At 42.3% G+C, this 72,089-nt stretch overlaps 1 protein-coding gene across 1 annotated transcript; it reads right to left on the reverse strand.

Annotated features, from left to right (window-relative positions):
- Positions 1-6,897: 6,897 nt before the first annotated feature.
- LOC103650145 (uncharacterized) lies at positions 6,898-39,136 on the reverse strand. The gene is made up of 10 exons (XM_020550786.1): positions 38,860-39,136; positions 12,321-12,450; positions 11,180-11,556; positions 10,093-10,295; positions 9,733-9,982; positions 9,372-9,520; positions 8,914-9,126; positions 8,188-8,280; positions 7,992-8,096; positions 6,898-7,269 (listed from the first exon to the last, which is right to left on the reverse strand). Exons 1-10 carry the CDS (start codon positions 39,134-39,136, stop codon positions 6,913-6,915), a joined length of 2,154 nt encoding a protein of 717 aa, XP_020406375.1. The 3' UTR covers positions 6,898-6,912.
- Positions 39,137-72,089: the final 32,953 nt, after the last annotated feature.

The following is a 72,089-nucleotide window of genomic DNA, read 5'->3' on the forward strand; positions in this document are numbered from 1 at the left end:
AGGTTATATTTGAATAGAATGTTTATTTGTTTTGGTAAGCTTTTTGCAATTTTGGGTCAAAACAGTGTATTTTATGAATTTTAATTACATTTTGATGATTTTATGTAGAAAGAAATTAATAATGTACAAATAACCTCAGAAATCCATGAAATTATACGAAGGTACAACATGTGGCCACATATAGTCATAAAAGAATGGAACCATAAAATCCACCGGATGTCAACGTTTCTTCTATTTTATTTCCACTTATTGCATGAGTTACACGTGATATCACTCTAAGTATCCAAGTTTCCACATAATCAATACTTCACTTTACCATTTTTATGTGGGAACTTGAGATTATCTTCTATTAAATGTTATTAGTATTGATAATTTACTTGCAATTTCGTGATCGAACAAGAATATTTTATGATAACCAATTAATGCATTATCCGACAAGTATCCGATATCCGATCAAATAATATTCGTATCCATCACTTATCCGCCCGGATAAATATCCGGTCCCTCTATCCGTATCTGTCCCGTTTCTAACTATTTGTATCTGATCTCGAATCCGTTTTAAATACATTAGGGTAGGATACAGAATTAGCTACTATCCGTCCGTATCCACCCGTTTTCACCCTTACATTTATCTTTAGAGAATGATTTTGTTTGCTCGTAATGGTTGATGATTTTATTCATAAAATTTCTTTTATGTGAAGCCCAATTAATTAAAATAGGAACTTTGTTCCAAAAATAAATATTTTAATTATAAATAATTTAGTATAATTATTATGATTTTTGCAATATTTAAAAATATATTTATTTTATATTTTTATGGGATATAAAAGAAAAAGAAAAGAGAAACCCTAATCGGCCAGGCCAAATTTGGCCCGTTAGGCCCAACCGGGCATTCACCTCCCCATTCCCTCCCTCTCTCTCTTACGCGTGGGCCCCACCCACAAGCCCCTTTCTCTCCCAGTCGCCGCTCGGCCTCGCGCGTGGGCGTGCGCCTGTGCGCGGCGGCGCCCCCCGGCCCGGTCGACCGTTCGCCTCCCCACGGACCGGAAACTACCACTCTCCCCCTTCCCCTTCCCCACTCCCTCTCCTCCCCATTCACTCCGAGAAACGGTCGTCGTCATTAATGGTGGCTGCCAGCACTCTCCCTCTCCTACCTCTATAAAATCGGCCCCTGCCAAGCTCGCCCTCTCTTCCTTTCTCCCTCTCACTTGACCATCGCTCGCTGGATCGTCCGCCGCCGCCATGCCCCTGGCCCGACCGTGCCCGTGACCTCGCTGCCAACCACCCTATTCACCGTGGACGACCCTCCATTCTTCGATTTGTACCTGCGCACAATCCGAGAGCAAGGTGGAAGAGAACACAAGTTTTCATTAAAGTTTCCAAGTAATGTTTTGAATTAGTTCATGTTTTCTGTAATTATTTATTTTAATTTGTGAATGCTGTGATTTGAAGATCATGTGTATGTAAACGATTAATTTTGAGTATGCTATGAATTAGTATATTATAATCTGTCATATGGTGTATGTTAATTGTTTACAGTTATTCTAGAAATTGTGTTTAGAAAGAAAAATGACAGGATTTGGTGGATCACGTGTTAGTGATGAAAACACTAGATGAGTAATTTCACAATTAACTTTGTTTATAATGAAGTTTAGAATTAGTAAAGAAGTTTGCACTCATAGGTTCATATACTTAATTTAGATCCACTAAATAAACAATAGAAGCTTTATTAACATTGGGATAATATAAGTAGTACCTGTGTGCATGATAATTCAAGTAGTGTAGTCCAATCAGTGGTTTAATTTATTATTAAAATTAGTTGACCTCTGGTTATTATGATGACATTTTCTTTTAGAAAGAAAGGATAAACTAAAAGCAGACATATGTTTATGGTAGAAATAATTAATTAGTAATTAATTTATTTCCATAGAGTTGGTTAAATGATTACATCTAAGCTATGTTATGTAAAATACTTTCGTAGTCGAATGTCCATATAACTCTCACTAGTGACAATCCAAAGTAGAGTTTATATTCTATGTCATAGCAAATGAGATAGATGTCATTACAAGTAGACCTATGATATGATTACGAACTATGTTTTATTCTAGACATTTTTATAAGTATGGTTTGTATGGTGAATGTTATTAATGTAATGGTGTATGTTATTCATGTAATGGTTCATGTTTATTTATTTGGTGTATGTTTTCTTGTGTATGTACGATTCGGGAATCTATATTAGAAGCTGATTTCGTGGTAAAAGACCAAAATACGTTCGAAGACGATTCACATGACACCTTTGATTAAGGCAAGTGGATTCTCCCTCTGCATTTCTGTTTGTACCCAAATAATGCATATAATAATGTTTACTTTTGGATATTTGCATCAATTTGATGGGACTTGCCTAAATAGGATTACCTAGAAATACCAACCCTATTCCTTGATTACCCTGGGATAAATACTATGTTTAGTAATTGTGCTACTGCTCAACTTGATAATTATGATGTCACTCTTTAATGAAACCATTGTTCCGAAAATGAAACTTGTATTATGAAGATAACCCGATGGTTAAACATGATCATGTTGTATTAAATGGAACATGGAGTGACCACCTAGAAAATAGTGAACCACGAGTATTATCATGGTTCTGGCTTTGGTAAATAGCTTTATAGAATTAGTGCTTAGCAACCCTACCTGAAATATGGACAAGAGGGGGCGTCAGTGGTTTGGTGGCGGCTCATGTTAACATGGGGTGGTAGTCTTGGCTAAGTTACCTCGCCCAGAGGGTCACCAATAGTGACGAGGAAACCTTAGTGGGTGGGTTTGTACTAAGTATATTTTGTGAAAGCCTCATAATGAATCCCTAGCCATTCACCTCGGCAGTGTTTATGGGTCCGTGCAACCCAGGCTAGAGGGGATACATGGCTTGTGGGTAAATTTGTACCACCTCTGCAGAGTGTAAAACTGATATGTCGGTCGTGCTCACGGTTAAGAGGAGTCTGGACCCTCACATGATAACTAAACTTAAAGATGGAGAATAAATCGTGATCCGATGATTTATAAACGGTTTGCTTAAGTGGTTTCACTTTAAGTGTTTTTGAGATATAAACATATGCTTATGATTAACTGGGATATTTTGGGATACACTTAAAATTAGTAAGTTAGGCGTTGTTAATAAAATATTGACCAACTAAAATGCTTACCGCTTAACCATATCCTACCTTGTTAACCTTGCATAACCCCTCCCATTTGCTGAGTCCCCACCATAAGTGAGCTCATCCCTTGCTAAATTTTTTATCAGAAGTTGATGAGGAAGATTGTGACGATGGTGACGATGAGTACTGAGTCTAGCGACACGCTGATCAACTTCCTGTGGGAGATTACCCATGATATTTCCGTTGTACTTTGATGATACTATGTAAGACTTTTAAATCTGGATGATGTAACAAAGTTACTATACTCTCTTTTACGCCTTTATTGCATTGTCTTTTGATATATCACACTTGTGACGTTAACATATATGTGGAAAATGGATCCGGGCACACATATGCTATGCGTTCAGTTTTGCCCCTAAAACCGGGTGTGACAGAAGTGGTATCAAAGCTATGCTGACTCTAGGTCATTAGACTAGTTAGAAATGGAAATCCTAGTCTGTTCAAAATATGCTTATTTTGATCTTACAAATTTATTTTATTAATCTTGCCTTTATAAAATTCAACTAAGGTGACACTTTCTCTTGTAGATGGTGCGTACTTTCTAGACCACCCATGTAAACAACAACCATATCCCTCCACCACGGCAGGCTCCTTTCTACCCATTGGTAGTGGAAGAAGTCCCTGTGGAGCTATAACACCTTCAAGTGAGGAATCGTTTAATCTTGGAGGACAATTCTGAAGAGATTTTGGCAACACCCACTCCGTTGTCAGAGTCTCATGCCTTTATTGCGGGAGCTTCATCTTCAGTACCACCTATACTAGTAGCTCAAGCCATGGTTCCTAGAGGTGATGACCCGGATGATTCCGACGATGATGAAGACAAAGAAGAAGAATAAGAAAACAATGGCAACATTGAGGATGTCAACAATGAACAAGAAGACAACTTCATTGGATTGCGGCCTGTCGTAGAACATTACACTTCAATGTTTGAGACGGGACACTTTCCAAACTTGCTCTAGGATGTGCTGCATGCGTTGGGAATCTATGTTCGACCTTATATGACACAAAGCGAGTGTCTGAGCCTCCTCGGGCTTGTTACTACATCACTAGCGTGCATATCAGAGTGTTGGATGCAGTAGATAGAGGTTTCAGGACTCTATCATCTCACAAGTCTCTGACGCCGCTATCCACCTACGCTGCTTCGGTCAGCAATGCTGCTCGGAGGGCTCCGTGGTCCCTCAGCCACACCTATCGGCAGCTGCTGCATGACACAACGTATAGGCACCTTCCCCTACGTCCTCGTGGAGAGAGCCAGACAAGTGTTGTTCAAGGTGAAGCTGGAGAAGATCGCCTCAACACCCTTGTAGGTGTGGTGGCAGGTCTTAACACTAATCTGGACAGTGCTACCCTAGATCTTTCAAGGGTACATGAAGATCTTGAAGACGCACCTGCAAGGATTGTAGCCCTCGAAGCTCAGCTTGGAGGAAGGAATCCATCCGAAGCCCCAAGTCCCTGCCATAGCTGTGTCCCCGCACCGCAAGAGGATTCACTATGGAGCCCCACGATCTATTACTAGGCTACTCTAGAGTTTTATAAGTCATGATGTAATAAGTTTGATTTTTCATTATACGATGAAACTCTTTATGATACTATTGTTATAATAACAACCATGTGATGGTGATGTTTGTATAATGTTTGATTTGGATTTTTGCTTGAGTGCAGTGATCTTATGAAATGATTGCCATAAGAACATTTAAAATTAACAAATAAGCTTAGCTTTAGTTAAAAGCTATTCCCGCTAGAATCTTTCTCTACTCTTCACTTATCTAAGGAATGCACTTTCTAACCAACGAAATGGTGAACACTCGCTCAGGTCCTAGACAGACACAAAATCAACGTACTGGTCAACAATTGCCACCACCGCCACCCAACCCATCAATAGAACAATTTATTGCAGCATAAATGCAACTTGTCTAAGGCCTCACTGCCTCGGTACATCAAATTCAGTAGAACCAACAAAATCAAAAGAATCCCCAACATCAGAGATTCCATGAGCCCTCACCCACCTGCTTTTTCTCACTCGGTTGATCCCTTGGATGCCGATGACTAGCTTAAGGTCATAGGCAAGAAGCTAGACATTACTCAATGCAATGACCGAGAAAAGGTCTTGTATGCTTCTGGAAAACTTGAAGGCGCCGCGTCCGACTGGTGGGATGCCTTCACTGTGGCAAACGTAGATGCAAATGCGATAACCTAGCAGGAATTTTAGGAGAACTTCCATACTCATCATATTCCCTCGGGAATAATGAAACTTAAGATGAAGGAATTCTTATCCCTCACTCTAGGAGGTATGTCTGTTAGTGAATACAGGGATCGTGTCACACAACTTTCTCGCTATGCACCTAAAGAGGTTGACACAGATGAGAAGCGCCAAGAGCGGTTCTTAGAAGGCTTGATTGGACCTTTGAACTATCATCTACAAAGCCACAGTTTCCTGAATTTCTAGACTCTGCTTAACAAGGCGACTGGCCTCGAAAGCAAAAGAAGGGAATTATCGGATCACAAGAGAAAATTTCAGGGACAGTCTAGCATGAACACTCGTCCCCATAACAACCCTCAAGGTTCTCAGTTTCGCTCGAGAAATCAGAGTGGAAATAATAATTATCAAATGCAACGCTCTGGACAACACGGACAGAGAAGCAACCAATACCAGAACCAACAGAGGAACAACTCTCAGACTAGTCAAAGGTCTAGTGGATACCAGCAGAATCGTCAAGGAAGCGCGGTGAACACACCGACCAAAAATAACAATACAACTACCCTAGTTTAGCCTAGTGGATGTTTTAAGTGTGGAGAAATTGGTCATTATGCCAACAATTGCCGAAAGCACAACCCACAGACACCCAGAAGACACTACAACACTTGTGACCTTCTGTGACGTTCTCTTTATGTCACTAAACCTTGAATTTATGTCATTGTTTGAAATTTATGACGTCTCCATGACGATAATTACTTCGTCACCTATCATGCGTGGCATTGCATGATCTGTGACGTTTCATGTTTATTTGTCATAAATTTAGTGACATATTATTCGTCGTCATAGTTTTGTGACACGCTATTTTCGTCACTAACAATCTCCAAAAAAACGCCACAACATGCCTCCATGTAGGATAGAAAACGTCATAAATTAAACATGCGCATGACATGGCAGGATTGGGATCTTACGTGGCATATTTACTTATGACAATTTTGTTCGTCATAAAATATTTATCCATCAAGTCAATTTCTTTCACCATAATTTTTTTGCCTTTTTTTAATCTGGTACTGCAGCCCAGCCCAGAAATCGTACAGCCGATTTGTTATACCATTTTTTTGCTTTTTTATTTTTAAACCTGCAGTCAAGAGCACAGAACACAGGCGTAGAACACATAGCTGCTGGAAGCGCTGGGTTGCAATAGAACCCAGACATTTTGTTTCACAATGTACCATAAGCAAAATCCATTGTAATTAAACATCAATCAACAATCAACACATATACTTAGCAACATATTATCATAGATATCATTTATCAACAACCAAATCATTCAAAATTTTTAAAATTGTCATCATGTTTCATCACACCAGCATCTAGTAGTGTCCTAAGGACAGTACCAAAAGGACATATCAAAATTAAAACTATCATCATGTTTTATCACCAGCATCAAGTAAAGTGCAAAGCATAGTACAAATAGGACAGCCAAATCAGGGCACAATCGACCAACTACTTATTGAGGCTAAAGAGACGACGAAGGAGAGCATTGGTCTCATCTGCTTCTTTTTGCAGATCATTAATCTTTTCTAACTCCTTAGCCCTTGCTTCTTCTGATTCTTCTACCTTCTTTAGGGCATCTAACTGAGCTCTAACTGCTAATGAGTTTTGCTTCTCTGATTCAAGTTCAGCCTCGAGTTCTGCCACACGTGTAGGATCACCACCATTGCAACTTTTCTTTGTGGCGGGTACAAGACCAATATTATGAAGAAATTTTGATGAAGACAACACTTGAGCAACTGCTTCTGTAGGGGTCTTAGATTCTTTCCCTTCTACTCCAGGCTCAGCCACAAGTGCTTCCATTGTGTCCTGTGAATGGGAAGGTTTAAAAATAAGACAAGTGGTATGGATAAAATGAAACCAAAACAAGCATTCAATAAACTAGTCACATTTATGATCGGTTTCTATAGTACTAGCTCCTTCATAGTATTCACTTGGATAAGAACAGGTTACATTGGCGAAAATTCCTCAACCACAACACAGTCAGCGCAAGGTGCACAAGTGAAATATAATGACAAGAATAAGCTAAACACTCAATAAAATGGATAGTTCTGCACGTATATTACTAAAACTAAACACCACAAGTTATTAATCACCTTGGGCATCTTCATACACCCATTCAATAACTTTTGCCTAAGGCGTGTAATCAATCACATTTGAGACTCTGCTAGTGTACAACTAAATTATTAATCATAATGTTTATAAAAAATCTTTTCACTCACATAAATTGGCCATGATATTCACAACTGAGAATTTCATACCACATAGAGTAGAACTGAAAGTATCAACTAACTGATAATATAACACAACCGGTACTAGGATTTATGACATAGGATAAGCACTACAGAAACTAAATAGGTCTGGTTGTTTATTACTTAACGATGAAGAACATCATACATTGCACATCTACTCTGATTTATGAATGGTACTAAACAATATAGGTATTTGGCCAAAATTGCTTTCAATGGCAAACGATTATTCAGTTTGAAATCAATAAATAAAATTGCAGTTAAAAATGGAGCATAACTTACAATTGCTTCCTTTACAGGCTCAGCAAAACTAGTTTTCCTACTACAATGGCACTCTTTAAAAAGATCAATCGCACTTGGTGGTGCATCTCCATATTTGGCTTGCTTCTAAAATACATGCAAACAATTTCCAAATGTAAGCTTCAAACATAAAGGATAGGTGAGGAACAATTGAACACATATTGTATATGTATATTACCACGGCATGCATATGTGCAATGTAACTCCGAGATCCTGTCTTTTGCTGGAACCGAACTTTTCCACGAATCACTTTGTTGTTCACACATTTGTCCTATAAAACCATTATATTGTAAAACTAGAAACATAGATTAAATTATGTTCCAGCTTGTTCCTTTGAAGAAGGTATGTTTTGTTGGAATACTAGGTATGTTACTGTGTGTTCCTTTGAATAGCACAACAAGATATGTTCCTGCATATTCATTTCAACAAAAAATGTAGCTCAAGAAACAATGGCACCACACATGTTTCTAACCTCATATGCCCTAGAATTTTAAGTCTACACTAGAGCAGTCCAAACTTGCTTTCTTTTCAGCTTTGCATATGGAGGTTAAGCTAATAAGTGAGTCATGAAAATGACCCAAACAGTTGTAAAGGATACACCCTTGTGTTCAAACAGCAACTAAAAAAGCGTTTATATTATTTATTTTGTGTGTGTTTCAGACCAGTTTTCTCTTTTTAACTTAAAGACACATAACACTCCTACATGCTTGAGAAAACCAGTATTTTTTGAGAAAACAATAGTATCCAACAATTTATCCTCTAAAGTGGGTATTATAATCAAAATCAAAATCTTTTGATTTAAGTACAAACCACAAGTGGAAATATCTCAAAGCATAAGATAGTTTATGTCTAATGTCATGTTGACAATAGTAGAAAACACAAATTGCAACTAGTAATTCTATACCTTGTGCTTTGGGGTAGACCACATATTCACTAGTTGCATCCATTGCTCATCTGTCATAGTGCTCAACGGTGATGTTGTTCTCACTTTGTCAGCTGCCACACCATTAAAGTAAGCCTTCTTGAGCTTATATCTCATTTGTCGCTGATTACACCTCATCAAATCAGCACATGCATATTTGACATCTTTGTTTTTGGTGTCTATGGCAAATTGACCCTAGTAAAAACATGCATATTAGAATAGAGAGATTCATAGTGTCTAATGAAATTGGATAGAACAATTTCTAAGGTAAGGTGTCATTTGGAAGAGAGAAACATATGCAATTCTTTCTGCCATAGTTCTTTTAGCAATTTATGAGACAAAGTGCACTTAGTAACTATATACTAATAAATTGTCAATATATGACATAGGCCCTACCACCCTATTCATTTGATGTTTAGGAAGAAAGACTATTTACTTACACCAATTCTACCGACGAAGTCTTCCAAATAGGATTTGTCATTCTTGTATTCCTTCCAATGTGTTAGGATCGGCATATGTTGCCTAATTACAATTCCTCCTTCTGATGCAAGCATTGCAGCTTGCATAGGAACCTCAGGACGTCTATTCCCTTCAGTGATGACCAATGGGATCTTAGTGTTTAAGCCTCGACTTATCCTTTCCAATTGTCTGCCCATACTTTTTCCCCTTATCCATTTATCTGCCATGACATCTATTTGACCTGAAATTAATGAACATTTTCACAAAATTAATGTAGATTATAATCAGTTTAATGCAAATTTGTAGAACATATTTGTTTTAGAACGGATCACTTTTTCTTGCCTTCATCACACATCTGAATCTCGTCATCATGGTGTGCAGGAAAATTGGCATAAATCAATGTGTGCTCATTTGTATTTGCAGTCGAACCATGTATATCTTTCTCAACTAAGGATATTTCCTTTGTCTTCTGCCTAGTTACTATACCAACTTGGTCTTCTACATTAGGTGCTACCACTCTCTTGGATCCTTTTGTTCCTCCAAAACCAGTAGACATGTTGGTGTTCCTTCTTTCAATGTAGAAAGGTTCATCCTACACGGCCTCGTAGGCATAATAAAAGAATTAAACCCAAATTTATCTTATTGCACATTGAGCACAAATCAGTAATAACACCAAAGGGGTACAATAAGAAATCTAAGTACCTGATCAGCCACATGATGATCATTGTCCTCACTATGATCAGGTTCATACAATGGATCAAAGTCTTCACGAGCGATAGAGTTCTTCCTTGTACTACTTGATCGAATAACTGATGTTAATCCAGTTATACCAAGGCTACTCAATATTTTGTTGTTCCTCATCACATTTAAAGCCCTCTCCTTTTCATACTCAGTAATTGGCACCTCTGAACATACATTAAATAGACAAAATATGAGTGTTCACCTGTAAAGGTATGGGAGAAGGGACTTCTAATTCCTTTCTTAAACAACACTGCCATGTCTCTTGTAGTCTTATTAAATGAGCCAACAGCCAAGCCTAATATGCAAGCCTAACAATAGAAGTTTGGAAACAGCAAAAGATATCCTAATACAGAAACATACTTCCTGACTCATTTAGGCTAAATCAAGATGGAAGTCCCTTGGTGATAGAACTACTATCAGTTTGAGTCACTACTAAACATAAAGATGCAGTCCCTTGGCATCTGGCTGTCACCAGTTTAAGGTGCCATGGGGTCCCGCCACTGAGCTTACCACTAACTACAACATCACCATGACATGAAATCTATCGTATTTAGAAACAGTGCTGGTGATAGTTCAATCCAAGGAAAAATGTATTTGTAACAGTGGCTGACCCACATCACGGTGCATACATGGATAACTTGACGATTTGGACAAATGACAAATGGATCCTTGCAGGATATTCGAGATAGATAATCCCAACCTATGGTGTATGGCAGTGTCGAAGGCCTTAGCGACATGTGATCAAAATAATCTTGTTGCTTGTGTTCATTCACCATTGTCAACAATCTTTGCAGAAAAATAAGCATATAACTAAATTATGCATCTCTATTTACCACTGTGATAGACAACCTATAGAATCCATCTATAAAAAACGAGAATAGGGGATCCGATCTGAGCACCTCAAACCTCTCTGCTGCAAAAAATACACATGTCCTTGCCCCATCCATCCTAGGCGACGTGCTAGGCGACGGCATCGACGCCGCGTGCTGGGCAACGATAGCAAAGGATAGCAAAGCAGTAAATGAGAGAAGAACTTGAAGTCACTTACCACCAAGGTCTTTGCGTGTCCTTGCCCCATCCATCCTTCCAGGGGGCATCTTGATCACGGCCACATAGTGAGGAGGAGACACCGAGGAGGTTGGATGGATGGCGGCGTTGAGGCAGTTGGATGGAGCGGCGGCGCCGAGGAGGGGCGGGGCGGTGGCGTCCAGCGGTCCAGGTGGTTGGATTGGGTGGCGGCGTTGAGGCAAGGAAGATGGGCGTGGTGTGGGGTCATGGGGTAGTGTAGGAGCGGCGGCGCCGAGGAGGGGCAGGGCGGTGGCGTCCAGCGGTCCAGGGCTCCAGGCGGTTGGATTGGGTTGCGGCGTTGAGGCGAAGAAGATGCGCGTGGTGTGGGGTCGTGGGGTAGCGTAGCCCCTGGAAGATCTGTGTTTTTAAATCTGGAATTCTGTAGCGTGCTACTCACAAAAGAATACTAGTTTTCATACATAAATAGATAAGTATAAGCACCAAACTCTATTATTATAATGGTAAGCCAATTAGGCTAACTTTTCCTTATTCGTGAGAAAATGTGAGATATAATGTACTTTGTTTCACATGTTTTTAATAAAATCTAGCCGGTACTTAGAGAATAATAAAAAAAATCAATAATAACAAAAATAGATTAAAAAATAAAAACTTTTAATCCATTGTTTAAAGGCACAAACATTGGTGTGATTGTGCCACAATTTTTAAAATATGCAAAAAAGAAAATCTGAAATGTGAAATATGTGGTGCACACAAATGTGTTCTGAAATGTGTGTTTTCTGAAATCTGAGTTGCATAGAAATGTGTTATGAAATGTGTATGTTCTGAAATCTGAAATGTGTATTCTGTGTAGCAGTAGTATTACAACAGTTAGACAATACACCCAAAAGTTGAATATAACTTCTCAAAGCCCGAACAAATAACAGCATAAAGTTCAATTCTCTCAAATAACAGTACTTGGTTGACTTCTTAAAAATCATACAAATTACAGCATAAAGTTCACTCCTCTCAAATAACCGTAGCGAGTTCACTTCTTAAAAATCAAACAAATTGCAGCATAGAGTTCACTTCTCTCAAATAACAGTAGCTTGTTCACTTCTTAAAAATCAAACAAATTACAATGTATACTTCACTTCTCTCAGATCAAACAAAAAACATGCTACTCGTTATCGCTGAAATCATCATCGTCATTGACAATAGTTATTGATTCTTCGTTGTAACTAGCATATTGCCATCCAGTTTCATCTTCATTATCGCTTGTCTCATACTCTTCCACTTCCTCTTCTCGTTGCACTTTTTAAAAAACAAGTTCTTATGCACTATGTAGGAGCTCGAGAGTTCAAATCCTTTAGGCAGATGTTTTTCTATCTTTTTTCTCATTTAAACATTTTGATTTTTATATAATTTTCCCTCAGTTTTGTAGCGTGGTATGGGCGTTAGTTATAAATTATAGGTATTTTTCAACATGTATATTGATTTTTATTAATAACTACAATAGACATTTTAAATAATTACTTATTTGTAATATCTTATGACGATATGGAACTGTCATATAGTTATGACATTTACTGTTAGTGCCTTATGACAACAAGATATTCGTCACAATATAGCGATTGACTAGTGTTATGACATTTTCTCAATGTTATTAGTGACGCTTCCCAAAATTCGTCATAAAGTTGTCTTGCCACAAAAAAATCGTCATAAAACAAAATAGTCAATGACGAAAATATTCATTGTCATGGGATGTTCGTCATAAAAGGCCACATGTGTTGTAGTGAGAGCAACAATCAAAGATTTGATCAGAATACACCTTCTCGTGGTACTTCATAGAACAAGACTCCACAGAACCAGAGTAAAGAAAGAATAAATCATGTGACAGTAGAAACAGTTCCAGAAGATGCCGATGTGGTGTATGGTATGTTCCTTATTAAGTCCATACTTGCATCAGTTTTATTTGATTCTGGAGCATCTCACTCTTTCGTAACAAAGTCATTTGTGGAAAAGCATAATATATCAAACTATCCTTTGAAGAAGAAACTATTATTTAGATCACCAGGAGGAAAAATTAGAGCCACTCACTCATGCCCTCAAACTAAGCTTGAGATTAGAGGAATAAGCATTCTTGTAGAGCTAATCATCTTAGAATCAAGTGGAATCGATGTGATACTTGGAATAGATGACCTAACCAAGTATGATGGAGTAATATCTTGTGCTAAGAGAATGGTTACATTAACAAGTCCGCAAGGAGAAAGAATTGAAGTCAATGTTAGTATGCTAGGAGAAGCAGAAGCCATGGTAAATCATTTGGAAGAGAAATCTTTGGAACACACCAGAATAGTGTGTGAATATCTAGACGTATTTCTCGAAGAATTACTAGGTATGCCACCTATTCATGATATAGAATTCTCTATTGAATTATTACCCGAAATTGCACCTATTTCAAAAAGACCTTATAGAATGGATGTCAAGGGTTTAGTTGAACTAAAGAAACAAATAGAAGAATTAGTAGAAAAAGGTTTTTTCCGCCCAAGTTCGTCTCCTTTGGGAGCCCCAGTTCTATTTGTGAATAAGAAAGATGGTTCCAGAAGAATGTGTGTCGATTATAGAATTTTGAATGAACTGACAATTAAGAACAAATACCCGTTACCTCAGATTGAAGATTTGTTTGATCAAATGAGAGGAGCTATGATATTATCAAAGATAGATCTAAGATCAGGTTACCATCAGTTGAAGATTCGAACTTAAGATGTATCTAAGACAACCTTTACTACAAGATATGGATCATATGAGTTTTTGGTCATGTCATTGGGACTGACCAATGCAACGGCTTACTTCATGAACTTGATGAACAAAGTATTCATGGAGTATGTCGACCAGTTTGTGGTTGTATTCATCGACGATATACTAGTATACTCTTAGAATGAAGAAACACATGAAGATCATCTGAGACTAGTTCTACAGAAACTTCGTGACAACCAGTTGTATGCAAAATTCTCAAAGTGTGATTTTTGGCTGAAGGAATTCGCTTTCCTAGGACATATTATCACAGATGGAGGAATCAATGTAGACCCTGGTAAAATAAGTGAAATACTAAATTGGAAGCAACCAACAGATGTGACAAAGATCAGGAGTTTCCTTGGATTAGCTGGATACTACAGAAGATTCATCGAAGGCTTCTCCAAGATAGTGAAACCTCTTACTTCACTACTGGAGAAAGGTAAAGAGTTTAAGTGGGATGAAGCATGTCAGAAATGTTTTGAAGAATTAAAGGAAAAGCTAACCACTGCACCAGTCTTAGTAATGCCTGATATTCACAAAGGATTTGATGTATATTATGATGCATCACATCTAGGACTTGGATGTGTGATAATGTAGGAAGGAAAGGTAATAGCTTATGCCTCAAGGCAGTTGAGAAAACATGAAAAGAATTACACAACACATGATCTGGAATTAGATGTTGTAGTACACACTTTGAAGATTTGGAGGCACTACATGATTGGAAAGAAGTGCAAAATCTTCACGGATCACAAAAGTTTGAAATACATATTCACACAGAAAGAACTCAACCTAAGACAGCGAAGATGGCTTGAGTTAATCAAAGATAATGATTTGGATATATAGTATCATGCTAGAAAAGAAATGTAGTGGCAGATGCGTTGAGTCGTAAAGGTAAAGTAAACAGTGTTATTGCTTATTTGATGCCGCAAGAATTATGTTGGGAAATGGAACAACTTAACCTTTGTATGGTTAATAATACGGAAGCAACTGTTAGGGAAGTAGAATCTACATTGGAACAAGAGATTCGTAAAGGGTAGGAATCCGATGAGAAAATTAAGGAAATTAAAACACAGATTAATTTGGGAAAAGCCTCTGAATTCACAAAAGATGAACAAGGCATAGTTTGGTTTAAAAAGAGAATCTGTGTACCAGAAATTGAACATCTACGCCAACTTATTTTGAGAGAAGCTCATGATTCAACTTATTCTATACACCCTAGAAGTACAAAGATGTGCCAGGATCTGAAGGAAAAATATTGGTGCTATGGTCTGAAAAGAGATCTTGTTATTTATGTTGCATTATATGACGTATGTCAACGAGTTAAGGCAGAACATCAAAGACCAGCAGGTTTGCTACAACCTCTTAAATTACCTGAATGGAAATGTGAAGAAATTGGTATGAATTTTATAGTTGGATTACCCCGTACTCATGATGGTTATGATTCCATATGGGTTATTGTAGATAGGTTAACAAAGGTTGCACATTTTATACCTATGAAGACAACTTGCTCAGGAGCTCAATTGGCAGAATTGTACATGTAAATGATTGTTTGTCTGCATGGAGTACCTAAGAAAATTGTATCAGATCGAGGAACCCAATTTACCTCACATTTTTGGGAAAGGTTACATGAATCTATGGATACTAAGCTAAATTTCAGCTCAGCTTACCATCCGCAAATAGATGGCCAAACAGAACGAACAAATCAAGTTTTAGAGGATATGTTAAGAGCTTGTGCTTTAAAATATGGTAAAAGTTGGGAAAAGAGTTTGCCCTATGCAGAGTTATCTTATAACAATAGTTACCAGGCAAGTTTAAATATGGCACCTTTCAAAGCACTCTATGAAAGGAAATGTAGAACACCACTATATTGGAACCAAACTAGACAAAGTCAAGTATTTGGCCTAAAAATTCTCCAAGAAGCAGAAAAGCATGTGCAAATTGTTAGAGAGAATATGAAAACAGCACAATCAAGGTAGAAGAGTTATGCTGACAATAGAAGAAGGGAATTAATCTATGAAGTTGGAGACTTCATATATCTTAAGGTTTACCAAATTAGAGGAATGAGAATATTTAAAGTTAAAGTCAAATTATCCCCCCGTTTTATTGGTCCATTCAAAATTTTGGAAAGAAAAGGAGAAGTAGCATATAAGTTGGAGCTACCCTATAGTTTATCGCACGTGCATGACATATTTCATGTGTCACAAATCAAGAAATGCTTAAGAGTATCAGAAGAATAGTTACCCATGGATGAACTGAATGTTAATGAAGATTTAATGTACTCTGAGTATCCGATCAGAATTTTGGAAACATCACGAAGAATTACTCGGAGTAAGGTTATCAATATGTGCAAAGCTCAGTGGAGTCATCATTCAGAAGACGAGACAACATGGGAAAGAGAAGATGAACTTAGGACAAAGTTCCCCTAGCTATTTTCAGAAGTTGCTTAATCTCGAGGACGAGATTCTTTTTAGGGGTAGGTTTTGTAACACCTCAAATCCATCAATTAAAATAATACATTATGGTCATTTAAAACATAATAGAAAGTAAAAGTAAAAATTTAAAACAAGTGATTGATATCATTTATCTTTAGAGAAAGATTTTGTTTGCTCATAATTGGTTGATGATTTTATTCATAAAATTTCTTTTATGTGAAGCCTAATTAACTAAAATAGGAACTTTGGTTCAAAAATAAATATTTTAATTATAAATAATTTTGGTATATATTATTATGATTTTTGAAATATTTAAAATATATTTATTTATATTTTATGGGATATAAAAAAAAGAGAAACCCTAATCGACTAGGCCAAATTTGGCCCATTCCCTCCCCCCCTCTCTCTCTCTCTCTTACATGTGGGCCCCACCCGCAGGCCCCTTCCTCTCCCAGCCGCCGCTCGGCCTCACACGCGGGCGTGCTCCTGTATGCGGCGCCGCCGCCACCCTGGCTCGGCCGACCGTTCGCCTCCCCATGGACCAGAAACGACCGCTCTCCCCCTTCCCCTTCCCCACTCCCTCTCCTCCCCATTCACTCTGAGAAACGATCGACGCCATTAATGGCGGCTACCGGCACTCTCCCTCTCCCTGGCTCTCCATCTCCCTCTCCTACCTCTATAAAACCTGTGGCACAATCGCCCGAATTATTCCAGTTTAAGTGCCCGAGTCACGCCTTCGAGGTAGCAACATACTTAAATCGGAACAACCCATGAGTCCCTTAGATCTAGTCTGATAAAGCCACTTACCAAGGATCAAATACCACTAGCTCACACAAAGGTGAGGCACAGAGAGAATACAATAAACATGAAACCACAATTTAAGGTACTGGAGTTATTACATAAATCAGAGTTTTAATAAAAGATAACAAGTTCAAAATTAAAATGCAGCGAATAATCGATAACGTCGATACTGAGGAATAGGGCAAGGCCTAGCCCACTACTCCTCCTGGTCCTCTCCTGTCGAGGCAGCATCTCACTCGACCGTCTAACCCGGTGGCAAAGTGGAAGGCCAAGTCACACCATCAATCATATCCTGTAGAGTACCTAAAAAATATGCCACAAGCAAGGCTAAGTATACTAATACTCAGCTAGACTTACCCGGTGTGAGGAGTGTACTCCTCTACCTCTGGACTATGAAGCTGTTTGGCTCAGGGGTTTGGTTTGCCAAAAGCACTAGCTGAGTCTAAAAATAAAATTTTCTTTTTCCAGTTCTAGCATGTTTAATTAAGCTAGGTTTGCTCCTCTCTAAGAAGACATGGTATCAATCATTTAGTACAATCAACATGTTATCTCAAGTAAAACCTCATTTCACTTTTTACTCAATGCAGTACAAGGGGTCAAGCAGTCTCATTAGCTGCGAGAAGCAGACGATTCGAATCGAGTTTTAACCTTGCAAGGTAAACCTAAACACACGACATGTAGGGGTACTCCGTCCCCACACAAATCAAATGTCCCCATCGATTCCCCGTTCACGGCCAGTGCTCACCGCCTTGGCATGCTATGCCCCACTGACCTCGGCTGCCGCCGTGCAGTGGCTCCACTTGCACCCACCATAGCTAGCATGCGAGACCCAGTCTCAGGACAAGTGAGGGATAAAGTTCATGCCCGGCTTCACTCAGGTACTAGGCTTACCAGTTACCATATTTTCTGACATGTGTTTAGTACTTTCAAACGCTTGACTCAGGTATCCACACATTAATCCTTAATTCCATTTCCGTCTCATAGACAAGGCATCCACCCTAGATCCAAGTCCTTAGACCATCATAGATCCCGTTATCAAGATGAATACAATTAATTCCTGACCTCGCGCGAGTGCTATCACTCGACTTCTACAGAGATCCTTAATTAGCAAAGAGCTACTCGACCTACCATACTAGTATCCATCTCAAAAAGGAATTCTAAGTTCATGCAACTAAGGGTTTCAAGCAACTCCTACACTTAAGTGCACATTACAAACCTACAAACATTAAGTGTAGTAAAGTAGCATATATAAACGGTTATGCATAAAACCGGGACTTGCCTTAAAAGCTGAAGCTACGGGAAAATCCTCGGTGGCAGGCTCTTGGGCTGGCTCCTGGACATCCTCTTGGACAGCTCCTTGCTCGGGAATGAGCACGTACTCTCCGTCAGCGAGGTTGCACTCTAATAAATGCAATGAATAAGATACATGTATGCCATGATATGTAATTTAGTAATTATGATGCATGGTGAAGTGATTAAGTCAATAAGATAAAGCTGAATCTTACTACTGGAGGTTTTAGTGGTATACTTCTCCATTTAGAATTGGGTGTGGCCAAGGTCTAGAGGTTGGATTAATTTAACAAGGTCTTGCTGAAGTTATTATGGTTAAGATTTATCACTTCTATTAATTCTCTCTTTTCCCTTTCCTACTTATGCTTTTTAGAGTAGGTTGGAACTACAACATAGTTTCAAAAATTTCTAAAAATTCTGTAAAATTTACAGTGGCCTCTCACTGGTGTATATATTTCAGTTTAAAAAATTGAGGCCTAGAATGGGACTGGTTTTCTCTGCACATAAATATAAAAATTAGGGCAGAGGGGTTGCTTTGAACTACAACTCTCTTCTAGGAGTGGATTTTATCTTATGGTTTTTTTTTGCTGGAATCTAGGTATGATATTATGACCTTATGCCAAATTTTAGGCAAAGATACCTACTGGTTATTTTATGGGGTTTTTCCTATCTTCTTCTTTGCGCAAGAGCAATCATTCTTTAAGTTGGTTAACTTTGCTCATAGGGAAGGGGTTGTACAATTTCTTGGAATATATGGTCATTTTCATGGGACAGGGGGTGAGGTGTATTACATCATATTTTTATCTTAGCCTTATATTTTTCTCTCGTAGTTTACATCATAATTACATGGGTAAAAATTGGGTTGCTCACTGTTTCCCATTTTAGCCTTTCTTTTGATTTATTTGAAATATTGGCCAAATCCAAGTTCTATTTGTTTAACTCACTTACTGTGATGGATCGGGGTGTTTACCATTTTTGCAGTGGTATATTAGTGGTCAGGGGTCTACTGAATTTTTCTTGCTATTATTGCACGTGCCCTTATATTTTTAATCATGGCGTTTATTTACTTCTTAATACCAAAATAAAATTATAACCTTAGATTAGCACTAGACCAGGGTTCCATATATTTTTCCTATGATCTATATCACTTAGGCATGCTAGGAAAAATGTGGTCATCCTCTGGTTTCTATTTTCTATCATCCTTTTCATTTTCCTAAAGTTTGGGCAGAAATAGACTTTAATGGATATATCTGACTTAGTCTTGCATAATGTGGTGTTTATTATTTTTAAACAGTGTATCTACTAGGTGAGTGTCTCCACAATTTTCTCAAGTCCAGTATAGAAGTATTTCTATTTTTCTCTGCATTATCAAGGTTTGGGGCAGTTTTCTAATTTAATTCAAAACTCTAAAAATTAGTACAGAAAACATGGGGTTTACTATTTTTATTTGACAGATTACATTATGCACAGCCTATCAAAATTGGTTTGACAAATTTTGGATGAATAATACTCAAGTTATACATTTATCAAGTTTACTACAGATTTAAATAACTTAATATTCAAAACGGGAAAGAAAAAGGATCTTGCACTCGGGTCCCTGGTGTACTTTCCCCCCTTTTCCTTACAGACTAGTCATCGGTCTACTATTCAACTGAGTCACTGACATTGCAGAAAACCCCCTAGGGTTAACCTAAATCTAACCCGCGATCCTATCCTCACTGGAAAAGTAACCATGGCAGAGAAAAGGGCGGCGGGGCTTACCAGCGGCGATCTAGCTCCGGTGAGGTGTCCAAGGAGGTCGGGAAGGTCACGACGGTCACATTGATGGTCGGCTCGTCGCTGGCGGCGGTCGTAGTCGGTCGGTCCTCGTGCGTAGGCGGGGGAGCTTGTCGGCGGCGAGTGTTCCGGCCTAACCATGGTGGTATAGTTCAATTAAACCGTGCAACGAGCTTCACTGAGTGTCATGGAAGACATGGGCGCGAGTAATCGAACTATGGCTTACCGGTGAGTCGTGGCCACGTACGCCGGCGGAAGAAACAACTTCAGCGAGGTGGAACGGCGTCTCCATTAAGGGTGCGCTCGGTTTCTTGCTTCGAGAAGCTTTACGGGGCTCTGGGGAAGCTAGTCGATGCACTGGATTGGTGGGAGGTGGCCGGGAAGAGGCCTGGCCACGGTGGCCGAGCTCTAGCAGTGGTGGCGGGTCGCAGGGAGGTCGCCGGAGCTGCGGGTTGGCTTGGGGAGCTGGGCGCGGTGCGAAGGGAGTACGGCCGAGGCCATGCTGGTCTTATAGGCGCGGGCATGGACCGGTGCGGGCGTGCACGGCTCAGCGTGGGCGCGCGGGCTGGCGTGCACCAACGCGTCAGCCGCGGTCGAGCACGTGGCACATCGCTTCTGCTCCTGTTCTAACGCCGATAGGCTTCATATCTTCGTGAATTTGGGCAAAGATCGTTGTGTAAGATATGTTTCCTAGTGTATGCTTTGTCGTTTATGGGTGGGAGCCGAGGGGTTTTCGGCCCTGTACAGTGAGTTGTCGTGTCATCAAGTTGCCAGTGTCTCCGCTTCCCGAGGCAAAACCATGCCAAATCATGTCAAATGGTTGAGATTTGTCTCCAAATTTTTCTAGGACGTGCCTAAGGTAATTTGGCGCCAATTTGTTATTTGGACCTCGTAGGTTTGAGCCTTGGAACTAGGTGAACATGGTTGATTAAGAAGAGGGGGTCAATTTTCAGAATTCAGAATTTCTGAATTTCCAATTGAGTCTTCACTTAAGTGGCTGTTTTGGGAATTTTGCAAAACCCTTTTGATTAAACTTCCTTACTATATTTTGTAGCCTATTTAGTGTACTACAACTTTGTTAATTGGTCCAAATTATGATTTTATGTTTTTCATAGTCTTTTCACTAAATTCCTTTTTTGTGTTCAAATGACTTAATTAGGGTAGTAATAGGGTTTTGAATATTTTTCTCACTTGAGGTGCATGATGTGTTTATGGTATGTTTCTTGAGATGAAAAATACATGTTTAAGTTTTTGCTTTTCAATTTGGTGCCTTTTTGCTCAATTACATTCACATGTGATAATTTTCACAAATGTGGGTGTGGAGGAAAAATCCTGAGTAACACCTAGGGTGTTACACCCCCCCTTAAAAGAATCTCGCCTCGAGATTCTGGTCGGGGTCCCTCAGGGGTGAGGAGAAGGTTACGACTTGATTTCATGGTGTTGGTTTGCTTATTAAGGTTCTTTAGAAAACCTGCTCTTCGAATGTCATCCTTTTGCAACTTCCGAAGGAAGCCCTTCTTGTTTTAGTTTTTATAACTTAACTTGGTTTATGTTAAGATCATCTTTCTTATATTTGGATTCAGAGGGCAGGGGGCTGGGGTATGGTTACGTACCGACTTCCTTAGGTAGACAATCGGGATAGTTTGCGCGGAGAAACTCCTCAGTCTCCTAGGTAGCCTCTTCCTCCGAATGGTTGCTCCATTGGATCTTATACATTTTGATCAACCTTGCACGAGTTGATCTTTCTTTGCAATCCAAAACCATGGAGGGGTGTTCTTGGTATGATAGATCTGGCTCTATCTCCACATCTGGTTCTGTTATGACCTCTGTTGGTAACCGAACACATTTATTCAATTGGGATTCATGGAACACATTGTGGATGACAGACATCCTTGGAGGTAGCTTCAATTTGTATACCATGGGTCCACATGCTTTTATGATTTCATAAGGTCCAATGTAGCGAGGGGCTAACTTGCCTTTCATCCCAAACCTTTGCACTCCTTTTGTGGGCGATACTTTCAGATATACGAAATCTCCCACTTCAAACTGGAGGGGTTTCCTTCTCTTGTCATGGTAACTCTTTTTCCTCGCCTAAGCGGCTTCTAGGTTCTTCCTGATCATTTTGACTTTTCTTTCGGCTTCTGACACTAGGTCGGGCCCAAAGATTTCTCTTTCGTCGAGCTATGACCAGTTGAGGGGTGTTCGACACCTCCTTCGATACAAGGATTCAAAAGATGCCATCTTCAGCCTGGATTGATAACTGTTGTTATAAGCAAACTCTGCCAAAGAGAGGCACTTATTGTGACGGAACCTCCCAAGTAATTAGGCCCACCTACAGTTGTCCTTGTCTAACAGACATCAGACACCCTGTAGATGTTCCTAAGTTACTTGACAAGCTCGGTATCTTTCCTTACCTCACCAGGAACGTTTCGCCCGTCTTGCAGACATTACAGAACATCGGAGATGAAGAGATGCAGAAGCGATTACATAAATTACATTTATTTCAAAAGCAAACTTAAGTTATTTTGTTACAGACCAGAGCTAAAAGTGAGTGCAGAGTAGTAATATTATACAAACCAAGGGAGGCACAGACTCCTCCCGATAAGTTATACGCAAAAGATCCTAAGTGGAGGACCGAGTCCTCCCGCACTTCAGTCTTGTTTTTCTTCTTTGGGAACCACCTTGGCACAGAAGCAGCAAAAGTCTGCTACTTCCTCACCTAAAAACAACGAAGGGATAAACCCTGAGTATGGAATTACTCAGCAAGTCTTACCCGACTAAAGAAAAGACTCTCAAGGATATGCTGTTTATATGGGAGTCAAGGTAAGGCTTTTCAATAATCAATGACTCTGTTTTGCAGAAATGCTTACTAAAGTGGATCCTTAAAAATCCAATTTTATTTGTCAAGTTAAGTAGAGTTACCTGTAACTAGAGTTCTTTCTACCCTAGTTCAATCACTGGTCCTGTACTAGCCAATTTCTCAACAAAAACCCTTTATCTTTAGTGGAATGCTACGTGTAAGTCAGTGGTCAAGTCTCCATAACCGCGGAGGTACGGCGATCCGAATCGATTATACTCAGCTGAGGATCTCCAATCACACGACATATGTAGCACTTAACCCTTGCATATGTCAACCCGCCACCGGGGTTCTTAAGACCGGATCAGGTTCACGCAAACCGAGAGCACAGATACACCACCGTCCAGCCTCTTGCCACGGAGGGTACAAGCTACTCTCGCCACCGCTCCACGCCCATTTCGTGTTATCTTATTCCGGCCTTAGTCTACCCGAGGCAAGGCTTACCCATGACGAGGCATGTGACCAGTTAAAGGGTCCTCGGTCAGCAGGCCTACATCGACAAGGTCCTTAATCGACTCAGACGGAGACACTACACCGAGACTCTCTTCTCGTGCAAGTCACCCGCCCGGTCTCAGCTTAATCATTTAAAACCCAAAGTTTGGTACCTGGCAGAGGTACATCTTTTCCGATGTTGAATCCATCACGGCCATGATGGATTCACCATCAAGTTTTATTTTTGAAAACAACCCTCCCACTTTTGCCACAACATCTTTTGTAAAAACAAAACCTTTTGTTTCTCTAAAGCAAGGCTAAGCATCAAAAATCTTTTGTAAAACAGGTGATCAAGGGAGGTAATCAAATTCAAGGAAGGTAATGCAGGAATTGTTTTAGCAATCAACTCCTATCACCTAATGCATCAAGCAAGTGAGAAAGATTTTAAAATATCAAGGGAGGTGGCAAATGCACCGGGGCTTGCCTTCGTTTACAGGTGATTCGGGTTCGGATCCACAGATATCGAAGTAGAAGCAGTTGCCTGCTTGCGAATCCGAAGGTGGTGGTGTCCTGTCTTCGGTGACTTCTATCTCTTCTTCACGTTCTAATCATAACCATACATATGTATAAGAATGGATGCCATGGGATGCTCATGAGGATGCAAAGATAATATAAACTTATTATCAATGTCTTGAATACAACTTTCCTTCACGGAATTCCGGGAACTTAGGGTTTCCGGAGTCGGTAAAGGAGTTCATAGGGCAGGGGGGGTGTTTTGGGTTTGGTGATCAAACAAAGTCCAAATCAATTCAAACTCTACCCAATGTCTCTAAATAGTGCATAAAACTCATATAAAAATTTTGGACATTTTTGGACTTACCAATTATTTTCTAAAAATCTATAACCAACACTTTTAACCATTTTAAATCCCTTAAAATTTCTTATTTCCACTAAAAATCACAAACTTATTTTTATTAAATTCTAGGGAAAATAACAAGCCTAGGAAAATTAGTTTCACAATTTTATCATTTTTCTACCATTTTCAACAAATTTCTAAAGCTCTATTGGAAAAAGAAAAAGAAAAGGATTAAATAGAACTGGGCCGGTTCTGGCCCAGACGGCCCAGGTCCAGGGCAATACGCGCCCGCGCGCACCCGCGCCCTGGCATCTTTGCAGAAGAGACCCCGAGTTTCTGACTAACTGAAAACGAGCTTCTTCACTGTTCTTGTGTGTCGCTGACCGATTACAAAAAGACCCCTGCACTTCTACCTATTCACGATTGGAAGTCCACGACGGCGCTCGCGCACAGCCGTGCTCCGGCGAGCACTAGCACCGGCCGATTAGGGCAACGGCAGGGTTCTCTGAGCAGCGGACACGAAATTAGCACTACCCCGAGCATTTCCCCCAACTTAATTGTGTTTATAATCAACTATGGAGCACTGGCCACGGTGGCCGTGAACCCTACGGCAAGGCAGCCGTGTTCCCGGCGATTAGGGGCGGTTTGGCTCGATTGGAAGGGTCGGAGAGCATCACCAATACGTAAGTATGCTAGAACAGGGATGAAAAAGGAATGAGCAGACCTGGGGACGGCTGGCCGCGGTGAGGTGCTTTCACGGCGGCGGAGAACGGTTTTGGGGGAAATGAGCAATTCTCTGGCTATGGAGGTTAATCGGAGACGGGAGTGGGTGCTACAGCTTCACGATTATATGGCGCAACCATCCCCGCCCTCAATTTATAGGCTCCAAGGGCGGTGGCTCTCAATTTGACCGCGATGTGTTGGCAGCCGGAGACGGGGAAGAAGCCTGGCGCGCGCGGTTACGTGTCCCTAGCCGTGGCGGGCTCATCGGCGATGATGGGACGGCAGTAGGGAATTACGGCGGTGCCGTGGAAAGGCTCGGACACGCGGCGGGCACAAAGATGGCACGACGGCGGTGAGTGGCTTTATCTACGGCGGTGAGCAAAGGGGAGGGGTGCCGTGGCCGATCGGGGTGGCTTCCAGCTCGGCGGTGACGACGATCTTTTGACGCCGCGAAGTTATCCACTTACTCGAGCGCGAATCGTGACGCCGGCGACGTGAATCACGGCGGAGAAGTGACCGGCGTCGAGCTGTCCAAGCTGGCGTCCTTATCAGTGCACTGTACCATTGAGGAGCTTGTTCAGAGTGCCTGACAGCCAATGTTTAAGCTTCTTTTTCTCTGATTTTCAAATGGCAACACACCCAGTGACCTATAGCAAAGTTGTAGTGCTATAATCCATCTATATCTTTGCTACAATGTGTACTCACAAAAGGTCACTGGATCCAAATCAAAATCGAGCTCAAAGTTCGTCCCATCACACTGTTAATCTGAATTTCAGGCTTCAGGCAGTCTGACAGTCCAACTTCAGGCTCATTTATCTCTAAATTTTTCTTAACAACTGAGCTCACACTCTTTAGCAAAGTTGTTCTCCTATAATTGGTCTTCAACTTTGATGTGGTGACCTAGGGCAAAAACCCTATGCTTTGAAAGTTACAAAGCCCCAAAGTGGAGCCTTCAACACTGAATTTCAGACTTAGTATAGAACTCAAATGAGGTCCATTTTGCATTTAAGTCCAAAACTTAGGGTTTGGATTTCAAGTCCACATATTTGTGAACCAATTGACTTAAAACACTTATTTGGCTTGTTTTTTGCACTTTAACCCAAAAGTGGGCTAATTTTGCACATAGGCCCCTAGGGTTTAGTTTTAGGGTTTCTAGGATTCCAATTAGGGTTTCTGGTATCCCAGGGGTATAAAAGTGACTCAAGTTTATTCTTGGGGTCATTTTATGACTTTTACCCTAAAGCTTTTAGGTTTTCTCAACTTGGGTTAAGTTTTACCCCTTTAACCACTATTTAGGGTTAAGTCCTTTAACCAGGGTTTCATTTGCAAAAACATTAAAACAATACAACTTGTTTGAAATTTTTACCTAGTGAATGCACTCTAGGTGTGTCAAACATATGCAATGCCAATGCTTATGATGTCATGCTCAAGTTTTAGTTATAGTAACACCAGGGGTGTTACATCCTTCCCCCCATAATAGAATCTCGTCCCGAGATTAAAATCCTAGGGTAGGTAATGGTAAAGGAAACACATCACATTTTTATTTCCTTATTTTTGGTACAAGGCAGGGGTGATGTGGGGGTTCATTCCTTTATTGCAATAACTATATACACTTTACAAATTACATGAGGCTAGAAAGCCTGGGAAATTCTTATTCAAGAAGTCTTGAGTTTCCCAAGTAGCTTCATCTTCAGAATGCTGGTTCCACTGTATCTTGTAGAACTTGAGAGTCTTTCATCGGGTGATCCTGTCCTTTTGATCCAGAACTCGAATAGGATGCTCCGAGTATGTTAAATCTGGTTCCAGGACAACATCAGTCACTTCAACGGTTCGATCAGGAACCCGAAGACACTTCTTCAATTGTGACACGTGGAACACATTATGCACATCAGACAATGTTTCGGGGAGCTGAAGTCGGTATGCCACTGGTCCACATTGCTCAAGCACCAGGAATGGACCAATGTACCTGGGTGCAAGTTTCCCTTTAACCCCAAAATGCGATACACCTTTCATTGGTGAGACCTTCAGGTAAACATAGTCTCCTTCCAGGAAATATAAGGGCCTTCGCCGTTTGTCTGCATAACTCTTCTGACGAGCTTGTGCTTTCTTCATATTATGAATAATTTTCTGAACCTTTTCCTCGGCCTCCTTCACCATATCAGGCCTAAAGAAGTACCTTTCTCCAGGTTCAGACCAATTTAGCGGAGTACGACACCGTCGTCCATATAAAGCTTCGAAGGGTGCCATCTTGATACTTTCTTGATAGCTATTATTATATGAAAACTCCGCTAGGGGCAAACATTCATCCCATTTTGGTGAGAAGTCCAGGACACATGCCCGCAGCATATCTTCAAGTATTTGGTTCACTCTCTCAGTCTGTCCACTGGTTTGAGGATGATAGGCCGAACTGTGGAGTAACTTAGTACCCAAGGATTTGTGAAACGCTTCCCAAAACTTGGCTACAAATTGAGGTCCACGATCCGACACTATGGTCTTTGGAACACCATGCAGACTAAGAATACGAGCAATGTACAATTGGGCGTAGACAGTAACCGGGGAATTTGTCTTGACTGGCAGAAAGTGAGCCATCTTTGTAAGTCGATCAATTATAACCCAAATAGAGTCATACCCTTTTGTCATCCTGGGCAGTCCCACAATAAAGTCCATACTGATGTCTTCCCATTTCCATGTTGGGATTGGCAAAGATTGTAATGGACCAGCAGTTTCATGTGTATGGCCTTGACACGTCTACAAGTGTCACACTTAGCCACATAGCGTGCAATTTCGATTTTCATCTTTGTCCACCAGTAATGTTGCTTTAAATCTTGGTACATCTTAGTGCTTCCAGGATGAATAGAATAGCGACTAAGATGTGCTTCATCCAGAATTTGCTGGCGGAGCTCTTCGTTCTTTGGCACTACTATGCGGTTTTTAAACCATATCACACCTTGATCGTCTTCCTTGAAACATTTAGCTACTCCAGCTCTTATCTTCTCTCGTATGTGCTTCATACCCAGATTATTCTTTTGAGCATCAATTATCCTTTACAAAATGATTGACTCAAGCTTTAGTTGATTCAGAGTCCCTTGTTGGATTATTCCCAGGTTTAGCTTTTCCATTTCCTGACACAAAGTGTTCTCGGAGGTCTTCGCCATAAGACAGTGGCAGGAAGTCTTACGACTCAGTGCATCTGCCACCACATTGGCTTTGCCTGGGTGATAATGGATCTCCAGTTCATAGTCTTTAATGAGCTCAAGCCATCGTCTTTGCCTCATATTTAACTCTGACTGGGTGAAGATGTACTTCAAACTTTTATGATCTGTATATATGTGACAGATATTTCCCAGCAGATAGTGACGCCAAATCTTCAGGGCATGAACCACAGCAGCTAGCTCCAGATCATGAGTTGGATAATGCTCCTCATGTCGGCGCAACTGCCTTGAAGCATACGCAATTACTCGGCCCTCTTGCATCAGTACACAGCCGAGCCCACTGCCAGATGCATCACAATATACATCAAAAGGCTTAGTGATGTCCGGTTGAGCCAATACCGGAGCAGTGGTCAATAATGTCTTCAGTTGCTCAAAGGCTTCATTACACTTAGAAGACCAATTGAACTTAATGTCATTCTTCAATAAACTTGTGATTGGCTTCACAAGCTTAGAAAAATCTGGTATGAATCTGCGATAATACCCAGCTAGTCCAAGAAAACTCCGGACTTGGTGAACAGTGGTTGGGGGTTTCCACTCCAGAATATCTTTGACCTTGCTAGGATCTACCGCAATTCCTTTAGCCGATAACACGTGCCCCAGAAATTGAATTTCCTCCAGCCAGAACGCGCACTTGCTGAACTTGGCATATAGCTGGTGTTCCCTGAGGCGCGTCAATACAATCCGTAGATGCTGAGCATGGTCCTCTTCATTCTTAGAATATATCAAGATATCGTCGATGAAGACCACCACGAACTTGTCCAACTCGGGCATGAACACCGAGTTCATCAAATAGGTGAAGTGGGCAGGAGCATTTGTGAGCCCGAAAGACATTACCAGGTATTCAAACAATCCATACCGCGTAGTAAACGCGGTCTTCGGTATATCCTCGGGCCGAATACGGATTTGATGATAGCCCGACCTGAGATCAATTTAGGAAAATACCCTCGCCCCAGTTAGTTGATCAAATAAGATGTCGATCCTTGGAAGAGGGTACTTATTCTTGATGGTGACCTCATTCAGGGGTCGATAATCCACGCACATTCGCAAGGTTTGATCCTTCTTCTTAACAAAAATGGCGGGGCAACCCCATGGGGACGAGCTTGGCCGGATGAATCCCTTATTCAGTAGATCTTGTAATTGAATCTTCAATTCCGCCAATTCATTAGGGGGCATACGGTACGATCTTCGGGAGATGGGAGCCGTACCGGGCTTTAGCTCAATTACGAATTCTACATCTCTTTCAGGGGGCAGTCCAGGCAAATCTTCCGGAAATACATCTGGAAACTCACATACTACCGGAATGTTCTTGATCTCCGGTACAATGGCTTCATATACTCTACCAGAAGTTTTGGCTGGATTGGTTGTGGGGAGAGACAAAAGAATCTCTTCTTGATTATAGCTCAACCTGATGGTTCTGAGTTCAGTGTTGAGAATTGCCTTGTGTTGGGTTAACCAATTCATACCCAAAATTACATCTATATCCTAGCCCTTCAGAACAATCATGTTAGCAGGAAAGTTCCGTCCGGCCATTGTTACTAGCACTTCATAGGCCACTTCTCTAGTAAAAATGTGTCCCCCAGGTGAATGAATTTTAAATCCCTCCTTTGATTCATGGTATGCAATATGATGTTGCTCCACAAACTTCTTGCTAATGAATGTATGTGAAGCACCAGAATCAAAAAGAATAATTGCAGGGTGACTGGCCACGGGAAACGTACCCATCATCACCGGCTCTCCTTCCGGTGTAGTAGCCACTTGAGTGTAATATACACGCCCCGTCTTCTTTGTATTTTTCCCCACAGCACTTCCTTTGGGCTGAGCTGATTTCCCAGATCCTTGCGAAGCATTTGATTGATTTTGCCTAGGATATGGGCAGTCTTTGATGAAGTGTCCCGACTTGCCGCAATTAAAACACCTAGTTGAAGAACTAGGCAAGGCAGGGAATCGAGTGCCTGGGGCACCCGGCTGATTTGGGGTAGTGGGGGTATTGTTGGGGCGAATAATGATAGGCTGTTTGAAGGGGAATGAGGGTGGACGAGAAAAAGTGCGATTTTGGCTTGAAGGTCGGATCACAAACCGTTGCTTCTTCGCCTGGCCCTGATTAGGCCTCTCACTACCAAATCCCTTATTCTTCCCAGAATTTGCGTATTTGGCTTCAACAGATAAGGCTGTGCTGACAGCCTTTTCATACGTGAGATCTATGCATGTGGCCATTTTCCTTTGTAGCCGATCATTTAGTCCTCTCATGAAACAGTTCTTCTTCTTTAAATCAGTATTCACCTGGTCGATGGCATACTGCGACAGGTGATTAAACTTGTTGAGATATTGGTTGACGGTATCTCCCCCTTGTTGTAACTTCATAAATTCCTCTTGTTTCATATGCAGCACTCCTTCGGGTATGTAGTGCTCACGGAAGGCTGCTTTAAACTCTTCCCAGGTGACTTGATGGTTGACAGGTTGAATAGCCACAAAATTTCCCCACCAGGTACTGGCAGGACCACGTAGTTGTTGTGCTGCAAATAACGGCTTCTGCATCTCTGAGCAACGGAGAAGACCAAACTTTTGTTCAATAACCCGAATCCACTCATCAGCTTCTAGGGGATCTTCAGCTTTGACGAATAGGGGTGGACGGGTTTCAGAGAAGTCCAGATAGGTGGTCTCACGGGGGCCTTGCGGATAACCTCTTCCCGCCTGCTGCTGGAATTGTTGTTGACCCGCCATTTCCCTAAGGAAGCGGGTATTGTCTGCGGTGGCATTCACCACGGCGGCAATCGCCTCATCTAACGTGGGAGGAACCGGAGGTGGGTTTGGGGTAACATCCCTTCCCCCAGAAGTTCCGGCTGCATCCTGTCCTCGAGTCCTGGTCGGCATCTGTGGCAAAGAACATTTGACGTAAACATAATGTGCCAGAGAAAACCTTCCATTTTACATTACTATAAAAAGTAATGATACAGACTCGATATTACATAACAGGATACATTACCCATTATACAAAAGTTCAACCTATTATACAACAGTACACCCTACAATACACTACTCTACTTTTATTACACCATTATTCCTGCTTTCCCTTACTCTTGGCGGCCTCATCGTCAGGTGTGGGAGTCCAGACATCAACCAACCTCAAAGAAGGAGGGGGCTCAAAAAGGTCTAACTCCCCACCCAGCGCGCGTCCCGCAACGTGAGATGGTCCGGCTTCTGCCTCAGCAGGGTGTGCAAGCTCACTAGGGTGTAATTGTGAGTATAGTATATGGACTTCCTCATGCAACGTATTGCAGTAAACCTGCAGGTTGTCGACTGTTGAGCTAAGTTCTTTAATTCGGGCCTGAGCCCTTGCTTCCTTAGCACACATTAGCAAACGAGACTGTACGGCCCAGTCAAGTGCTAAGTCTCGATCAGCAAGCTGATCCTGCAGATGTCGGATGTCCCTTCTCAGTTCGTTGATTCTATCTCCGTCGGCGACCCAAGCATCGGTCCTGTGTTGCAGCGCTGCTTGAAGTCGACTCACTCGGGCTTCAAGGTCTCCGATGGGGTCATTACTTCCACTGCTGCTGCTTTCATGACGAGGGGCCAATTGATGCCGAGGCACCCCAATCGGTCCCGTAGACTTGCGTGCCGTTAGCCTGGTGCGTGGCGGCATCTTTTCTAAGGGGGAAAATGTTATTAGTATGGTTCTTAGCATGATGCATGTATAATTACAGAATCAACCTTAGTCGATTCATCCTTCTATACATTGCACTCTTCCTATCTGGTATTTAAGATAGACTCTTCAGAATACTCAGGTAAGAAGAGAAAAGAATTTTTTAGGTAAGACTTTTGAAAATCCTTTTGAAGATGCCTCATAATATCTGCAAAGAAGGGCTACGCTCCGATACCAGCTGTGACGGAACCTCCCAAGTAATTAGGCCCACCTACAGTTGTCCTTGTCTAATAGACATCAGACACCCTGTAGATGTTCCTAAGTTACTTGACAAGCTCGGTATCTTTCCTTACCTCACCAGGAACGTTTCGCCCGTCTTGCAGACATTACAGAACATCGGAGATGAAGAGATGCAGAAGCGATTACATAAATTACATTTATTTCAAAAGCAAGCTTAAGTTATTTTGTTACAGACCAGAGCTAAAAGTGAGTGCAGAGTAGTAATATTATACAAACCAAGGGAGGCACAGACTCCTCCAGATAAGTTATACGCAAAAGATCCTAAGTGGATGACCGAGTCCTCCCGCACTTCAGTCTTGTTTTTCTTCTTTGGGAACCACCTTGGCACAGAAGCAGCAAAAGTCTGCTACTTCCTCACCTAAAAACAATGAAGGGATAAACCCTGAGTATGGAATTACTCAGCAAGTCTTACACGACTAAAGAAAAGACTCTCAAGGGTATGCTGGTTATATGGGAGTCAAGGTAAGGCTTTTCAATAATCAATGACTCTGTTTTGCAGAAATGCTTACTAAAGTGGATCCTTAAAAATCCAATTTTATTTGTCAAGTTAAGTAGAGTTACCTATAACTAGAGTTCTTTCTACCCTAGTTCAATCACTGGTCCTGTACTAGCCAATTTCTCAACAAAAACCCTTTATCTTTAGTGGAATGCTACGTGTAAGTCAGTGGCCAAGTCTCCATAACCGCGGAGGTACGACGATCCGAATCGATTATACTCAGCTGAGGATCTCCAATCACACGACATATGTAGCACTTAACCCTTGCATATGTCAACCCGCCACCGGGGTTCTTAAGACCGGATCAGGTTCATGCAAACCGAGAGCACAGATACACCACCGTCCAGCCTCTTGCCACGGAGGGTACACGCTACTCTCGCCACCGCTCCACGCCCATTTCGTGTTATCTTATTCCGGCCTTAGTCTACCCGAGGCAAGGCTTACCCATGACGAGGCATGTGACCAGTTAAAGGGTCCTCGGTCAGCAGGCCTACATCGACAAGGTCCTTAATCGACTCAGACGGAGACACTACACCGAGACTCTCTTCTCGTGCAAGTCACCCGCCCGGTCTCAGCTTAATCATTTAAAACCCAAAGTTTGGTACCTAGCAGAGGTACATCTTTTCCGATGTTGAATCCATCACGGCCATGATGGATTCACCATCAAGTTTTATTTTTGAAAACAACCCTCCCACTTTTGCCACAACATCTTTTGTAAAAACAAAACCTTTTGTTTCTCTAAAGCAAGGCTAAGCATCAAAAATCTTTTGTAAAACAGGTGATCAAGGGAGGTAATCAAATTCAAGGAAGGTAATGCAGGAATTGTTTTAGCAATCAACTCCTATCACCTAATGCATCAAGCAAGTGAGAAAGATTTTAAAATATCAAGGGAGGTGGCAAATGCACCGGGGCTTGCCTTCGTTTACAGGTGATTCGGGTTCGGATCCACAGATATCGAAGTAGAAGCAGTTGCCTGCTTGCGAATCCGAAGGTGGTGGTGTCCTGTCTTCGGTGACTTCTATCTCTTCTTCACGTTCTAATCATAACCATACATATGTATAAGAATGGATGCCATGGGATGCTCATGAGGATGCAAAGATAATATAAACTTATTATCAATGTCTTGAATACAACTTTCCTTCACGGAATTCCGGGAACTTAGGGTTTCCGGAGTCGGTAAAGGAGTTCATAGGGCAGGGGGGGTGTTTTGGGTTTGGTGATCAAACAAAGTCTAAATCAATTCAAACTCTACCCAAGGTCTCTAAATAGTGCATAAAACTCATATAAAAATTTTGGGCATTTTTGGACTTACCAATTATTTTCTAAAAATCTATAACCAACACTTTTAACCACTTTAAATCCCTTAAAATTTCTTATTTCCACTAAAAATCACAAACTTATTTTTATTAAATTCTAGGGAAAATAACAAGCCTAGGAAAATTAGTTTCACAATTTTATCATTTTCCTACCATTTTCAACAAATTTCTAAAGCTCTATTGGAAAAAGAAAAAGAAAAGGATTAAATAGAACTGGGCCGGTTCTGGCCCAGACGGCCCAGGTCCAGGGCAATACGCGCCCGCGCGCACCCGCGCCCTGGCATCTTTGCAGAAGAGACCCCGAGTTTCTGACTAACTGAAAACGAGCTTCTTCACTGTTCCTGTGTGTCGCTGACCGATTACAAAAAGACCCCTGCACTTCTACCTATTCACGATTGGAAGTCCACGACGGCGCTCGCGCACAGCCGTGCTCCGGCGAGCACTAGCACCGGCCGTTTAGGGCAACGGCAGGGTTCTCCGAGCAGCGGACATGAAATTAGCACTACCCCGAGCATTTCCCCCAACTTAATTGCGTTTATAATCAACTATGGAGCTCTGGCCACGGTGGCCGTGAACCCTACGGCAAGGCAGCCGTGTTCCCGGCGATTAGGGGCGGTTTGGCTCGATTGGAAGGGTCGGAGAGCATCACCAATTCGTAAGTATGCTAGAACAGGGATGAAAAAGGAATGAGCAGACCTGGGGACGGCTGGCCGCGGTGAGGTGCTTTCACGGCGACGGAGAACAGTTTTGGGGGAAATGAGCAATTCTCTGGCTATGGAGGTTAATCGGAGACGGGAGTGGGTGCTACAGCTTCACGATTATATGGCGCAACCATCCCCGCCCTCAATTTATAGGCTCCAAGGGCGGTGGCTCTCAATTTGACCGCGATGTGTTGGCGGCCGGAGACGGGGAAGAAGCCTGGCGCGCGCGGTTACGTGTCCCTAGCCGTGGCGGGCTCATCGGCGATGATGGGACGGCAGTAGGGAATTACGGCGGTGCCGTGGAAAGGCTCGGACACGCGGCGGGCACAGAGATGACACGACGGCGGCGAGTGGCTTTATCTACGGCGGTGAGCAAAGGGGAGGGGTGTTGTGGCCGATCGGGGTGGCTTCCAGCTCGGCGGTGACGACGATCTTTTGACGCCGCGAAGTTATCCACTTACCCGAGCGCGAATCGTGACGCCGGCGACGTGAATCACGGCGGAGAAGTGACCGGCGTCGAGCTGTCCAAGCTGGCGTCCTTATCAGTGCACTGTACCATCGAGGAGCTTGTTCAGAGTGCCTGACAGCCAATGTTTAAGCTTCTTTTTCTCTGATTTTCAAATGGCAACACACCCAGTGACCTATAGCAAAGTTGTAGTGCTATAATCCATCTATATCTTTGCTACAATGTGTACTCACAAAAGGTCACTGGATCCAAATCAAAATCGAGCTCAAAGTTCGTCCCATCACACTGTTAATCTAATCTGAATTTCAGGCTTCAGGCAGTCTGACAGTCCAACTTCAGGCTCATTTATCTCTAAATTTTTCTTAACAACTGAGCTCACACTCTTTAGCAAAGTTGTTCTCCTATAATTGGTCTTCAACTTTGATGTGGTGACCTAGGGCAAAAACCCTATGCTTTGAAAGTTACAAAGCCCCAAAGTGGAGCCTTCAACACTGAATTTCAGACTTAGTATAGAACTCAAATGAGGTCCATTTTGCATTTAAGTCCAAAACTTAGGGTTTGGCTTTCAAGTCCACATATTTGTGAACCAATTGACTTAAAACACTTATTTGGCTTGGTTTTTGCACTTTAACCCAAAAGTGGGCTAATTTTGCACATAGGCCCCTAGGGTTTAGTTTTAGGGTTTCCAGGATTCCAATTAGGGTTTCTGGTATCCCAGGGGTATAAAAGTGACTCAAGTTTATTCTTGGGGTCATTTTATGACTTTTACCCTAAAGCTTTTAGGTTTTCTCAACTTGGGTTAAGTTTTACCCCTTTAACCACTATTTAGGATTAAGTCCTTTAACCAGGGTTTCATTTGCAAAAACATTAAAACAATACAACTTGTTTGAAATTTTTACCTAGTGAATGCACTCTACGTGTGTCAAACATATGCAATGCCAATGCTTATGATGTCATGCTCAAGTTTTAGTTATAGTAACACCAGGGGTGTTACACTTATCCTAGTTCTTGTCATAATCGATTGCACAAGCCCTTAGCATATCTTCAAGAATCTGATTTACCCTTTCGGTCTGACCATCAGTCTAGGGGTGGTAAGCTGAACTTCTTACCAGCTTGGTTCCCAAAGGCTCTTGCAATTGCTCCCAAAATCTAGCTATGAATTGGGCTCCTCGGTCAGAGACAATTGTTTGGGGTAATCCGTGCAAACACACAATTCGGTCAATGTACAACTCTGCATACTTATGAGCCTTATTGGTGGTGTGCACTAGAGGAAAATGTGCCACTTTCGTCAATCGGTTCACAATGACCCAGATTGAATCATGATGTCGAGAGGTGTTGGGCAGACCCACAATGAAATCCATGTTGATGTCATCCCATTTCCATGAAGGTATCGATAGGGGTTGCAAGGCACCAGTTGATTTTAAGTGGCTTGCCTTTATCCTCTGACAGGTATCACATTCCAATAAATATTGGGCTATCTCCCTTTTCATCCTGGTCCACCAATATAGGGGCTTCAGATCATGGTACATCATGGTGCTTCCCGGGTGCATGGAGAATTTGGAGAGGTGAGCCTCATCCAAGAGTCTCTTCTTGAGGTCTCTATTTTTAGGAACCACCAATCTGTCTTCAAACCACAATATCCCCTTGCTGTCTTGGCGAAAACACTTGTACTTCTCCACTTTCTGATTTAGATTCTCTTTGATGATTGTACTCCCTTGTCACCGAGTTGGGCCATAATAATCTGGTCTAACAAGGTTGGCTCGACGAAAATGTGAGATATGGTACCAGAAGGAATCACTTCGATCCTCATCTTACTCAACTCGTCACACAAGGTATTGATGCGAGAATCCATCACCATACAGTTGCATTGTGACTTTTGACTTAGGGCATCAGCTACCACATTGGCTTTCCCCGGGTGGTAGTGTACTTCCAAGTCGTAGTCCTTGATCAATTCTAGCCATCTTCTCTACCTCATGTTGAGATCATCCTGAGTAAAGATGTACTTGAGGCTCTTATGATCTGTATAAATGTTGCACTGGGTTCCCATCAAGTAGTGCCTCCACATTTTCAATGCATGAACCACGACTGCCAACTCTAAATCATGAGTAGGGTAATTTCGCTCATGGGGTCTGAGTGCCCTATATAGATAGGCAATGACTCGGTTGTCTTGCATCAAAACACAACCTAGTCCAGTGCCAGAGGCATCACAATACACCTCAAACGACTTATTATTGTCAAGCTGCGCTAACAAAGGTGATGTGGTCAGATGTTGCCTCAAAGTGTGAAAGGCATCTTCACACTTTTGACCCATTCAAATTTTGCTCCCTTCTTTAACAATTTTGTCATGGGCTTCACAATTCGGGAGAAGTCTAGAATGAATCGTCGATAATACCCAGCCAATCCCCGAAAACTCTGAATCTGGCGAACAATTGTGGGTGGCTTCCAGTTCATTACTTCTTGCACCTTATCTGGATAAACTACTATTCCTTTTTGAGAGATAGTGTGACCCAAGAATTTAATCTCCTTTAGCCAGAAATCACACTTTGACAATTTGGCATAAATGCGGTGTTCTCTTAGATGTTGGAGCACTACATGCAAGTGACCAGCAAGCTCTTCTTCGTTTCTTGAGTACACCAAGATATCATCGATGAAGACCACCACAAATTTGTCCAGTTCAGGCATGAAGACTGAATCCATCAGGTACATGAAGTATGCGGGTGCATTCGTGAACCCAAACGACATCACCAGATACTCATACAACCCATATCTGGTTGAGAAGGCAGTCTTTGGAATATCACTGGCTCGTATCTTGATCTGACGATAGTAGGAGCGAAGGTCTATTTTGGAAAACACCTTAGCTCCAACTAATTGGTCGAAAAGAACATCAATACGAGGCAAAGGATACTTGTTTTTGATAGTCACCACATTGAGTGGGCGGTAATCTATGCATAATCTCAAGCTTTCATCCTTCTTCTTCACGAACAAGGCCAGACATCCCCATGGTGAAGTACTTGGGCGGATGAAACCCTTGTCCAGCACTTCTTGCAGCTGTTTCTTCAATTCTGCCAGCTCGACGGGTGGCATCCGGTAGGGCCTCTTAGAGATAGGTGTTGTTCATGGTTGTAATTCAATGGCGAATTCGATATCCCAATCTAGCGGCATTCCTGGAAATTCGTCAGGAAAAACATCTGCATACTCACAGACCGCTGGAATCTTCTTCAAGGGTATCTCTATCATGGAAAAAGCACATGATCAAGTGGTTTCTTGGCTAGGTAGATATAAGGTGAACTTTCCACAGGTAGGGGAATGGACTTCGACTATGAGGTTGGCGACATCTAGCACTACTTGGTGCTGGGTCATCCAATCAATGCCCAAAATGATATCCACATTATCCATCCCCAAAATGAGGGGGTGGTCTTGCACACCTTTCTTCCTAGTTGGATAGGTATACTATGGTTTAATTGATTTGTTGAAATTTTGCCCCCAGGCGTTGCTATCATGAAAGACCCTTGGGTATGATAGAAAGGCAGTTGACATTTGACACTGAACTTCTAGCTAATGAAGCTATGTGATGCACTAGAGTCAAACAGAATTAATGCAGGTTGATTAAAAACAGAAAGAAGTACCAGTCATGACGGTCGCTCCTTCAGGTAGCTCCTCCAGAGCAGTGAAGTTGAGCTTCTCTTGCCTGACTTGCACTTTCTGCTTCCTCCCTTTGTCTTGGTTAGGTGCTGGCATCTGCCTTGGCTGATTCCATGGGCAATTCTTGGCATAGTGGCCTGCATTGCCACACATGAAGCATTTGTTTCCAGTCCCTTGGCGGAACTGAGGCTGATTGTTCCTTGGAGCGGAATGTGGAAATGGTTGGGTGCTTGCTGCTTCTGAGGTAGCCTGATGACCCATCTTCCTACCTGCTGCTGGAATCCTCTGCTCTGATTGTTGGAGACAATCTGGAATCTCTAAGTCGGCGCTGAGGATCTTGATATTGGTGCCTTCCTCTTCTTCTCTGCCCGATGAGCTACAATACAGTCTTCCTATGATATGGCAAGGTTGACCAGTTCATTGAAGCTGTCAGCACGAACAGTGTTGAGGCGCTCACGAAGCTTGGTGTTGAGTCCTCTGCGGAAACGGCCTCTCTTCTTCTCATCTGAATCTGCATGATAACCCGTATATTGGCACAGGTCGTTGAAGGCCTGGGCATGCTGCAACACAGTGCGGGTTCCTTGAGTCAATGCCAAGAACTCATTGGGTTTGCGATCCAGAATCCCTGCTTGAATATGGTGTCCCCTGAAAGCCGTCTTGAACTCTTCCCATGTCACCACGTGGTCAGCGGGCAACATGGCGTGGAAATGGTCCCACCATGTCCTAGCAGGTCCATAAGCTGCTGTGCGGCAAAGTGGGTCTTTGCATTGTCAGGGCACGCTCCCGTGAGGAGTGGGAACTTGGAATTCACAACTCTGAGCCACACATCAGCGTCTAGCGGGTCCTCTGCCTTGGTGAAGAAAGGCGGTTGCATGCTCAAGAACTCCTGGTACGTTGCCGCGGCCGGAGGACGTTGCTGATGGCCTCCACTGTACTGCTGAGGGTGGGGCTGGCGCTGCACGAGCTGTCACATAATCTCATTCTGCTGAGCCATTAGCTCCTACATCGTGGGAGCTGGAGGAGGTGGCGGGGGAACCTGCTCGTTCTACCCGCGACGCTGCCTAGCTGGCATCTAAAAACAGAAATTTTCACCATTGTTACCTCGATTCACGATTCCGAGCAATATTCTTTATATCATATGGAGAAAATGACATAACATAATATTGAACCAAACGAGGATAATATGACTGCATTCATTTCATTGTTCACAAAAGTCTTCCATGGGTTACAACATTTTAGGGGGATTCACCCATAAGCCTAGTCCAAAATTTGAGACCAAAACTAAGCTCGCGTGGGTTCCTGTCCTCCTAATATGTCAAACTGAGCCATCAACCCTGAGTGGTAGAGGCAACGCTGGAAGCAGGTGAAGGGGCACTCCGGAGGCAGTCGCATTTGGACCTCGAGCTGGCTCTAATTCCTCGGGATCCTCCTCTCCCTCGCTTTCTGCCTCATTTGCCTCCATGTCCTTGTGGTGCATCTCCAGGTGGTCGTTGGCTTCCTCGAGTTCCTCCTGCACATCATGGAGCTGGATCTCCAGGATATCGATGGTGTTATCCCGGATTTCCACCTACTGCTATAGAGTCGCGATGTGCTGGCTCAACTGTTCCACCCGTAGGTCTTTTTCCACCAATTCTGAAGACAAGTCAACCACGGAGTCCTCTTGACTGTCGAGAGTGATCTTAGTAGTCTGAGCGAGATCACTGAGGTGTGCCATGGTGTCGCTCTGCAGGGCCTGTAGGTGATACAGTTCGCTCATGCACTGAACAGTGATCCTCCCAACCTGGTCGGGATGCATGGCCCACACGTCCTTCACGTGACTCACTCAGTTGCACCACATGGGGTCATCCCTCTTCTCGGTGGGGAAGAGTCACAGTGGGTGCATCATCATCTCTAGGGGATGATATCCGCAGAAGGTAGTCAGGGCTTTTAGCGCTGTGGCCTTGGTGGTGTCGTTCGCCCTGAACCCGATAGTCTCGGAGTCAAGGGAACGCCATCCTGGCTATAGAGGGTGAGACTCTAGGGTCAGCCAAACTCTGCAACGTGGCACCCGATGCTCCTCATATAGCTGCACCGTATACAGAGGGGTGTAGGGTAACCGGTGGAGCAGAGCATCTCCCACAAGATGGAGGGGAAGCCCTCATGGGAAAGGTAGTCAAAACTGAAATAAGTGTCTCCTCCATTGATGGGGGTGGGTGAAGTCATCTGTGAAAAGAGGGTTAGATGTAAGTGTTATGGTAGTGGTGAGGAGAAACATGTGCCCGAGTTGTTAAAAGGAGGTGGGTTAAGTTTGGTTTATCTATTCCAACTCATTTCGTTATCCACTAATAACAATGCTTGTTAAGTTCATAATTTGATGCATTTTTCCTTAACTTCTAATTTCTTCATGTTTTATAATGCATGCATGCTGGAAAGAACGTCTTCTCACTGATCAGAGGGGTGCTTCTAGGGCATCCCTACTATTCTAAGGTTGGCCTATATGGCCTACTTATATAGCCACCTATTTTCCCCACTATTCTTAAGGCCTTTCGTCCTAGGTCTAGAGTTCTAGTCCTAACGATCCAATACTGGTTTCTAAGCAAATTTTTACTTTTAAAAAGTTGGCATTCATGACTTATTGATTCCTCTATAATGGTACTCGCTCTGATACCAGCTGTGGCAGAACCGCTCAAATTATTCCAGTTTAAGTGCCCCAGTCATGCCTTCGAGGCAGCAACACACTTAAATCGGAAAAACCCATCAGTCCCTCAGATCTAGTTTGATAAAGCCACTTACCAAGGATCGAACACCACTAGCTCACACGAAGGCGAGGCACGGAGAGAATACAATAAACATGAAACCACAATTTAAGGTACTGGAGTTATTACATAAATCAAAGTTTTAATAAAAGATAACAAGTTCGAAATTAAAATGCAGTGGATAATCGATAACATCGATACTGAGGAATAGGGCAAGGCCTAGCCCACTACTCCTCCTGGTCCTCTCCTATCGAGGCAGCATCTCACTCGACCGTCCAACCCGGTGGCAGGGTGGAAGGCCAAGTCACACCATCAACCATATCTTGTAGAGTACCTAAAAAAATATGCCACAAGCAAGGCTGAGTATACTAATACTCAGCTAGACTTACCCGGTGTGAGGAGTCTACTCCTCTACCTCTAGACCATGAAGCTGTTTGGCTGAGGGGTTTGGTTTGGCAAAAGCACTAGCTGAGTCTAAAAACATTTTTTGCTTTTCTAGTTCTAGCATGTTTAATTAAGCTAGGTTTGCTCCTCTCTAAGCAGACATGGTAACAATCATTTAGTAGAATCAACATGTTATCTCAATTAAAACCTCATTTCACTTTTTACTCAATGCAGTACAAGGGGTCAAGCAGTCTCATTAGCTGTGAGAAGCAGACGATTCAAATCGAGTTTTAACCTTGCAAGGTAAACCTAAACACATGACATGTAGTGGTACTCCATCCCCACACATATCAACCATCCCCATCGATTCCCCGTTCGCGGCCAGGGCTCACCGCCTTGGCATGCAATGCCCCACCATAGCTAGCATGGGAGACCCAGTCTCAGGACAAGTGAGGGATAAAGTCCACGCTCGGCTTCACTGAGGTACTAAGCTTACCGGTTCCCATATTTCCCGACATGTGTTTAGTACTTTCAAACGCTTGACTCAGGTATCTGTCACACCCGGGTTTTAGGGGTCCAAAACTCAGGCACGAAATAAACACCAGGTGTGCTGGGATGAGGTCTCACACATATGATGAATAGTGGTACAGAAACGAATGTCACATCTTTACTATATAATAGGAGTTCTGTACAAAATAAATAAATAATTACATCATAAGGAGACAATGATCTAGCAACCCAAAGTTGACTAGGAGACGACGGCCTAGACCTCTCACGAACTCGTCAGAACCTGTGGTACCTGTTCTTGACCTGTGGGGGGTGAGACAGCAAGAGTGAGCTCACATATGTTCATCGCTCAACAAGTTATGGGGAATAATGTGCATGAACTCGCCAAAGGTGGGAGCTCACATGAAGTGTAAGGCTTACCAAAGGGGATGGTTGAAGCTGAGCATTGCTTTTAAAGTTGGTCAAAATTTTATTAGCAATTACTAAGTATAAGTAAATACCAAACACAATTAAGTAGTAGAACAAAAGTAATAACAACACCCTCAATGCAATGCATATGACAAATTGAATTAGTTCCATAAATTAATCATGTGAGTGTCCGAGCTGCTCATGACCGTGAGCACGGCTGATATATATACCAGTTTTACACTCTGCAGAGGTTGCGCATCTTTAACCACATGTAATGTTACCCATCTGCCACGGGGTTGTACGGGCCCCATACACCTCTACCAAGGAAGCGAGGCAGGGTAACACTACGAGGCCTTTACAAAGTTCCACTAGCTTCAGAAAACCCGCTACAGTTTATAGGAAGCTCCAATGTAGGGATCCCTCGCTTGACCGCCATTGTAGCAAAATCAACCCAAGGACCTCCCTACACTGACCACTCTCCTACTGCCCTTGCCCCTTTCGGGTAAGGTAGTCATCCACTAGCTTTCCTAGTTAATCAGCAAAGGGCATCCCATACTACCCTTGTGGTAGCACTATTTTCCCGGGTGGTCGCTCCATGTTCCAATTAACATAATGATCTTATCATGAACAGTAAATAACAAATGATAACAATAGTATGAATAATGTGTATCTCAATGCCCAAATCCACATAAAGCACTAGCAAGTACTACCTAAAAAGTTCAGTGGTAAACAAGGCATAAAGATAGTCAAACTAGGGTAACCTATTGGGTCCCATCAAAATTAACCTATGCAGATCATTATGATTAATCAGAACATGACTAGGTAAACAGAAATGATCAAGGGCCTGGCACTTGAGAAGGTACCAACTTGCTCTTCAGATGACACGTGTCCTCACTGCTAAACTTAGTAATACAGACAAACATGGTATAGGCAAAATTAACATCACACCAAACATAAGAATAAGCTATGTAGTAATAATCTACGCTGCGTAACGAGATCGTAGAAACAATAACAACTAAATTCGGAGCTACGGTTATGAAGTTATGGATTTCCGAAGATCCACGTGGTTAAATATGGCATAGACTAAGTGCAACATTTTAATCTATATTTCATGACTAAACAAAGTTATCAGGTGATAATAAATATTATTGTGAGACTAATGCAACTAGAATGGATCAAAACGGAGTTACGGTTATTGAGTTATGAATTTCTAAAGATTTAGTAGTGGTGTATAAAAGAAATTAAGAACATAATTCTATCCTTAAGTTTCATAGAAAAATAAAGTTATTAGGAGATAAACAATATTAATATGAATTTATAGCAACTGGAGTGGATAAAAAAGGAGTTAAAATGAGTTTAATATGGATTAAACAAGTTTATGGAATTGTTTTTGTACTAAGAATCATTTTAAATGTTATTTCTCTATTTCCTAACAGCCCATGTACTGCGGACACAATATCCAGAAAAGTCAGGGTGTAAACTGCGAAATACAGGACCTATATGCAATTACTTTTGAACTGGCGTGGATGGCAGGTTGAATAATAGTAAACCAGAGGTTCTATTTATTAATTTGTGCACGGCTCAAGGGGTACGAGGCACTGTGATCCGTCCGATCCAAAACCAGTGGCCCAGATTAGAAGTTGTCAAAATTGAACCGGTATTCAATCTGGGCCGCCCGATCAGGGATCAACGGTTAACATTTAACGAAAGGGCCCATCTGTTGTACTCCGTCCGATCGGGGGCTCGATGGTCAATATCGGACGAGCGAAGAGCTAAAGCACGATCGGATTCTGGCCACTGGATCCGCGATCAACGACTGTCACTCTCCCCTCACCTCACCCACACCGCATTGTCCCCAAGCTGTGGCGCTATACAGGGCCACGGCGGAGGCCATCGCCGGCCGTTTCCAATCCACGACCCCGAGCGACGTGCTTCAATCCGAAGGGCAATACATGAAAAAGGGACGCCAACTAACCATATAGGAAACTTCTCACCTCGACTCTGGCAGCAACGGGACTTGGCGACATGGAGGAGCAGCGTGGCGGACCTCTGGAAGCACGGCGAGGAATTGTGGCTGTTCAGAGCATGAATCCACCCAAGCGAGGTTACGACGGTATTCCGAGTGGCATGATGAGGCCCATGGGTCCAATTCCGAAGACCCACCCTTGCCATTAGCTCAAATCACCCGCCACGGCATCTCACGTTTTCTCTCTCGTGATGGTGACATTCTACTGCATGGTGGAGTTACCCAGCGGTGCCAATCGTTCCATGGAGCAGAGGTGGGGGAGGAGGCGCTCGCGTCACAATTTTATAGCTTCAACGGAGGTCGGTTCGCGGTGGTTGTAACGGAACCCGATGACTCCGCGCGAAAACAATGACGGCGACTACGGTGTTCTGGTAGAGAAGATAGGTCCGACACCACGGGCCCACTGTCAATGAGACCGAGCATGCAGGCCAAAACAGTGTGGGGTAGACGCCCCGGGCCCAATCGCCAGCGGGAGCGGAGGGAGAGAGCTCGGTTGCGGTGGCAAGGAGGGCTGACACACGGGGCCCACCCGTCGGTGCCAAAGGTTTGGCCGTCGCAGCGGAGCTGATGGCGCCGGTGGGTCTAGGGTTTAGGTTAGCTCGGCTGTGCTAGAGTTGCTGGGCCTCATGTGGGTTTCGGCCCAAGCTGATTCTTTTCCGAATTTCCATTTTCCCAATTTCAAATTTCAACCAAATTCAATTTTTGAGTTTCCACAAATAGAAGAGATGTTGTAGTATGAAATAAATATTTATTTATTATATTTGTTGCTTTTATTTACTAAGTAAATGCTCCAAATCATATAATAAAGATAAATTTACTTATTGTTTGTTTTTAGGAAAAAAACATGATGAGTGGTCATTAATTCAAAAATGAGTATTTGTTTTTTACTTACTTTGAGTGAAAGATACATATATGTATATATACTTTATATTTATTTACTTATTCTATTTTATAAAGAAATACCTTCTAGTATATAATTACTTTTACGAGAAAATACTCTTATTTAGATCTCAGGATCGGATTAGATATATGTATATATATCATCTCTTTGTTTTATTATTTCATGATATATTATTTTTTACCAAATTTTTGGGTTTTACAGTTTCCACACATTAATCCTTAATTTTATTTCCGTCTCATAGACAAGGCATCCACCTTGGATCTAAGTCCATAGACCATTATAGATCCGTTATCAAGATGAATACAATCAATTCCTAACCTCGCGCGAGTGCTAGAAAAATCACTTGACTTATACCGAAATCCCTAATTTAGTACTCCACTACCCTTTAATGTCTTAGTGAAAATTTTAACAAGGTCTTGCTGAAGTTTTTATGGTTAAGATTTATCACTTCTATTAATTCTCTCTTTTTCCCTTTCCTACTTATGCTTTTTAGAGTAGGTTTGAACTACAATATAGTTTCAAAAATTTCCAAAAATTCTGTAAAAATTACAGTGGCCTCTCACTGGTGTATATATTTCAGTCTCAAAAATTGAGGCCTAGAATGGGACTTGTTTTCTCTACACATAAATATTAAAATTTAGGGCAGAGGGGGTGCTTTGAACTACAACTCTCTTCTAGGAGTGAATTTTATCTTAAGGGTTATTTTTGCTGGTATCTAGGTATGATATTATGATTTTATGCCAAATTCAAGGCAAAGATACCTACTGGTTATTTTATGGGGATTTTCCAAAGCTTTAGGGCTTAGTGGTGCTTTCTACTACTACTATATTTGAAATATGTCAAACAACAAATTTCTTAATTTTCCTATCTTTTTCTTTGCGCAAGATCAATCATTCTTTAAGTTGGTTAACTTTGCTCATAGGGAAGGGGTTATAAAATTTCTTGGAATATATGGTCTTTTTCATGGGGCAGGGGTGAGGTGTATTACATCATATTTTTATCTTAGTCTTATATTTTTCTCTGGTAGTTTACATCATAATTACTTGGATAAAAATTGGGTTGCTCACTGTTTCCCATTTTTAGTATTTCTTTTGATTTATTTGAAATATTGACCAAATTCAAGTTTTATTTGTTTAACTCACTTATTGTGATGGTTTGGGGTGTTTACTATTTTTGCAGTGGTATATTAGTGGTTAGGGATCTACTGAATTTTTCTTGCCATTATTGCATGTGCCCTTATATTGTTAATCATGGCCTTTATTGACTTCTTAATACCTAAATAAAATTATAACCTTAGATTAGCACTAGACCAGGGTTCCATATATTTTTCCTATGATCTATATCATTTAGGCATGCTTGGAAAAATGTGGTCACTCTCTAGTTTCTATTTTCAATCCTCCTTTTCATTTTCTTAAAGTTTGGGCAAAAATAGACTTTAATAGATATATCTAACTTAGGCTTGCATACTGTGGTGTTTATTATTTTTAAACAGTGTATCTACTAGGTGAGTGTCTCCACAATTTTTCTCAAGTCCAGTATAGAAGTGTTTCTATTTTTCTCTGCATTATCAAGGTTTGGGCAGTTTTCTAATTTAATTCAAAACTCTAAAAATTAGTACAGAAAATATGGGGTTTACTATTTTTATTTGACAGATTATATTATGCAGAGCCTAGCAAAATTGGATTGACAAATTTTGGATGAATAATACTCAAGTTATACATTTATCAAGTTTACTGCAGATTTAAATAACTTAATATTCAAAAAGGGAAAGAAAAAACATCTTGCACTCGGGTCCCTAGTGTACTTTCCCCCTTTTTCCTTACAGACTAGTCCTTGGTCTACAATTCAACTCAGTCACTGACATTGCAGAAAACCCACTAGGGTTAACCTAAATCTAACCCGCGCTCCTATCCTCACTAGAACAGTAACCGCGGAGAGAAAAGGGCGGCGGGGCTTACCATCAACGATCTAGCACTGGTGAGGTGTCCAAGGAGGTCGGGGAGGTCACGACGGTCACATCGATGGTCGACTCGTCGCTGGCGGTGGTCGGAGTCGGTCGGTCCTCGTGTGCAGGCAGGGGAGCTCGTCGGCTGCGAGTGTTCCGGCCTAACCACGGTGGTATAGTTCAATTAAACCGTTCAGCGAGCTTCAGTGAGTGTCAGGGAAGACATGGGCGCGAGTAATCAAACTATGGCTTATCGGTGAGTCGTGGCCACGCGTGCCGCGGAATAAACAACTCCGGCGAGGTGGAACGACGTCTTCGGTGAGTGTGCGCTCGGTTTCTTGCTTTGGGAAGCTTTACGGGGCTCTGGGGAAGCTAGTCAACGCACTGGATCGGTGGGAGGTGGCCGGAAAGAGGCCTGGCCATGGTGGTCGAGCTCTGGCGGTGGTGGCAGGTCACGGGGAGGTCGCCGGAGCTACGGGCTGGCTCTGGGGAGCTTGGCGCGGTGAGGAGGGAGTACGGCCGAGGCCGTGCTGTTCTTATAGGCTCGGGCGCGGTGCATGGTCAGGCGTGGACCGGTGCGAGCGTGCAAGCGCACATGGCTCGGCGCGGGCGCGCGGTCTGGCGTGCACCAGCGCGTCAGCCATGGTCGAGCACGTGGCACATCGCTTCTGCTCCTGTTCTAACGCCGATAGGCTTCATATCTTCATGAATTTGGGCAAGATCGTTGTGTAAGATATGTTCCCTGGTGTATGCTTTGTCGTTTATGTGTGGGAGCCAAGGTGTTTTCGGCTGTGTACAATGAGTTGTCATGTCATCAAGTTGCTAGTGTCTCACTGCCGCGTCCCGAGGAAAAACCATGCCAAATCATGTCAAATGGCTGAGATTTGTCTCCAAATTTTTCCAGGATGTGACTAAGGTAATTTGGCGCCAATTTGTTATTTGGACCTCGCAGGTTTGAGCCTTGGAACTAGGTGAACACGGTTGATTAAGAAGAGAGGGTCAATTTTCAGAATTCAGAATTTCTGAATTTCCAATTGAGTCTTCACTTAAGTGGCTATTTTGGGAATTTTGCAAAACCTTTTTGATTAAACTTCCTTACTATATTTTGTAGCTTATTTAGTGTACTACAACTTTGTTAATTGGTACAAATTATGATTTTATGTTTTTCATAGTCTTTTCACTAAATTCCCTTTTTGTGTTCAAATGACTTAATTAGGGTAGTACTAGGGTTTTGAATATTTTTCTCACTTGAGGTGCATGATGTGTTTATGGTATGTTTCTTAAGATGAAAAATACATGTTTAAGTTTTTGCTTTTCAATTTGGTGCCTTTTTTCTCAATTACATTCACATGTGATAATGTTCACAAATGTTGGTGTGGAGGAAAAATCCTGAATAGCACCTGGGGTGTTATAAAACCAGCCCCTGCCGAGCTTGCCCCATCTTTCTTTCTCTCCCTCGCTCGGCCATCGCTCGCCGGACCGTCCGCCGCTGCCGTGCCCCTGCCCTGATCGCACCCGTGACTTCGCCGCCGACCACCCTGCTCACCATGGATGACCCTCCATTCTTTGATTCGTACCTGCGCACAGTCCGAGAGCAAGGTGGAAGAGAACACAAGTTTTTATTAAAGTTTCCAAGTCATGTTTTGAATTAGTTCATGATTTATGTAATTATTTATTTTAATTTGTGAATGGTGTGATTTGAAGATCATGTGTATGTAAACGATTGATTTTGATTATGCTATGAATTAGTATATTATTATCTATCATATGGTGTATGTTAATTGTTTACAGTTATTTTGGAAATTGTGTTTAGAAAGAAAAATGACATGATTTGGTGGATCACGTGTTATTGATGAAAACACTAGATGAGTAATTTCACAATTAATTTTGTTTATAATGAAGTTTAGAATTAGTCGAGAAGTTTGCACTCATAGGTTCATATACTTAATTTAGATCCACTAAATAAATAATAGAAGATTTATTAACATTGGGATAATATATAATTCAAGTAATGTAGTCCAATCAATGGTTTAATTTATTATTAAAATTATTTGACCTCTGGTTATTATGATGACATTTTCTTTTAGAAAGAAAGGATAAAACTAAAAGCAAACACATGTTTATGGTAGAAATAATTAATTAATAATTAATTTGTTTTCGTAGAGTTGGTTAAATCATTACATCTAAGCTATGTTATGTAAAATACTTTCGTAGTCGAATGTCCATATAACTCTTACTAGTGACAATCCAAAGTAGAGTTTATATTCTATGTCATAGCAAATGAGATAGATATCATTACAAGTAGACCTATGATATGACTACGAACTAGGTTTTATTCTTGACATTTTTATAAGTATGGTTTGTATGGTGAATGTTATTCATGTAATGGTGTATGTTATTCATGTAATGGTGTATGTTTTCTTGTGTATGTACGATATGTGAATCTATATTAGAAGCTGATTTCGTGGTAGAAGACCAAAATACATTTGAAGACGATCTGCGGGACACTTTTGACCAAGGCAAGTGGATTCTCTCTCTGCATTTCTGTTTGTACCCAAATAATGCATATAATAATGTTTATTTTTAGATATTTGCATAAATTTGATGGGATTCGCCTAAATAGGATTACCTAGAAATACCAACTCTATTCCTTGATTATCGTGTGATAAATACTATGCTTACTAATTGTAATACTGCTCAACTAGATAATTATGTTGTCACTCTTTAATGATACCATTGTTCCGAAGACTAGACTTGCATTATGATGATAACCCGGTGGTTAAACAAGATCATGTTGTATTAAATGGAACATGGAGTGACCATCCAGGAAAACAGTGGAACCATGAGTGCTATCATAGCTTTGGCTTTGGTAAATAGCTTGATAGACTTAGTGCTTAGCAACACTACCTGAAAGACAGGCAAGAGGGACAGCAGTGGTTTGGTGGCAGCTCATGTTAACATGGGGTGGTAGTCTTGGCTAAGTTACCTCCCCCAGATGGTCACCAATACTGACGTGGAAAGCTTAGCGGGTGGCTTTGTACTAAGGACATTTTGTGAAAGCCTCATAATGGATCCCTAGCCATTCACCTCGGCAGTGTTTACGGGTTCGTACAACCCAGGCTAGAGGGGATACAAGACTTGTGGGTAAAGTTGTACCACCTCTACAGAGTGTAAAATTGATATGTCAGCCGTGCTCACGGTTAAGAGCTACCTGGACCCTCACATGATAACTGAACTTAAAGATGGAGAATAAATCGTGATTCGATGATTTATAAACGGTTTGCTTAAGTGGTTTCACTTAAGTGTTTTTGAGATATAAACATATGCTTATGACTAATTGGGATATTTTGGGATACGCTTATAATTAGTAAGTTAGGAGTTGTTAATAAAATATTGATCAACTAAAATGCTTAGTGCTTAACCATAGCCTACCTTGTTAACCTTGCATAACTCCTCCCATTTGCTGAGCCCCTATAACTCCCTGATTTTGGGGATATAAAATTTCTTCTCCAATATTCACCAAATTCGGGCGTTACACTCTTTTTCTCTTCCTGTTCTGCTCCTTCCTCCTATTTTCAAAGCAATATAGAGGTTGTTGTCCGTGCTACATGTAAGCAAAGCCCTAAGGTGATATTGTTGTTGTATCATGCCAGAGCATATTTATTTCTGTCTTATGTCGTGCCTAGACGTGCATTCATTTAATTTAGGATTTCTATTTGAGGAAAGGATTTGATTAGAAAGCAAGCGAGATCGATTAGAGGAGAAACAGCCCCGGCACGCCCCAGCCCAGCCCGGCCCCTAGCGTGTGCCTAGCCGCCCCTACCCCCATGCACGCCCAAACCACCCCCACCTCCCCTCTCCCACACACCCATGATCTAGGAAGAGAGAAACCACCCTCTCCCTCTTCCTCCTCTCTCCCACTCTTGCCCTACCCTCGCTTGGATCACTGTAGAGCGGTTGTCGCCGTTCGTTGTGCTCGTGGTAAGCTCCTCCCTCACCTCCCTCTTCCCCTCCCTCTCCTTCTCTCCCCCAGCGCGCAACCCTCCTTGGCGCCCTGCGTAGCCCCCCCGGCGGCGCCCCACACGGCCACGGTCCTGGCCCGCGGCGCATACGACCTGCGCACCCCTCGTCGGCGCCTCGGCTCCCTGCGCGACCCCTCCCCGTGGCCGCCTCATCGGTGCCCCGGCCCCCTGCGCGGCCCTGTCACTTCGTAGCCCCATGCTGGTGCCCCAGCGCCCTGCTCGGCGTGGCCCCCCATGCGACGCGGCCCCTAGCCCACCTACCCGCACGCGTCCCCTACCCCCTGTGCACGCCCTTGCTCGGCCCGGCCCCTACGTGCAGCCTCGTTGCTGCTATGGCGCGGCCTCATCGCGCAGCCCCAACGCGTGTGCCCTCGGCGTGTTTCGCGCTCGCTGTTCACCACTTCGCACGCGTCTTAGTGTTTTAAATTTTGTTTGAGTCATGCGTCGTGTTGCGCGGTTCACCACGCAACAACCCTTTTTAATTCACCTAGAATTGTGTATAATAATTAAAGTGTGTAGTGTAACGACGATTAATTGAGTATCGAACTAATTAGGATCTAGCGCTAATTTTATTTGCGCGTCGCATGAATATCAATTAATATAATTATGTTGAGATAAATATTTTAGTTCATAGCTACTTAACGTAATCACTATGTCCCTTGGTTGTAGCTTTGGTTGTTGTAGTTTCTTTTCTCACGTAGTCATAAATGCGAGCCCTGCACCACGTGTTTGTTTATTTGATCTGTTTTGTTGTATGGTTTATTGTTTCCCTCTATATATGTTAAGAATGTGGAATGTATGTTTGCACTCGTATAAATAACAGTCTGTTCACAGAGTTAGAGGAAGTTGTAGGAGAAGGCCCTAAGCAGTAGCTGGTTGGTGAAGGCAAGTGTCCTCTGACCTATCAATGTCCTACTAATTTTATAATTCACCTCCCCGCATTTACATAATTTATACCTAAGGATTTACTAGTATTTGTTTATCCTATCCTTGTTCACCTATTTGAGTTGGATTATTTCTGGATTAGCTCTATGCTAGCGCTTTACTATAATCAATGAACATGTTAAGATTATTTATGATACGATGTTTACCTTTGGATGTGATGATGGCATTGTGACTTTAAGGGGGCTCGAGCGGTTTCTCGAGTTCCTCTCCATAAGGACTGGTTCGTTGGATGACCACCCAGGAAAACAATACAACCATGAGGGTGGAATGTGACACCCTTAGCTAATTAATTAGATGAACTGAGATGTAGTTTGTTTCACCGTCGAGCCATCAATGGGGCTCAGTGTATGCGGCTCGCTCTGCCGAGGGTGGTTTGCCCATTGAGGAGGAGTGCGATACATTTAGGAAACCTAACGGGTGGCTACATATTTAGGCAATCTTTGTAAAGGCGTCGTAGTGAATCCCTGGCCATTCACCTCGGAAGTGAAGATCGGGTCTGTACAACCCAGGCTAGAGAGGGAATCACGACTCATGGGTAAAGTGTGAAACTTCTGCAAAGTGTTATAAAATTAATATATCAGCCGTACTCACGGTTATGAGCGGCCTTGGGAGCTCCTTTGATTAGAGATACTATGATTACATATGATGAGGTTAATAATGGTTTTAATGGTGATGATTATGATTATGAATTCTGGTGTTCTTTCCGTTTGGAAGGAGTACCTTTGGGTTAATAACTTGGGTTTAATGCTAAAAGCTGGCTCTCTACTAGTAATAATTACCTGACTAGCTAAAAGCAACTGCTCTGAGCTTCACCCCTCATACAGCTAGTCGACATTTAGCCAAACGGGACATTTCCTGAGTACATTGATGTGTACTCACCCTTGCTTAAAACACCAAAAAACACCAGGTTGTCCACATTGCAACCCATGCTTAGGAGAAGATGAAGGCATAGCGGAGGATTTCCAGGAGTTCCAAGACTATGATGAGTTCTAGGCATGGGTTCGCGACAAACCTCCAGTCGGCTGCCTGTGAAGGCCATGTTTTATTATGTTTCGTTTTCGCACTTTGATTTATGGTTAATACTCTGTGGATGTCTCGGACATCATGATGTAATCAACTTAATACTTCTTTACGTTACTATTTGAGCATTATGTGATGATGTCTAGTTATGTAATCGCTGTGTACGTGAATTGCTGATCCTGGCACGTACATGGTTCGCATTCGGTTTGCCTTCTAAAACCGGGTGTGACATAAGTGGTATCAAAGCCGTTATGACTGTAGGACCGCTAACCTAGAGTAGAATGACCATTCTAAGGATTATAGACCTCTATTCTCACCTTGACCCTTGGTGTCACTTCAAAAGTCGGTCATCTCGACCAACTCTATGTTCTACTATATATATTATGTCCTAATATTTTATGGTTTACTTGCTGGTCATATTAGTTCACTTCTTACTCTTATGCTTACGATGTCTTGTGTAAATGGCTCGTCTTAGACACAACATGAAAGTCAGTCATTCCTTTCTTGTCCTCTCGTCTTGCGGAGCGTTCACTTCATCTTCCAGTGACTGGCCAGTCCAGCCACTTGGAGAGGTTGCACCACCGCCTGCACGAGGAGCAAGAACGTCAGCGCCAGGAGCTGGAGCAGCAGAGCTCTTCCTCCCCACCTCAGCAGGAGGTAGATTTTGTGAGGCGTTGCTCCCCTGTGCGCCGCTAGAGGCATCCCCTGCACCACCATTGGGCGCCTCGGCTACTGGAGTAGCTGCTGGAGGAGACCCTAATGATGGAGACGGTGACGACAGCAGCTCCAGCCACAGCACCGACCTCTCAGAGGAGCAGGAGTCGGAGGGATGGGTCGCATGACCCATTAATCGTGACGTTGCTCGTGGGTGTCACTTCCACGATGTGCTCGACATCTTGCTGCGCCGGGCCCTTGATCGACACACTTGGTCAATTGAGTATCGCTGTGTGGTCTACCAATACAGTCGTGGGGTAAACCCGGACCGCTGGGAGGCTAGTTGTTTGGTGTGCCGTCTGGTGCGGAGGTCTGCTCAGAGCATTATTCTATCTCTGAGCAGGACTCAGCCGAGGCTACCATGCAGGATGCCACATGACGCGCGCTTTCTCAGTACTGCTCGGTGCTTAGGGGGTGGCCGCGGTCTTAACCTGAGGTATTACCCCCGCCGTCTACCTGGCAGTACTAGAGGTGTGATTGTCTCGCCTGTTGGTGAGGACAATCCTAGGTTGAGCAACACAATCAACCTAGTCGTCGTGCTCAACACGGAGCTAGACCACGCTTTAGATGAGGTGAGTAGGGCTCGTGCTGAGGTTGCTAAGTTGCGGGCTGAGCACGTGGAGCGCCGTCACCATGAGGATGGCTCTCCCGCCCCCGTCAGGACTCAACACCCTTACCGCTCGCCTCCGCGTGGACACCATGCCTACGACAACCCCGACTGCAGGAACCGGATAAATCTAGAACCATAGACCGCTAGCGTTGGATTTTGTAATTAAATGCTTAAAATAGGAGTCTTAGTCAGTCTTAGTTAGTCAGGATAGTTTGCTTATCCTGTGTTTGTATGCTTGTCATGATGAACTTATGATGGATTTGGATCTTTGTAATGACTGTCACTAGATTGTGGGTACCCCCTGCAGTTTGGTTTAGCTGCTAATTGAAAGGGAAATAGGCTTACACCTTTTCCTAAATGATTTTGGTGGTTGAATTGCCCAACATAAATAATTGGACTAACTAGTTTGCTCTAGATGATAAGCTCTACAGGTGCCAAAGGTTCAACACAAACCAATGAAAAGTCCAAGAAAGGGTTCAAATAAAAAGAGCAAAAACCAACCGAAGGCTGCCCTGGTTTGGCGCACCGGACTGTCCGGTGTGCCACCGGACAATGTCCGGTGCACCAGGGAGATCAACTCCAAACTTGCCACCTTCAGGAATTTGGGAAGCCACTCCACTATAATTCACTGGACTGTCCGGTGTAGCATCGGACTGTCCTGTGTGCCAAGCGGAGCAACGGTCGCCAGCGCAACGGTCAAGTTCAACGGTCGGCTGACAACGCTACAGTGCGCGGACTGCGCGTGCAGAAGTCAGAGTAGGCACCGATGGCGCACCAGACAGTGAACAGGACCTGTCCGGTGCACCACTGGACTGTTCGGTGGCCCACATGTCAGAAGCTCCAACGGTCGAACCCTAACGGTTGGGTGACGTGCCTGGCGCACCAGACTATCCGGTGCGCCCATCGATAGCAGAGTTCCCCAACGACCATTTTGGTGGTTGGGGCTATAAATACCCCCAACCACCACTCTTCAAGACATCCAAGGATTCACTACTCCTCATTCAATACAAGAGCAATACACAACACTCCAAGACACAAATCAAAGCCTCCGATCAAATCAAAGTCCACAACTCAACTCTAGATGTTAGGACTTGTGAGAAGATCAACTTGTGTTCGTTTGTTGTTCTTGTTGCTTGGTTGGCTTTCTTCTTTCTCTCATTCTTACTCTCAAAGCCTTGTAAGCAAAGCAAGAGACACCAATTGTGTGGTGGTCCTTGCGGGGTCTAAGTGACCCGGGAAATCAAGGAAGGAAGCTCACCCGGTCTGAGTGACCATTTGAGAGAGGGAAAGGGTTGAAAGAGACCCAGTCTTTGTGACCACCTCAATGGGGAGTAGGTTTGCAAGAACTGAACCTCGGTAAAACAAATCACCGTGTCATCCCCTCTTATTCGCTTGTGATTTGTTTTCGCCCTCTCTTTCGGACTCGATTATATTTCTAATGCTAACCCCGGCTTGTAGTTGTGCTTAAACTTTATAAATTTCAGATTTTCCTATTCACCCCCTCTAGGCGACTTTCAATTGGTATCAAAGCCCGGTACTTCATTAGAGCCTAACCGCTCGAAGTGATGTCGGGAGCATCCGCCATGAGGGAGATCGGGACCGGCAACAAGTCCGCAAGCTCGGGGAGAACACATTCAAGGGAGTCCGCCCACAAGCACAAGGAGGAATCCTCTTCCTCCATGAAGTCCCAAAGGAAGGGTGACAAGAAAAAGAAGATGAAGAAGGTGGTCTACTACGAGAGCGACTCTTTGTCACCCTCCACCTCCGGCTCGGAATCGGCATCCGTCACTTCTAAGCGCCATGAGCGCAAGAAGTATAGTAATATGCCCCTTCGCTATCCTCGTATTTCAAAACGCACTCCATTTCTTTCCGTCCCATTAGGCAAACCACCGATGTTTGAAGGATAAGATTATTCTATGTGGAGTGATAAAATGAGGCATCACCTAACCTCACTCCACAAAAGCATATGTGATATTGTTGAGTATTGAGCGCAGGTACCAAAGAAAGGGGACAAGGATTATGATTCAGAGGAGGTCGAACAAATCCAACACTTCAACTCTCAAGCCACTACTATACTCCTCGCCTCTCTAAGTCGAGAGGAGTATAACAAGGTGCAAGGGTTGAAGAGTGCCAAAGAGATTTGGGACGTGCTCAAGACCGCGCACGAGGGAGATGAGGTGACCAAGATCACCAAGCGGGAAACGATCGAGGGGGAGCTCGGTCGCTTCATGCTTCACCAAGGGGAGGAGCCACAAGCCATGTACAACCGGCTCAAAACCTTGGTGAACCAAGTTCGCAACCTCGGGAGCACCAAATGGGATGACCATGAAATGGTCAAGGTTATTCTTAGATCACTCTTTTTTCTTAATCCTACTCAAGTACAATTAATTCATGGTGATCCTAGATATACACTAATGTCTCCCAAGGAAGTGATAGGAAAGTTTGTGAGCTTTGAGTTGATGATCAAAGGCTCCAAACAAATCATCGAGCGAGGCGCCACCTCCACACCCGAGGTGCAACCCGTCGCCTTCAAAGCGACGGAGGAGAAAAAGGAAGAGTCTACATCAAGTAGGCTTCCCATCGATGCCTCCAAGATCGATAATGAGGAGATGGCTTTAATCATCAAAAGCTTTCGCCAAATCCTCAAGCAAAGGAAGGGGAGAGATTACAAGCCCCAGTCCAAGAAGGTTTGCTACAAGTGTGGTAAGCCCGATCATTTTATTGCTAAATGTCCTTTATCTAGTGATAGTGATAGGGGCTACGACAAGAAGGGAAAGAGAAGAGAAAAGAAGAAGTATTACAAGAAGAAGGGCGGCGATGCCCATGTTTGCCGGGAGTGGGACTCCGACGAGAGCTCCACCGACGAGGACGCCGCAAACATCGCCGTCACCAAGGGTCTTCTCTTCCCCAACGTCGGCCACAAGTGCCTCATGGCAAAGGACGGCAAAAAGAAGGTAAAATCTAGAGCTTCCACTAAATATGCAACATCTAGTGATGAGGCTAGCTCTAGTGATGATGAGGATGATTTGCTCACCCTTTTTGCCAACTTAAACATGCAACAAAAAGAAAAATTGAATGAATTGATTAGTGCCATTCATGAGAAGGATGAACTCTTGGATAGCCAAGAGGACTTCCTTATTAAAGAAAATAAGAAGCATGTTAAAGTTAAAAATGCTTATGCTCAGGAGATAGAAAAATGTGAAAAATTAACTAGTGAGCTAAGCACTTGCCATGACACTATTTCCAACCTTAGATATGAAAATGATAAATTGATTGCTAAGGTTAAGAAATTAAATGATAGTGATGATTCTCTTGTCAACCTTAGAAATGATAATGCTAATTTGATTGCTAAGATTGACAAATTGAATGCATCTCTCTGTAGCCTTAAAATTGAGAATGAAAAATTAATTGCTAAGGCTAAAGATTTAAATGTTTGCAATGTTTCTATTTCCAATCTTAGAGATGAGAATGCTATTTTACATGCTAAGATTGTTGAATTAAACACTTGCAAACCCTCTACATCTACCGTTGAGCATGTTATTATTTGCACTAGATGTAGAGACATTAATGTTGATGCTATTCATGATCACCTAGCTCTAATTAAACAACAAAATGATCACATAGCTCAACTTAGTGTCAAAATTAATGAGCATGACTTAGAAAACGAAAAATTTAAATTTGCTAGAAGCATGCTCTATAATGGGAGACGCCTTGGCATTAAGGATGGAATTGGCTTCCAACAGGGAGAGAATGTCAAGCTTAATGCCCCTAAGAAATTATCTAACTTTGTTAAGGGCAAGGCTCCCATGGCTCAGGATAACGAGGGTTACATTTTATACCCTGCCGGTTATCCCGAGCAGAAAATTAGGAGAATTCATTCTAGGAAGTCTCACTCTGGCTCTCATCATGCCTTTATGTATAATAGTGAGGCATCTAGCTCTAGGCAATCAACCCATGGTAAATTTCCTAAAAAGAAATCTCCTATTGCATCAAATGAACCTAATATTTCATTTAAGACTTTTGATGCTTCTTATGTGCTCACTAACAAATCAGGCAAAGTAGTTGCCAAATATGTTGGGGCCAAACACAAGGGCTCAAAGACCTTGGTTTGGGTACCCAAGGTGCTTGTTTCTAATGTGAAAGGACCTAAGACCGTTTGGGTACCTAAGAACAAGGCCTAAATTTGTTTTGTAGGTTTATGCATTCGGGGGCTCAAGTTGGATCATTGATAGCGGGTGCACAAACCACATGACAGGGGAGAAAAGGATGTTCTTCTCCTACGAGAAAAACCATGATCCCCAAAGAGCTATCACATTCGGGGATGGAAATCAAGGTTTGGTCAAAGGACTTGGTAAAATTGCTATATCTCCTGACCATTCTATTTCCAATGTTTTTCTTGTAGATTCTTTAGATTACAACTTGCTTTCTGGTTCTCAATTATGCAAAATGGGCTACAATTGTCTTTTTACGGATATAGGTGTTACTGTCTTTAGAAGAAGTGATGATTCAGTAGCATTTAAGGGAGTGTTAGAGGGTCAGCTATACTTGGTTGATTTTAATAGAGCTGAACTCGACACTTGCTTAATTGCTAAGACTAACATGGGTTGGCTCTGGCATCGCCGACTAGCCCACGTTGGAATGAAGAATCTTCATAAGCTTCTAAAGGGAGAGCACATTTTGGGACTAACAAATGTTCATTTTGTGAAAGACAAGATTTGTAGCGCATGTCAAGCAGGGAAGCAAGTTGGTGTTCATCATCCACACAATAACATCATGACAACCAACAGGCCGCTTGAATTACTCCACATGGATCTATTCGGCCCGATTGCTTACATAAGCATTGGCGGGAGTAAGTATTGTCTTGTTATTGTGGATGATTATTCTCGCTTCACTTGGGTGTTCTTTTTACAGGATAAATCTCAAACCCAAGAGACCTTAAAAGGATTCTTGAGACGGGCTCAAAATGAGTTCGGCTTAAGGATCAAAAAGATTAGAAGCGACAACGGGACGGAGTTCAAGAACTCTCAAATTGAAGGATTCCTTGAGGATGAGGGCATCAAGCATGAGTTCTCTTCTCCCTACATACCACAACAAAATGGTGTAGTGGAGAGGAAGAATAGAACTCTACTTGACATGGCAAGGACCATGCTTGATGAGTACAAGACTTCGGACCAGTTTTGAGCGGAAGCAATCAACACCGCTTGCTACGCCATCAACCGTCTCTACCTTCATCGAATCCTCAAGAAGACATCATATGAACTCCTCACCGGTAAAAAGCCCAATGTTTCATATTTTAGAGTCTTTGGTAGCAAATGCTTTATTCTTGTTAAAAGAGGTAGAAAATCTAAATTTTCTCCTAAGGCTGTAGAAGGCTTTTTACTTGGTTATGATTCAAACACAAGGGCATATAGAGTCTTTAACAAGTCCAGTAGACTAGTTGAAGCTTCTTGTGACATTGTGTTTGATGAGACTAACAACTCTCAAGTAGAGCAAGTTGATATTGATGAGCTAGATGATGAAGAGGCTCCGTGCGTCGCGCTAAGGAACATGTCCATTAGGGATGTGTGTCCTAAGGAATCCAAAGAGCTTCCACAAGCACAAGATCAACCATCTTCCTCCATGCAAGCATCTCCACCAACTCAAGATGAGGATCAAGCTCAAGAGGATAAAGATGAAGATCAAGAAGATGAGCCACCTCAAGAAGGGGACAATGGTCAAGGGGGAGATGCCCATGATCAAGACAAGGAAGATGATGACGGTCCAAGGCCACCACACCCAAGAGTCCACCAAGCAATACAAAGAGATCACCCCGTGAACTCCATCCTCGGCGATATTCATAAGGGGGTAACTACTCGATCTCGTGTTGCTCATTTTTGTGAACATTACTCCTTTGTGTCTTCTATTGAGCCATACAGGGTAGAAGATGCATTAAGAGATTCGGATTGGGTGTTGGCAATGCAAGAGGAGCTTAACAACTTCACGAGGAATGAGGTTTGGAATCTTGTTCCACGTCCTAACCAAAATGTTGTAGGAACCAAGTGGGTTTTCCGCAACAAGCAAGATGAGCATGATGTGGTGACAAGGAACAAAGCCCGACTTGTGGCCAAGGGATATTCACAAGTCGAAGGTTTGGATTTCGGTGAAACCTATGCACCCGTAGCTAGGCTTGAGTCAATTTGTATATTACTTGCCTATGCTACTTACCATGGCTTCAAGCTTTATCAAATGGACGTGAAGAGTGCCTTCCCCAATGGACCAATCAAGGAGGAGGTCTATGTTGAGCAACCTCCCGGCTTTGAAGATAGTGAGTACCCTAATCACGTCTATACTCTCTGAGGCGCTTTATGGCTCAAGCAAGCCCCAAGAGCATGGTATGAATGCCTAAGAGATTTTCTTATAGCTAATGGCTTCAAAGTCGGAAAAGCCGATCCTACTCTCTTAACTAAGACAATTGCAAATGATTTGTTTGTATGCTAAATTTATGTTGATGATATCATATTTGGGTCTAATAACAAATCCACTTGTGAAGAATTTAGTAGGATCATGATTCAAAAATTCGAGATGTCTATGATGGGGGAGTTGAAGTATTTCTTAGGATTTCAAGTCAAGCAACTCCAAGAGGGCACCTTCATCAGCCAAACGAAGTACATTCAAGACATACTCACCAAGTTTGGGATGAAGGATGCCAAGCCCATCAAGACACCCATGGGAACCAATGGGCATCTCGACCTCAACACGAGAGGTAAATCCGTAGATCAAAAGGTATACCAGTCGATGATAGGATCTTTACTCTATTTATGTGCATCTTGACCGGACATTATGCTTTCCGTATGCATGTGTGCAAGATTCCAAGCCGGTCCTAGGGAAGTTCACCTTAGGGCCGTAAAACGAATCTTGAGATATTTACTTTATACTCCTAAGTTTAGCCTTTGGTACCCCAGGGGATCCACTTTTGATTTAATTGGATATTCAGATGCTGATTGGGTAGGGTGTAAAATTGATAGAAAGAGCACATCAGGGACTTGCCAGTTCTTGGGAAGATCTCTGGTGTCTTGGGCTTCAAAGAAGCAAAATTCTGTCGCTCTTTCTACCACCGAAGCCGAGTATATTGCCGCAGGTCATTGTTGCGCGCAATTGCTTTGGATGTGGCAAACCCTTAAGGACTACGGTTACAAATTGACCAAAGTTCCTCTTCTATGTGATAATGAGAGTGCAATCCGCATTGCGGATAATCCCGTTGAGCACAGCCACACTAAACACATAGCCATTCGGTATCACTTTTTGAGGGATCACCAACAAAGGGGGGATATCAAGATTGCATATATTAACACCAAAGAACAATTAGCCGATATCTTCACCAAGCCACTAGATGAGAAAACTTTTACCAAACTTAGGCATGAGCTAAATATTCTTGATTCGAGGAATTTTGATTGATATATTGCACACATAGCTCATTTATATACCTTTGATCATATCTGTTTCATGTGCTATGACTAATGTGTTCTTCGAGTGTATTTCAAGCTAAGTCATAGATTGAAAGGGAAATGGAGTCTTCGGCGAAGACAAAGGCTTCCACTCCACTCCATCGAATTATTCATCCTTCGCCGTCGCTCCACATGGCTCTCCAATTTGGTATAATCTTCACTCCTATTTTGTTTGCCAAAGGGAGATAAAGTAACGAAGGGCTTATATTTCACTCACAAGTATCCGTTTTTGGCGATTCATGCCAAAGGGGAGAAAGTATTAGCCCAAAGCAAAAGGACCGCACCACCACCAATTTAAAAATGTAGTCTTTCAAATTTGTATTAAAAGAAGGTTTTTCAATTAGTATCTTATTGTTGATAGATTTTTCAAATTGGTATAACCCCTTTCAAATTGGTGTAACCACTTTCAAAAATTCATATCTAAAACCCTCTTGAACACTAAGAGGAGAATTTTATTGAGGGGGAGTTTTGTTTACTCAAAGGAAAAGCATTTGAAACAGGGGGAGAAAATTTCAAAACTTGAAAATGCTTCTCAAAATCATATTCATTTACCTTTGACTATTTGCAAAAAGACTTTGAAAAGAATTTACAAAAGAACTTGCAAAAACAAAACAAGTGGTGCAAGCATGGTCCAAAATGTTAAATATGAAGAAAGCATCCATGCATATCTTATGAAATGTATATTGGTTTAATTCCAAATAACCTTTGCACGTACATTATGCAAACTAGTTCAATTCTGCACTTATATATTTGCTTTGGTTTGTGTTGTCATCAATCACCAAAAAGGGGGAGATTGAAAGGGAAATAGGCTTACACCTTTTCCTAAATGATTTTGGTGGTTGAATTGCCCAACACAAATAATTGGACTAACTAGTTTTCTCTAGATGATAAGCTCTACAGGTGCCAAAGGTTCAACACAAACCAATGAAAAGTCCAAGAAAGGGTTCAAATAAAAAGAGCAAAAACCAACCAAAGGCTACCCTGGTCTGGCACACCGGACAGTGTCCGGTGCAACAGGGAAATCAACTCCAAACTTGCCACCTTCGGGAATTCGGGAAGTCACTCCGCTATAATTCACCGGACTGTCCGGTGTAGCACCGGACTGTCCGGTGTGCCAAGCGGAGCAACGGTCGCCAACGCAACGGTCAAGTTCAACGATCGGCTGACAACGCTACAGTGCGCGGACTGCGCGCAGAAGTCAGAGCAGGCGCAAATGGTGCACCGGACAGTGAACAGGACCTGTCCGGTGCACCACCGGACTTTCCGGTGGCCCACATGTCAGAAGCTCCAACGGTCGAGCCCTAATGGTTGGGTGACGTGGCTGGCGCACCGGACAATGTCCGGTGGCGCACCGGACTGTCCGGTGCGCCCATCGACAACAGAGTTCCCCAACGGCCATTTTGGTGGTTGGGGCTATAAATACCCCCAACCACCACTCTTCAAGACATCCAAGCATTCACTACTCCTCATTCAATACAAGAGCAATACACAACACTCCAAGACACAAATCAATGCCTCCGATCAAATCAAAGTCCACAACTCAACTCTAGATTTTAGGACTTGTGAGAAGATCGACTTGTGTTCTTTTGTTGTTCTTGTTGCTTGGTTGGCTTTCTTCTTTCTCTCATTCTTACTCTCAAAGCCTTGTAAGCAAAGCAAGAGACACCAATTGTGTGGTGGTCCTTGCGGGGTCTAAGTGACCCGAGAAATCAAGGAAGGAAGCTCACTCGGACTGAGTGACCGTTTGAGAGAGGGAAAGGGTTAAAAGAGACCAGGTCTTTGTGACCACCTCAACAGGGAGTAGGTTTGCAAGAACCGAACCTCGGTAAAACAAATCACTGTGTCATCCCCTCTTATTCGCTTGTGATTTGTTTTTGCCCTCTCTTTCGGACTCGATTATATTTCTAACGCTAACCCCGGCTTGTAGTTGTGCTTAAACTTTATAAATTTCAGATTTGCCTATTCACCCCCCCTCTAGGCGACTTTCACTAATGTTAACGAAATTAGTTATTTAGTGGGAAGCATTTTATCTCTACTTTCGTCTTTAACTGAGGAGCTGTGTTTGGCTATGTTGGGAGTCGGTAAAGATGCTTGTTCGTTCAGTGTTGTGAAGAACTCTATGCCCTTTTCTTATGCTGAAAGATTTGCAAGATCAGTTCTGATGTGTGATTGCCTTCCACAGATGTCAGACCATATGCGCAGAGGAGGGAGACGTGCCTAGCCATAGCAGCAAGCCCCGCAGGATGAGGCATCCCAGCAGCAATTGCCTCCGCCTCCCCCGATGTTAATAGAGCAAATGTTCCTCATGCAGGCTCAAGCAGTTCAGGCAATTGGGCTGACCTTGGCAATCATGCAGCAAGTTCAACAGCAACCTCAACCCCAGCCGCAGATGCAGATGCCTTAGATGCCAAGAGATAAGCGTGTGGAGTTCATGAGAGCTCCCGAGCATTACAGGGAACCAGGGGGTTCGAGGACCATGCACTTTATAGGGCCGGGGGTGCGAGGCCGAGCAGTTGCGATGGTTGAGAAAAACCTGGGCGGAGATCGACATCTATGGTGGGTTTCTTTTTTTTGTTGCGGCGAGAGGATAACGGAGAGCTATTTGCCAGCTAGTTGTATCCGCGAGATTGCAGGAAGCTCTCAGTGTCTGGCGAACGGGCCCCACATGGAGCGGTCGCAGCAGCGACATGTGAGGGCGCGAGGCGAATGCAGCCGGGAGGACTTCTTTTGCAGTAGAGAGCGCGACAGGCTCGGTGTTAGGAGGTTGAAGGAAGCGATGACACCGCGGACCCACACGGCAGCGATTGAGAAGGCGTGGATGGTAAGTAGCGGGTGACATTGCGGGCCCACCAGTCAGATCAAAAGGGAAGGCATGACTGGGCCGGCGCCGGAAAAAGTGAAGGTGGGCCGAGGGTAGGGAAAGGCAGCCCAAAGTCATTCCTAGACTTTTCTTTTTGTTTCCTTTTGTTTCCTATTTTCAAGTTTTCAATTTTCAAACAAATTCAATTATGAGTTTTGACAAATAAAAGAAGTGTAGCAGCATGATATATATATATATATATATATGTATTATATTAGTTGCTTTTATTTGCTAAGTAAATGCTTCCAATATGCAATGAAACAAATATATATATATATATATATATATTCTAAAATTGTAGTCTAATTAAATAGATGTAAATATTTATTACTTGTTTAAAAATAGTAATTTCTAGGAAAATTTTAAGTTCAAATATTTTCAAATTATATCATCCAATAAGGATAATTTGAGTTAGGGTCACTCTCCCAATTAGAGAATGTATTTGATTTAAATTTCAAAAAGATTTTGCCTAGTCTTCAAGACTAAATTTTTAGGTGTTACAAAATTAACCTTGCAAGTAGTAACACATTTGGTTAACATGAATGTGGTTTGCAGCACGTGATGGGTAGAACGATGTCTGCCTCTTCCATTTATGGTTCATGGTACGAGTTAGTGAGAGATGTCTGTTAATTAAAAATCATGATGTTGATATATGAAACATAATACCAATCTCTTTGGAAATATAAAACTATTAGGAGTCACAGATTAGTCACATTAGGATGTGCATCTAGGCATCACCAGGTTCTGGATCAATGTAGATTTAATAGGGTTTTAATTTTTCGTCTAAGATGTGTCAAGTTACTCTTATTCATATATTCCATTTTTTATCCAAATCTGGGATCTCACGATCTTTGCAATATCTTTCAAGATGGTAAACTAAAATAGCTAGCACTTAGCAGTTAGCACTACATCTGGATGTAAGAAATATGATTGTCCTAGATGTTAAACTGAAATAGCAGTAAGATTTTTCTAGATGTTAAACTGAAATAGCAGTTAGATTTTCCATGAATGCTCATTAAACTGATCACTTTAAGTTCACCTGGAAACTAGTTTAATTGTTCCGTGTTGAGTGTTACTGTATTCATCATCAGAGATGTCTCTATCTTTCTATATAGGCGCAAGTAACATGTTTCTATTTGGTTTTCGTGCTCGAGGAGCCTACCCCATGACATCACATCGGTCGTAAAGGAGGTAACATATTTTCCTATATTGCATTGAGGTCGTTTTTGTACCAACCTGGAATGTGTGAAAATTTTGTGCTTGTTTATAGTTAATAGTTTATATCCATGATTTTAGTGTTTTAGGGTTGAACACTAGGAAAATAAAAGTGATAGGAAAGGATAACTCCAAGTACCTACTTTTTTCCCATTTCACTTGTGCTCTTCGATAGAATCTTGTGTTTCATGAAAAATTGCTAAAGCTCCCTGACATCAAATCAATCGTATAGGTGATAACCTATTTTGCTTGACTGCATTAGGATGTTCTACAAATTTCTTTGATATTGTCTGTTCTGTGCAAATATTATGCCATAACTTCACAATGCTATAACTTATTGTGTAACTGTGATCTTAGTGACAATAACAAGCGCATGAAATTGCAGGATTTTTATTGTTTATTTGATTCATTATCCATATGCTCAAATGCACAAACATATTATCACAATACTTATTTCTAAGTCTTTTTCTTCCTCTATTGTAAGGGACTTGTTGGTCACTTGTTCTCAAATGTTGTATATTAAGAACAAGGCAACATAATTGTTAATTATTACGGACCTTCATCTTTAGAAGTATTATCTCCTCATGAGCATAATGCTTCAGTAGACGAAGGTCAAGAAGGACATACCTTCATTATTTAATATGTGAATAGGAGTGCGAAAGAATGAACATGATAACTGCATCTCATTAACTCATTTATTCTTGCATTCCATAAAACATAAATGAATATCAACAATGTTAATATTACATTGACACCTTCGGCTTGCTTGAAGGTGCGGGTGCGAGAAAGTGAATACAATCCAACGTGATTAGTACGGGGTTACTGTTCATCTATTTATAGGCACGGGACGCAGCCCAGGTAAAATTACATCCGTACCCTCAAACGTTTATTTACATGCAACAAAAGCTAATAAGGTTTATTTAGTCTTTTATTTCTTTGCTTGGTCCGAGTCGAAGCTATTGAGCTTCGACATTGTGCAACGTTGCTTGTACACAAAGTCTTCGTCTTGAGAAGCAAAGCCAAGGTTGATGATAGCTTCGACGAGCCTTTGTATCATCTTGTCGAAGGTGTTTTTGTCTTGAGCACCTTTGGTGAAGAAGAAGACCCCCAATAGTAGCCACTTCGCGGTGCTAGATCGTTTTTCGTAACGAGCTCGATCCACGAAAAATACGAAGGCTTCGGAATACCGAAGGTCCGAAAAACACCTTCCATGACACTAGTAGAAAAGAACTCAAAGCCTGCGGCACCCATAAATTATCACTGGCGGTTTCAGTTACAGCGCGCCAGTAAAAAAACCAGGTGGGCCCGGTTAGGAACCGCTAGTGGAAACCTATTTCCACTGGCGGTTCTCTTAACACAACCGCCAGTGAAAATCTAATTTCCACTGGCGGTTCTATTACACCAACCGCTAGTGGAAATATCCTATTTCCACTGGCGGTTGTGTTAAGATAACCGCCAGTGGAAATAGGTTTCCACTTGCGGTTTTTCAAGCCAACCGCCAGTGAACTATGTGTTATAAATACCACTCTTCCTCCCCGACAGGAGCTGTAGCTCGCAGCCAACTTCCACTGGAGGCGATTTTGGAGGTCCAGATTTCACAAAATACAAGAGGGAGGTTTTGGTCTTCATTTTTTGGAAGAAGGTGAATAAGAAAGGTTGGTTTATGTTTCTTTGTCAATTTTTGTTCATTCTTGCTCAATTTTAGCCACATTTTGGATCTAGGGTTTTACATGTGAGAGAGAAGAGTATAGCTAGGTTATTTTCTCTATTTCCTCAAATGAGGTTGCTTAAGATGGTTAGATTTTGTCTATTCCCTCTCCTTTTTCATGTTTAGTTCTCAAATCAGTTTATCCATGACACATATTTAGTTTCTTAATGAATGGTGAATGTGTTGTATGGAGAGGGAGGATGATAGGTTTGGTAATTAAGATTGTTTTTATTAATTGTTATGAAAGGTTGGTTTAATTATGTTTCAATTGCCAATTATTGTTCATTTTTGCTCAATTTTAACTACATTTTGAAACTAGGCTTTCACCATGTGTTAGAGATAGGTTTGGGTATTAAGATTTTTTGTTTATTAGTTGCTGGGAAAGTTTGGCTTATGTTTCTTTTGCCAAATTTTGTTCATTTTTCCTCCATTTTATCCACATTTTGGATCTAGGGTTTCACCATGTGTTAGAGATAAAGTAGTTAGGTTGCCTAATCCAACCGCCTATGATCTTTGTTGTATAAATACCCCTTCATCCTTCCCGACAAAAACTGTGTAGCTCGCGCGCAGCCCAACTTTCATTGGAAGGCCAGATTTCACAAAATACAAGGGGGAGGTTTTGATCTTTATTTTTTGGAAGAAGGTCGCTAAGAAAGGCTGTTCATGTTTCTTTTGCCAATTTTCTTTATCCATGATATATTTAGTTGTTAGGAAATATTGGTATATGTTTCTCTTGCCAATTTGTGTTCTTGTGTGTTTTATGTTACTTTTTTTTACAGGTGATGATGGAGAGGATATCCTGGATGTATAACTTATTAAGGCTAGATCCATCATACATATCTGAGGTCCATAGGTTTATTGTTGTCGCTACGAACCATGCTTGGAGAACAAAGACAAAGCACATATATTGTCCATGCATGGACTGCAAAAATGCTGTTGTATTTGATGACACAGAACAAATCATATCTCATCTGGTATGCCGAGGATTTGTGAAGGATTACATAATTTGGACAAAGCATGGAGAGGGTAGCTCTTCGCCTTATACAGCTGGAAACCCTGCGAACATCGATGACAGCTTTCAGTTCGTTCACGAGACACAACAACCTCTTCCATAGAGCGAACATGTAGTGCCAAATGTTACTGATCATGGTTACGCTGGAGGAAATGAACATGAAAGAACCCATGTTCTGCCAAATGTTATGGTCGAGGAAGATGCAGAGTTGTTAGAGGAAATGTTGCATCGTCATACAGATCCATCGATGTTCTTCATGAAAGGTATGGAGTCCCTGAAGAAGGCAGCAGAAGAGCCTTTGTACGACGAGTCTAAGGGTTGTACCAAAGAGTTCACGCTCTGGTCTGTGTTAAAGCTGTTGATGTTAAAAGCTAGATATGGTCTGTCTGATGCTGGCTTCGATGCGTTCTTGAGTATTGTCGCAGACATGCTTCTAAAGGAGAACAAAGTGCCTGCTAACACGTACTATGCAAAGAAACTAATCAGTCCACTCACTATGGCCGTGGAGAAGATCCACGCGTGTAGAAATCATTGTATCCTTTATTGAGGTGATGATTATAAAGACTTGGAGAGCTGCCCAAAGTGTGGTGCAAGTAGGTACAAGACAAATAAAGACTATCGAGAGGAAGAGTGTGTTGCATCTGTGTCTAAAGGGAAGAAGCGAAAGAAAGCCAAAAAGAAGACTTCAAAATCCACGAGCAAAGAAAAAGAAGAAGTAGACTATTATGCGCTCAAAAAGATTCCTGCTTTGGTGATGTGGTACCTCCCCGTCGTCGATCGATTGAGGTGTTTGTTCGCTAACCCTGAGGATGCCAAACTTATGAGCTGGCATGCTTCTGATGAGCACAAAAACGATGGGAAGCTTCGACATCCAGCCGATGGGAAGCAGTGGCAAGATTTCAATGAGAACCACCGAGACTTTGCCGATGAACCAAGAAATGTTAGGTTCGCACTGAGTACTGATGGAATGAATCCATTTGCTGAAAGGAGCAGCAAGCATAGCACATGGCCAGTGATCCTCACCATATACAACCTTTCTCCATGGTTGATGCAGAAACGGAAGTACATTTTGCTAACCATCCTTATTTCTGGACCTACACAACCTGGAGTTGATATGGATGTATTTTTAGAGCCCTTAATGGAGGATGTGAAAATATTGTGGGTAACGGGTGTTCAAATGTTGGATGAGTATCGTAAAGATTCATTCACGCTGAGAGCAATTATTTTTGTTACGATCAATGATTACCCAGCACTCTTCACATTATCAGGCCAGTTTAAGGGAAAGGTTGGCTGCACAGTACGCATTGATGGAACTGCTTACGTGTCCCTTACTGCATCTAAGAAGATAGTGTACATGAGGCACAGACGCTTTTTATTGGAAGGACACAGGTACCGCATGCGAAAGATGGATAAGTACTTTGACAATAATGGTGAACTACATTCTACTGCTCCATCGAGTAACAATAGAGGTCATAGAGTTTTTGAAATAGTCAGGAATATCAAGTTTGTCGGGAAGAAGACAAAAGACGGAAAAACAAGGAAGGATGCCAAACCAGCTCGGGGGCTATATTCAAGAAAAAGTCTATTTTCTTCGAGTACTTGCCTTACTGGAAAGAGTTAGATGTGCGGCATGCGATCGATGGTATGCACGTTCAGAAGAACGTGTTTGAAAGCATAATTGGCACCTTGCTAGACATAAAGGGCAAAACAAAAGAAGGGCTCAATTCACGCATGGACTTGGTAAATTTAGGCATAAAAAAGGAACTACATCCTGTTCTTCAAGAAAATGGGAAGTACCATCTCCCAGCAACAAGCTACAATCTCAATGTAGATGAGAAACATGCGATGTGTGTTTGGCTTAAGAATTTGAAAGTCCCATCCGGATTCTGCTCTAGCATACGGAGTATTGTGTCAATGAAAGACCTGATAGTCACCAACTACAACTCACATGATTGTCATGTCATGCTGACTACATTCCTACCTATTGCCATCAGGGCTATAAATCCTTTGTTTTTAAAGATGGCAATCACACGGTTGTGCTACTTTTTCAACATAATTTCACAAAAGGTAATTGACCGTGATGAGTTGGCATCTCTTCAGGAATTCGGAGTGCAGACAATATCACAGTTTGAGATGTGTTTCCCTCCATCGTTCTTTGATATTATGGTGCACCTTGTGGTGCACTTGGTGCCACAAATAGAGGCATTGGGTCCTATGTACTTGCATGAAATGTGGACGTACGAGCATTTCATGTCAATACTGAATGGCTATGTATCAACCCGTGCTCGTCCCGAGGCATCCATGATAGAGGGGTACTGTACCGAAGAGGCCATTGAGTCCGGAGGTCTATTCTGCAATAGTATCCTAAAAGACCAGGTTGCAATAGGTTTGCCTCCGTCACGACATGAGGGTAGATTGTATGGAAGCAGGAGGATGGGACAAAAATCTTTCATCCCACTAGATTACAATACAGTACTTGAGGCACATCACAGCATCCTACATCAGCTAGCGATAATAGAGCCATTTATCCAACAACACATCAATGAGCTTCACGAGCAAAATCCTGGGCATACGGCTGATTGGGTAATGAAGCAACATAAGCAGCGGTTCAACACATGGCTAATGGTGAAGGACATTCCACGTGGAGAAACAATAGAAGAACAAACCATCAAGGGGTTGGCATCTGGACCATCACGCCAGGTCACAACATGGCAAACC

Source organism: Zea mays, chromosome 3, assembly GCF_902167145.1.
Source record: "Zea mays cultivar B73 chromosome 3, Zm-B73-REFERENCE-NAM-5.0, whole genome shotgun sequence".
NCBI lineage: Eukaryota > Viridiplantae > Streptophyta > Magnoliopsida > Poales > Poaceae > Zea > Zea mays.

Coding starts and splice junctions, on each gene's coding strand:
- LOC103650145 (XM_020550786.1), bottom strand. CDS start 39,136: ATGGGTCATCAGGCTACCTCAGAAGCAGCAAGCACCCAACCATTTCCA. Junction 12,451..38,859: donor AGGAGCGACCGTCATGACTG/GTACTTCTTTCT, acceptor TTTTTTAAAAAG/TGCAACGAGAAGAGGAAGTG. Junction 8,097..8,187: donor TTGCACATATGCATGCCGTG/GTAATATACATA, acceptor CATGTATTTTAG/AAGCAAGCCAAATATGGAGA.